This window comes from Orcinus orca, chromosome 11, assembly GCF_937001465.1.
Source record: "Orcinus orca chromosome 11, mOrcOrc1.1, whole genome shotgun sequence".
Classification (NCBI taxonomy): domain Eukaryota; kingdom Metazoa; phylum Chordata; class Mammalia; order Artiodactyla; family Delphinidae; genus Orcinus; species Orcinus orca.
In genome coordinates, this window is record NC_064569.1 from 82,107,400 (window position 1) to 82,179,488 (window position 72,089).

General features: G+C 40.0%; 1 protein-coding gene across 4 annotated transcripts; it reads left to right on the plus strand.

The window, feature by feature from the left end:
* The first annotated feature begins 2,460 nt into the window (after positions 1 to 2,460).
* On the plus strand, positions 2,461 to 43,558 carry GAS2L3 (growth arrest specific 2 like 3). Of its 4 annotated transcripts, XM_033427650.2 has the most exons (10): positions 2,463 to 2,816; positions 14,029 to 14,074; positions 19,050 to 19,218; positions 20,378 to 20,493; positions 22,779 to 22,920; positions 27,011 to 27,074; positions 27,997 to 28,135; positions 30,551 to 30,658; positions 39,320 to 39,425; positions 42,838 to 42,961. In XM_033427650.2, exons 2-9 carry the CDS (start codon positions 14,051 to 14,053, stop codon positions 39,401 to 39,403), a joined length of 846 nt encoding a protein of 281 aa, XP_033283541.1. In that variant the 5' UTR covers positions 2,463 to 2,816; positions 14,029 to 14,050; the 3' UTR covers positions 39,404 to 39,425; positions 42,838 to 42,961. The 4 variants fall into 4 exon arrangements, with proteins under 4 accessions (XP_033283540.1, XP_033283538.1, XP_004269531.2 ...); XM_033427649.2 differs by lacking the exon at positions 39,320 to 39,425 and having other exon boundaries at positions 2,461 to 2,816; positions 42,838 to 43,558; XM_033427647.2 differs by lacking the exons at positions 39,320 to 39,425; positions 42,838 to 42,961 and adding an exon at positions 32,183 to 36,575 and having other exon boundaries at positions 2,462 to 2,816.
* The last annotated feature ends 28,531 nt before the right edge of the window (positions 43,559 to 72,089 follow it).

Here is a 72,089-nt window from a genome sequence, read left to right on the forward strand (position 1 = left end):
TTAAATGTGGAAGTTAAATGTGAGGAAGATGGGCTTAGAGAAGTGATTTGCACAGATTTCCTGACTTCGGATTCACTTTCCATCACAATGTCCTGTATCTTTTAGAGGAGTTACCAAGACAAACCGAACAGACAATGAAAATAAAAAGAAAGCAACCATAAAGATACCCTGCTGCCAAACTTTCAGCAAATGTCTTAGAGAAATATTAAGTGGTGTGTGTGTGTATTTGAATGAGAATGTGTACATACTTCAAATAGTGGTATAAGTGGTATTCAAATGTTTAGTTACATAGTATGTATGTAAGAAAAAATAAAAGACATGTTAACTACTGGCTCATCAAACAAGATCCATGTGACACAATTTACTTATTCTTAAGGTTCTGTAGAGAAGTGTACATATTTTGATATTAGGGCTCAACAAATCCAATTTAAAACCAGAACTCCACTTGAAATTTGGCTAAATGAAATGGTATGGAAAATTGCCCTTTAGTTTTTGTTTCTTTCTTTTTTTTTTTTAATAATTTTTGGCTGCATTGGGTCCTTGTTGCTATGCGGGCTTTCTCTAGTTGTGGCGAGTGGGGGCTACGCTTCATTGCGGTGCATGAGCTTCTCATTGTGGTGGCTTCTCTTGTTGCAGAGCACAGGCTCTAGGTGTGCGGGCTCAGTAGTTGTGGCACGCGGGCTTAGTAGCTCTGTGGCATGTGGGATCTTCCCGGACCAGGGCTTGAACCCATGTCCCCTGCATTGGCAGGCGGATTCTTAACCACGGCACCACTAGGGAAGTCCTGCCCTTTAGTTTTAAATAGAAACACTATAAAACATAGGTTGATTTGAACAACAGGTCCTGTGAAAATGAATCTATAGCAGTCATGGGCAGCAAAGGGTTCTGGGATAGACATCAGTAAAAAATGGAGCAACCACTCTTGGGCATCAGGTTCAATGACCACTTAAATGTCAACTTTTGGATGACCATCTTCACCTGCTTAACCCAGAAGGTAAGCTCTGTGAGAGCAGGACCCCAGTGCTTAGGATGGAGTCTGGTGCAGAGAAAGTGTTTAACAGTATTTGTTGAATTGACTTCTCAAATCTGTATCTCTTTCACAAACTAATTTAACCAGCTTCAGACCTAACTTTCCAACCATCTTCTGAACACCTCAACCTGCATGTTCCTCTCACATTTCAAAGTGAACACAACCCCACACCAAAATGCATTATTCTTCCCCCACAGTTGTTTTCCCTGTGCTCCTTAGAGCAGCATCGCTGTCACATGATACCAAGTCCAGATAAATCAGCCTCTTGAATATCTCCAGACACCTCTTTCTCACCCTCCCTTCTGAGCTAGTTTATGTAATTATCATCTTTTAATTTTTAGAATTGCTGCCAGTCTTACTCCTTTCTTCAAAAATCCTCAAAAATGAATTTTTTTTCTTTTCCTGAAACACAAATCAATCACAATTGCCTGCAAGAAAGGATCTAAATTCCTTAGTACCTATGAGGGTTTTCATCTGTGCCTACTCCTCCAGCCTGATCTACCTCCGAATCCCAAACTTTAATCATTCAGAACTACTATTCCCAGAACAACTGCTCTCACATCCCTGGAGGCTTGTTTTTCTCTCCGCCTAGAAAGCACTCCTTACTCCAAATTATCCTCTCTCTTGGCAATTCTTATTCGTCCTTCAAAATTCAAGCCCTTTCAAACCTCTGACCATCACCCTACAAGATTGTTAGGTGTTCCATCTTTTCGCAGACTTCCACTGGTTTCCACTGAGTCATTACCACGCTGCTGGGCACTTGAAGGCAGGGGCTGTCGTTTTCACTTTTGTCTCTTCAGCAAGCAACAGTACCTCCTCATTGTTTTTGATAGGTGAATGAAGGAATAAATGCTGGGGAACATCATTCCAGGCAATTCCACTCTTTACAGATGGGAAACTGAGGCCCAGAAAGGCAACATGATGTGACAAAATAAAACTAAGAAGAGGGGAAAGGCCTGGCCTTCCAGGCTTTCGGCACCGATTTTGCCCCCATAATAAGCCACAATTAGTGATCACGGACCTACCTCTTGTTACATTCAAGACCAGTCTCCATACTTCAACTCTGGGAGCTAGTACGCAGCTCTCATTGCGTTGAGGTTACTCCTTCTCCTCCCCTCCCCCAGACCCTGCTCCGGTGTTTCCTCAAGGAAAAGCCAACATCCTCTTTCCGCTTTCAGTTGTGGCCTGCAGCTACAGGATTTCTCTCCATCCCTCTCCCCACACCCCTCACAGGACTCCCATTCCTGCAGGGTGACAGTTTGTATCCGGAAACCTAGCGCCCTCAGTACAGCCAGATCGCGGGTGGATTTAGAATTGGGAGGGGCTCTTAACAGAACAGGATAAAACTCAGAGCAACTCTACCGCGCACTATTCCGGGATGCTTGGAGAAGTTGATTCACCTCTCCTGCTAATCGGGACAAAAAGGGTTTGTTGCTGTCGCTGAGGGGCCAGATGAGAGGAGGTACTCTGTGACCAAGCCATTTTCTGTGAGAAGAGGAGCTTAGCCCCCCAGAGTTGTGAGACGCCAGGCGGAGGAAGGCGAGGCGCCCCTCGACTCAGAAGCCCGCGGGTCTGCGGCTTCCCGGCGGCTTGGGGGCGGGGCCTCCAGCCAAGCCCCCTCTCCGCCTTCTGATTGGTTCCTTCGAAACAGGCGGCGGCGAACCGCTGCGAAGCTCGAGGCAGAGGCGGCGGCTGCGGCGGCGGTTGGGCAGGGGCGTGCCGGCCAGGCACAGATTGAGCGAAATGTCGCCCCACAGGGAGCAGTGAGCCTCCTGCGTCTGGGCGGGTGAGTACTTCCCTGTTTGCCTTCTCTTTCCTCGCGAACTCTTACTTGCCTTCTCGGCTGCCGCGTCTCAGCTTGCGCTCGAGGAGCCCCCAGCGCTCCGCGCAGGGGAAGCGGTGGTTCGGTTGGGGCCCCGAGCTGCGGGATCCAAGACGCTGTCCGATTGGCCCGCTGCGGGAGTCCTGTGCTCTGATTGGTCCCCGGGGCCGTCAAGGTGAAGTTATGCCTGCCTTCCCATGCCCACCCGGGTGCGGTGCGAGGGGCCACAGGTGTGCTGGGGCGGGGGACGGCAGGTGTGGGTGTGCTAGGTTAGGGGAGAGGTAGCGACCCGCTGTCGCTCTGCTTTAGACTCCAAGGAGGGATGAGAGCCTGAAGCTAGTTTAGGCTCTCCAGGGGCACCTTCATTTCCAAGCACCTAGCACATATAGGGTCGCTTGATTCCTTAGTGCCTCCCTCAGCAAGAAGTGATGAAGTCACTGACGTTGGAAGGAGAATGACACACAGTCATTTTGCACTCTGGCAGAGTTTACAGTTTCTTCCCTATTTGTTCCCTCCAGTCGTTGCAAGGCCCATGTCGCCGAATAACTGGAGGCTCTGTTCGATGCTTTCCCCACCCACACGTCTCGGTTTGAAAGGCTGCGTTACGGGGAGGTTTGTAGATTGCCTTGGAAGTAGGAGGAAAGTTTTGGAGGGAGTGCTTGACCATGCAGTCATTCCTGGTTCCTAACTTTTCGAACCACGGGATTGAGTCTTATGGATTTAGAGTGCTTTGTGGTACGTCTGGTGAAGTTGAGTCGCTATCAAGTGAAGAGATTTTTTTTTTTTTTTTTTGCAGGCCCTGTCTAGGTCAGAGTTTGGGTTTTGCTTCGTTTGTGTGGAGAGTGCTCATACCTACTCTCTCAGAAGATAAGCAGTTTGTGAACTGCTGTCTGATTACCTCACTTGGGACTTAAATAATTAGGAATTGGAATTCTCACCACCTCAGATTCCCTTTGGGAGGAGATTGGAATGGATTTGAATGAAAAAGTGGAAACTGGTGATAGTCATCTGGTGTAGAATCCTGATACATGTTACCTGTCTGACTCATCTCTTTCAAAAACTCATTAAAAACCCCACAGATTTTGAATAGTGGGTGTCTCTGCTATTTTTATATTAATGAATTATAAGTAATATTTCTTTTAATGTAGCAGAGTTTCTAAACATGGGGGCTCTGAAATCACACTTTACTGTGTGTGTGACCTTAGGCAAGTTACTTAATCTTTCTAAGTCTAAGTTTCATACTGTGCAAACGAAGGTTGATAATAAATAGTTCCTACCTTATTGATGTGAAGGTTGTTGTGAAGATCAAGTGAAATAATCCATAGTACAGTGCCTGACACATAGCTTGTATTATTTCTATGCTGTTTAATTTGGATTAAAAGTTTCAAGCTATCCCCAAAGGGCAGGCAGAGAGGAGCAGAAGGTGAAGGCAGTGCCAGAGGTCATGGTAGCTGTCATTCGTTGATTAAGTTAGTCCATGTAAAGCACTTAAAATTATTTCTGGCACATACTAAACACTCACTACTGCTTATAATGCATTATTACCTAGAATGTGTCAGGTACTGTTCTAGGTGCTTTACTTATATTATTGTTAAACCTCTTAATAATCCTGCAGTCTCCTTGGTGTTTTCTCCATGTCATAGATTAAACTGAAGCTCAGAGAAAGGAATTAAGCTACTAAGGTCCACCCAGAATTCAGTCTAGACTGTCTCCAGTGTCCAGCCTCTTTTTTTTTTTAATCACACTACTCTTGCATTTATATTCCCAGCTATAAGCAACTTCTCTGCGGAGTTGTTTGTATGGCCCAGGTTCATTTCTGCTGTGGGTATCAGTTTATTTTGAATACTTCATTAAAAAATAGAAGTAACTTGTGATGGTAAATCAAAGTGTGTGATAAGGGAATAATGTCAACAGTATACCTGCTAATATACTAAAAAACTAAATGAGTCCAGTGATGTTTGGATGATTGGTCAGTTCAGAAGTAATGTTTCCTAATTTATATTTTCCCATTTAGTTTTTGCTCATTTACTGTACTTTTTACTAAGCAGCACTCTTTTTTTTCTTTCCTGTCAATCTCAATTTAAGTTTGGAGATAAGAATGAAAGTGCAGTTATTTCAATAAGTTTTTTCAATCTGGCTGTTGATGAGGAAAGTAAGGGATTAAGATTAATGTGTATTGTTATGTTTTGCTTTCTTACAGTAACATGGCTGTGTATGTATGTCTATGTATGTGTGTTTTACTTTCTTCCTATTATTCTTTGCTTCCTATACTTTGATATCAGATATACCTTTACATCCTTAATGAACCATGCAGTGTACATAGAATTTGAGAGACTAGGAAACTTGAGTCTGTCAGTCTGTTGTCTCATTTTGAATTTCCCTATTTTAGTTGAAATGTAACTGCCATAGAGAAATGCCTAAGAAGTAATGTTTATACGATGCAGGCAATAATTATAATTGTATCTCTTTAGTGTTTCTCCTTCTAAAAACTCATAAAGTTTTATCATGTTATTACGTTGTTACAGAGTAGGTGGTTTTAACAGAATGTTGCCATGTATTTCATAAGTGAATTACTAATGTACAAAGACCTAGAATGTATGAAATGTAGCAGAGACATTAAATGCAGTTTTGTTTTTGCTGCTGAAAGTGTCATGGGGATTTACAGTATTAAAACCATCAGTCATATATTAGATATTGCTGAAGTGCTGATAGAGACTTCTGCCTACTCTCACAAAACATAAACTTTTTTGTAAGAAAGTATAAGCTATGGTGAAGGACTCACTTTATATGGAATTTTAAACATTATGACTTGTGTTTTCCCTTGATGGATGACTTGTTAATATTTTTGATCCCCAAAATAAAATTGGCTCTTGGGGCTTCCCTGGTGGCGCAGTGGTTGAGAGTCCGCCTGCTGATGCAGGGGACACGGGTTCGTGCCCCAGTCCGGGAAGATCCCACATGCCGCGAAGCGGCTAGGCCCGTGAGCCATGGCCGCTGAGCCTGCGCGTCCGGAGCCTGTGCTCCGCAACAGGAGAGGCCACAACAGTGAGAGGCCCGCGTACCACACACACACACACACACAAATTGGCTCTTGAAAAAAATTATTTAACTTTGTTCAAGAGTTTTTCTTTTTCACACACACACACAGTTTAGAAAACACTGTGATCCCGGTAATACTTAAATACTGTACTGCAGATTGCTTTTGGTTGCATGACATATAATAGACATCTTTTCATATCAGTACATACAGCTCTTATTCTTTTTTTTAATGTTGTTTTTACATTTCTTTGTTACTGTATATGTATGTTTTCCAGAGTCTTTTAGTCTATCATATATAAAGGCAAATGGATTTTAAGTTTTTAAAAAATTTTTTGTATCCCACAAAATTTTATGACAAACTAATAATTCTATCTAATACAAAATTAAATTCTTCAGGTTGGATCTCTGCCAAACATTGCAAAAGGAAATTTTCAAATAAAAAAGTAAAGACTCCCAACAAATGAAGAGCCTTTATATTTTGCAGATAACATGTGATGTTTTATTACGGAGTAAGAATCTTATTTCTTCCTCTTAAAAATCTTCATCTGCTTTGGAAGCTACCTTTACCTTAAAGGAATATACCACAGATTTATTTCATTATTGTTTCATATTTCCTTTAGTAATAAATACAACACTTATTGTTTAGGAGTAATTCCAGGGCTAAATTTAGCACTGAGTTCTACATACAAGTGGAAGAGATGGAGAAGGTTACCCCCTTACGAATCTTATTTTTTTTAAGTATAGAGTACAGCAAAATAGAAGCCTATATTGCTATACAACTTAAACAGGGGAGGAGGTTCACGGAGGCTTTTTAGAGCAGTTGAATCTGAAGGGTAGGTAGGAGTGAGTCTGAAAGAGGGGAGGAAGGGGAGCGTTCCATGTAGATGGATCGCAGAGATGAGAGAGCAGCGTGCTCCACGGGCCAAAAGAAGTTCAACATGGCTGGAGTGTAAGGGTCAGAGGTGGGCGAGGGGATCCTATAAGGCTTTGATGGCTTCCTTAAGGACTTTAGGCTTTTTCCTGAAGGCAGTGGAGAGCCATTAAGGGTTTTTATTTGTTTATTATTTCTGGCTGCGTTGGGTCTTCGTTGCTGTACGCAGGCTTTCTCTAGTTGCGATGAGCAGGGCTACTCTTCTTTGGGGTGCGTGGGCTTCTCATTGTGGTGGTTTCTCTTGTTGTGGAGCACGGGCTCTAGGCACGCGGGCTTCAGTAGTTGTGGCTCACAGGCTCTAGAGTGCAGGCTCAGCAGTTGTGGCACACGGGCTTAGTTGCTCCGTGGCATGTGGGATCTTCCCGGACCAGGGCTTGAACCTGTGTTCCCTGCATTGGCAGGCGGATTCTTAACCACTGCACCACCAGGGAAGCCCCCATTAAGGGTTTTAAGCAGGGAAGTAGTAACATCCTTATATGGGAGTTTGTGAAGGCTCACTCTGGCTGCAGTATAGGAACAGGTTGGAGGCATGAAAGAGTAGAGAGAGAGCGACTGGTTGGAGGCTGTTTCAGTAAACCTGGAAAAGGATGGTGGTGGCTTGAACTAAAGGAGTGGCCTTGGGTATTGAAGAGAAAATGTAAAGGTAGAAACAACGAGATACGGCCACTGATTGTTCTGGCTGAGGTAGGTTTGGAGCTGGGGCAGAGCTGTGAGAGAGGAAGGAGTCCGCATGACCTGGAACTTGGTGAGTGTGGGTGCTGTTCCCTGAGACAGTAAACGCTAGGAGCCTTTGTAAATATTTAAATGAATGAGTGAATGAATGATCTCCGATGTACAAAGGCAGGGCCATTGTTGATGACGATAGCACACACACAGCACTCACAATGGCTTTTACCTGTAAATTTTGCATCTTTTTTTTTTTTTTTTAAGTGTACTATATACAGCTGGTGCCCTTTACTCGTTGCTTCAATGCATTGGCCTTGCTACATCTTCTAACCATGTTTGGATACGTATCGCTTTCTCTAGGTCAAATGTCTTGACCCTTTGGGAATATCTTCCTTTCTTCGCTTAAGATGTGTATTAGTTTCCTATTACTGCTAGAACAAATAACCACAAACTTGGTCGTTTAAAACAACATAAATGTATTTTACAGTTGGGAGGTCAAAATTCTGAAATGAGCTAAAAAAAAGAAAAAGACGTTAGTAGGGCTGCATCCATTTTAAGGGTTGGGGGTGGGGGGAGGTAGCTCTTTTCTTCCCCTTTTCCAGCCTCTAGCAGGCACCTGCGTTTCCTGGCTGCTTCCTCTCCAAGCCGGCAGTGTAACAGCTCCAGCCTCTCTCTTTCTCTGCCTCTTGTGTCATGACATCTCTTTCTCTCTCTCTGCTTCTCTTGGCACATCCCCTTCTCTGGCTGTGACCTTTCTGCATCCCTCTTATAAGAACTCTGGTGATTACATTGGGCTCACCAGGATAATCTCCCATCTCCTTAGGCCCTTAATTTACTCAATCGCCAAGATCCATTTTGCCCACGAAGGCAGTATATTCACAGGTTTTGGGGTTTAGTACATAGACATCTTTGGGGACCATTACGTGGTCTACCACAATGGAATTAATTTAAAGCCGTAATAAAAATGTACCCGTCCAGTAGGGCAACCGCATGAATTCCTGAGTAGCACATTGCTCCCGGAGTCCTTGTGCACTGGCACAGCTGTTCTGTCCCGTTCATTTGGACCCTCTGCCAAATACACCAGTTTTAGTCATTTTTTTCATAGTGATTCCTCTGGTATATCAGGCAGCTCACTTAACCTGCTGGTACCTTGACTAGTAACCACTTCACATATTTCACCTTGGACATGTTTGGTGAGAGGCAAAATTATTTATTGGGTCACGTAATAAATAAAAGTGAAAAATAATAAATAATACCCAAAAAAAGTCTCCTGTCAGACATGTGTCTGCTGTATGGCTATTTCCAAGCTTTGCTGTCACATTTCACCTACCTGGTTTTTCCTAGAGATGTTCACATATCTCCCACCAGAAGTGTTTCCTAAACTTTCAGCTTGAATACTTCTCTCAACACTACTTCCGACAGCAATCCAGGAACTTAAAATATACTTGGTCAAGCAATGTACAGAAACAACGAAAAAATAGTATAAAGCACTGTAAGGACAGGTAGTTGGGAGAAATGCTATGTGAATTCAAGAGCTACAGATATAGGCAGAATTAATTCAGGCCAATCAGGAAGGGCTCCTGGGAGGAGGTAAATCAGAAGAGTTGTAAACCTGGATTAGTCGAGGTAAGGACTCTATCTCCTTTGCTGACTCTTTCTCTCGTGTCTAAATGTTGGTTTTTTTCAGGACTTGTTCCTAGATCCTTGTCACTGCTTTCTCCATTTCTTTCTCGGATGATCTCATTCTTTCCAGTGGTTTTATCCCCCAAGGATTGCTGGCAATTTCTATCTCCTCCTGAACTTTCTTCTTAGCTCTAGATTAGTATTTCCAACTGCCAACCTGACATTTCCGCTTGAATGTCTTTGAAGCCTTCTCAAATTAGACATGACCAAAACATAGCACTTTTGCCCTGTCTCTGCTGGGTTCCCCGCTTCAGTCTGTTCAGACTCCCATCATCTTCATCGCAGCAAACGCTGCAACTCTCCATTTGCTCAACTGCTTAAGCCAGAAACCCAAGAGCTGTTCCTGACGCTTCACTGTGCCCTTACCTCCCTCGCCTTCACCCTCCATCTCTAACCATTATCAAGTCTTGATTCTAACTCCAAAATAGATGTCAGACCCATCCACTTTTCTCCGGTGGATACTTTGTCAGCATCCCTGCCCAGGCACCATCACTGGTCACTGAACTGCTGCAGTGGATCCCCTCCTTTTCCCCTTGCAGGCTGCTCTCCAACTCACTTCCTGTGTGCTCAGTTTCCTTTGCTCTCACTGTTTCTACCCCTCTATGCTTCTCCTTCTCTCAGTGTTTCCACTAATTCTTTCCCCCACATCTCTATCCACCTCTCCTTCTGTTTTCTTCCCCCTTTCTCTGTTAAACCCATCAGTATTTCACTCCCATGTTTCTGTCTCCCCCTCAGGGAGCTCTGTTAAACTATGAAATACATTATGTCTCTCCCTTGGTTAAAACTCTTCCATGGCTTCCCACTGCAATTAGAATAAAATCTACTTTCCTCAGTATGGCGTCACGTGGTGGGGCTACTGCCTGACTTTCCAACCCTATCCTAAGCCGCACGTGCTCCACGCTTCAGCCATACTGGCTTCTTTCAGTTCTCGGAATGCGCCAAACTCTCTCTCCTTCTGTACAGTCTTTGCAAAAATTATTCTCTATGCATAGAACTCTTCCCTGTCTCTCTCCCTGGCTAATTGCCACCATTCTTCAAGTTCATGTTTTTCCTCCAGCAAAACCATTTCTAAATCACTCAATCAAAGTCTTAAAGTAGGCCCCTGCTGTCTCTCTCTCTGTTTTTTCTTTCAAAACAATTACCATGATTTAACCTTGTGTATTCACTACATACACAAATGAATGTAGTAGCTCCATGAGAGCATCACGTCTGTTATGTTCATCACTGCGTCTGTTGCCTGTGGTGCCCAGTTTAATAAAGGGTGTGAATAAATGATTGTTTAATAAATGAAGGAGTGGACCCTGCTTGGACAAACATATAGCTTGAACAGTGATAGAGCCACAGAAATGAGTGAAACCAATAGAGTGGACGGTGAGGAGAAAGCCTGAATGGAGCAAAGGGCCTATGTGTGACACAATCCTTAAGCCTTATTCTAGCAAGAGACTTCTATGTTACACATTCGTATTTGAGTATGGATGTTGGTATTAAAGTTTTTATGTTCACTTACAACCGTATTTATTTTTATGTTAGTAAAAGAAGCTTTCCAAATTACACTTAATGATTTCTCATATTAGCTTTCCAAATTACACTTAATGATTTCTCATATTAGCTTTGTTTTCTTACCTCTTTTTAATTTGATGAATTATGTTAAATGAACTATAATTATGTCCTATCGTAGTATCATCATAACAACTCATTTGTTAAGTGCTAGCTATGTATCAGGTACTTTATTTGTATCACCTTATTTAATCTTTACAACAAGCATACACGAGAGGTGGTGGTACCCCATTTAGCAGATGGGTCTGCTACTTTCAGCTACCCCAGTGGTGCCTTTATGGTGATTCATTTTAGTATACATTAAAAAATATGAAATATGTTTGGTATGGATACAGCATTTCTATTTTTTCTTCTAGGCACTTAGGAAATATTTAACTCAGAATTTTAAAGCTGAGAAAGTTGTTTTTTATTCCCCTGAACAAATCAGGATATCTTCTTTAACTATTTTTCTAAATGAAAGATTAAAAATGATGAAATGTTTTTTTTGACACACAGAAGGGCGTATAGACCAGTATAATAATACCTGTGTTCTCACTGCTTATCTTGAACTGAAATCTTACTGGTACAGTTGAAAGGCCTCTGTGCATTCCATCCTAATCTCATCTCCGTCCCCTCCTCAGCAGTAACCACTGCGCCAGCTTGGGCATTTACCGCATCCCTGCAGCTTATGTGTCTTGGCAGTAATCTGTCGGCTGGTGCCGAATGTATATGTGTTGCAGTGGCAGTTAATGTTACTATTTTTCTGAGGAAACTTACTTTATTTCTTTGCCATTCTTTTCCAAGTCAGCCCCCAATTTGTACCAGGATTGAGACATACCACCTTGTGCTCTCCCCACCACATTTTATAATGTGAGTGAGGAATTAAAATATACTCAGTTTCAGAGCCTACAGCTGTGGAACAAAGGAGCCGCTCCACGGGCTGGCATTTTTTTCCTATCATGATCTGAAGTCAAACTAATCTTGAGGACCTCATGGCTGAAACTGTTTCTAAGTGGGCCAGGCCCAAATTCTGTTTAAGTTTCAGGTGGATAAGTGCACTCTGTGCTTCTAACATTTTCTCCAGATTTAAAAAATTAAGTATAGTATTCACTCGTGATCTCTGCGTAAGCTGTTTGTCTTAAGGCAGGGTTAGCGAATAGTTTGGACTTGGTCATTTGAGAGCTCTTTTTTTTTTGCCCAAATCCGAGGGAAAAGACTTCCTCAAGATGGCACAGAATTAAAGTAGTCTTCTCCAAAAAGACAGACGAAAACAGAAACCAAAAAAAGCCAATAAATTGCTAATCAAGGTGCAGATCCAGAAATGAAGAGTTGCTGATTCGGCATAATTGGTTTATGTGGGGAAAAAAAATGTAGAGACTGAGACTTTTAGGGAAAGATAGATAAGAGGAAAGCAGGTAATAAACTGAGTAAGAAGCAAGAATTGGGATTGTGATGCAGATTGGGGACTGGGCTAACGGTAGACAAGAATGAGACAAAAATGATTTGGAAAGAGAATAGTGAATGACTAGAAAGTATGAATAACTGGCTCTTAGGATCTGGAGCACAGTAAATACTCAGGAGTTAATGATGATTCACTGATACAATCTCATCGGTTTATAAAAGTTTTCCAATAAAAGCATATCTTTGTGTACCTGATAGTTTTTCACATATGAAGATATATTATAACTTATCTGAGTACCATTTATTAAATAACTTCTTTTTAAAGGTAATCCAGATGGTTAATTTTGTTATCTTTAAAGTAGTTCTTTCTATTTCATAAGAATGATGTGGGGGAAGATGTGTATATATATATATATATATTAGACTCTCTGCTAAAGTTCAGTGATTGAAGGTTGTGCACAAATTCTTCATTTCTTCCATAAAACTAATTTTGAATTTTCCATAAAAACTGCAACTACTAAGCATCCTTGTGATAGCTTCTTTGTGACTGTGTCACTGTTCTTGATTTGCACACGCCTTATAATTCAGGCCTTCTTTTGTTTGGGGTTGGCAGTTCCAGCTGTTCAAGCTCTTGTCTGATTATGTGGGACTCCTTATTTTAATGGGAGCAGCTTCTTTGCTGTATTTTTTAAAAATGGTCTCGGAAGCTTCTTACTGTGGATCTTTGTTGGGGACAAAGGATTATTTATGCTAAAGGAAAACGTATTCCCCACTGAGTTAGCTCGTGGGAAGCATAACAAACTCATTAGTAATGCCCAATTGTACTTTGGCCTTTTGCTAGGGTAGAGAGAAGGGAAAATGACATCAAGGACATTCTGCTGTCCTTTGCCTTCTTGCAAAGACAATGTGATGTGTAACATCAGACTTTTCAGTTAGGTTTAGCTCCAGTTCAGCTTTGGTACTGGAAGAAATGTTCCTGAGAGGAAAGTGGGATGTGTAGTTGGCACATCTACACATCTGAGGTATGTTTGGTATAACTTAGGGGAGAAAGTAACTTTTCCTTGGAAATTGATAGCCTTATAAGCCATTTTCTATTTTTTCTTAGAATATTTTAATGGTGGTTTACAATAAAAAATAGACTAGTATGTTATGCTGCTATAAGCAATCTAAAATCCTAGGTTTTATATAGTCTGTTCTGAGTGTTTTCAAACTCTTCACTTTCTTTCTGAAAATACATTAAAGAATTGTATTAATCTAACTTAAAGTTGTGTTTTTTTTTCTTGTATGTTTCAAGAATAGTCCTTTAGAGTTCAAATTGCTTTTTCTTTTTTGGTCTTTAGCACCTCATGGAGAAAATAACTTATGGAAAATTATTAAGGAAAGGCATTGAGTATTGTTTCATAGTTAAAATTGATATTTTTCTTTATTACCTTGTCATCTGGTGGAAGAAGCTTATGGTTAAACTTGAGAATTTATACAAAGTTCGGATGCACTTATCTCTTTGTAAAGATCAGATGAGAGATACTTGACTTTCAGTATCAGTTGTTGTGATATTTGTATTTACATTATATTTACAGTGTGTTTACAGGGGAAAATTCTGGGGCAGTTTTAAGGTAAGCTAAGTTTTATTGTTAGTTTTATTTTACTAGTCAGATGCTTCAAGAATTACTTTGATATTAGTGCCAGAAACTACATATTAAAGTGTGTTTCAGATTTTCCTCTTTCAAATGAGGAGTACTTTTATGAAGTAAGAAACGAGGAGTATGATTGCCTTCTCCTATGGTCAAATTATTCCAAATAGAAAAGTATTAGGTTTTCAGTCAGATAGGAGAGTAAAGCAGATTCCTTGTAATTTGAGGGTTTGGGGGAGTAGGAAAGCTACCATTGTCTGCATATTAATGTTTTGTTTTATTTTCATAGCAGCAGTATCATTTCAGCATAGATGACCATGCTGCCTGCAATTCAAGTAAGTGGTTTTCTTGGGAAAATATATATTTAAGTTAATGAGACTAATATAATAAGATTACAATAGTTAGAAAAAAACTAAAATTATCACAAAAATTTTCTATTTTACTGTTTTTTTAAGCATCAAATTTAATAACAGGAATACTATATTTTCACTTTCTAGTTCTGAAAAGACTTTAATATTAAGCTTTCATTTATACTGCATATTTGTAAGAATCAAAAATATCTTAGGATTGGTGGGTTCATCGTATTTGTACTACTCTGGGAAAAGAATTGGAATAGTTTGTGATTTTCTTCTCATTACAATTTAGTATATGTTTGTAGTTAAAAGAGCTTTCAGTGAAAACAAATATAAATTCTTACTTTTAGATAATTGTACATGTGCCCTGTAATGCCTGTAAATAATGTGTCATTAAAACTTAAAATTTAGAGTGGTTTTTTTGGTTAGTTTTTTGGTGAGGGGAAGCAAGATGGAGGTAATAAGACAAACCAGAATGATCTTACATTTGAATGATTTCCAGAGTTGGTATTTATTCTTAGATCCTTTAAAAGTTTTCTTTCTTTTGGCATAAATAGAACATGACTGAATTTTAACTTAAAGATAAAAATCACCTTGAAGGTCTACCTAGGAAGATGTAAGCAGCTGATAATAAAATTTGCCTTTGAAAGTGAGAATTTTAGAGTCAGTCCGATTTTGTGCCTGATTTTTGTTCTGCCACTCTGCTTGTGAGATCCTGGCAAGTTATTTTACCTCTCTGAGTCCCCGCTCCCTTGCCTCTGAGGTGAGGATAACAGCATGTATTTTTCAGGGTAGTTGTGAGGAATCAATGAGATAACATGAGCCAAGTGCCTCCTGGAATGTGTTGTTACCTAGTAGGCACTTCAGAACTTTGGTTGTATCATTGGTACAACGAAATTATCCGGATGTAAAGCTGGAGATTATAACTGTGTCATGAAAGTTTTTTTTTTTAATTAAGAAAGAAGGCTTATCAAGATAGCAGTGTGTGATAGCCTAGAGAAGATAACTTACTTATAAAATGGTTAAGAACAATTCTGAATGGGATGCTGCTTTCTCCCTCCTACGCTGTGCAGCTATATCCTCCTACTCTACTAATAAAGAGTTCTTTTGTACTGTTTTCCTTTGGGGACTTGGGAGTCCATGGCAGTCTCCCAAAAGGTCTTACTCTTCCCCTTTGGGGTCTTCTCTAATCCACATTGAGTATGCTCAGAACTCCTTACTTCTCAAAACCACTTTTTATCTGATTACTTCTATTCATCTCTTTTTATCCAAGTCTCAGAAATGTCATCAGTTTCATGTTGATTATATTTTCTCTATTCCTTATAAAGTGCTTTTTATCATTGCCACATTGACCATGTTTTTCTCATTTCTCTCCTAACGGCCATTAATACTTTCTTAAATTGGTGATATTTTTCATAGTGTTGTCTTATAGTTCCACGAACCCGTCTCTGACCTAGATTCCACAGATCTGTCCCTATTGATTCTTCTCCAGGAGTACCCTTGACATCCCTCATGGAAGTTTTTGCTTCTCTCCCTGGTGAATGTGAGAACTTCCTCGGCACCTCTTTGCTAATTAGGCTTCGTTTTTCATAAGTGCCTTGCAGAGAGGAGACACCCAGTAGATAGCTGGTTTCTTATTCATTTAATCCATGAAGGTCTTCCTTGCCCCTTTTTTATGTCCCTGATTCTGATTAGTAAATAAACTTACAGTCTAAAAATCAATGAACTAGATAGTTCCTAATCTCTTTTGGGTCACAGACCCTTTCCAGAATCTAACAGAAACTATGAACTCTCTCTCTCTGAGAAAAGGCCCATTTGTACGTAGGCCTAAATTTCTGTCTAAATGTAAGTTAAGTTTATATACTGATTCAAGTTCTTCTGTAGACTGCCTATGGTTAGGAATCTCTGCAATGTGACAGCTTTCAGCATGATTGAGAACAATCTTTATACATGCAGGTTTTGTTATTAACATCTAGCTTTTAACAACATTAATATGCTACTGACTAGCCCAGGTTTTTATAGTTTTCTGCTTGTAATAATAGGAAAATCCAAGTACTCTTCTCCCTAATGTGGCAAGAACTTAGAATGACTTTTGTTAATTTTAGCTTCTCCATTTTCATACATGATATTTTCAGAACCACCTTCGTAGATAATGTACATGTTTCCTTGACAAACATTTGCATCTTCTCTGCCTTTTGTCAGCTCAGCCAAATGGTTAAAGGACAAATAACATTCTGTTGACTGTAAAATACCACTTATTGTAAGATGCATCTTGATTTTGATGGTACAAAGAGTCATTTGCTAGTATCTGTTCCTCAAGTATTCAACTAATACTTTTGACTGCCTATCATGAGGTAGGTCTTATACTGAGTCCTGGGATTACAGAAGCAAGACATTCTTATGAAGGGAAGATTTAGATATTATATCTTTGCTATACTCCCTTTGAAGTAATTCTAAGAGAATTTGGGGAAATAACATCTTGTTTTTTTCCAAAAACTTTATGGGATCCTCATGTATTTAGGAGTTCATTCCCCAAATCTCTACCCTCAGTTTCTGAAATAATGCCCCTCGAATAACAATGTTTCTCTTAGTATTTGGGTATTTTTATTAAGTTTTGCTACTCCTGCTTGCCTCTTGTGGTATATATTCATTGTCTTCCTTTGCCTGTGAGATTTTTAAAGAACGTGTTTATTTCTCATCATAGGAGATTGGAAGCAGCTCTTTTTTTCCCTCTATGTTTGTCTGGGTTAACAATGGTGTTGTTACGGCTTTTGATTTGGTATAGTAACACTTGCCTCCAATAAACCTCAGTAAGTTTAATATATTTGGGGGGGAAATTATCTACATTGAAAAATCAAGACAGAACTAGGTTCACTTGGTATTACCTATACTTATGCCTCTTTTTAAAAAACTTTTTAAAATTTTATTTTAAAGCAATCACAAACTTGCAAAGTGGTTGTTAAGTGTAGAGCAGAGATATTTGTTTGCTGAACCATTTGAGAGTAGGTTGCAAATCTAATGTCCCGTTACCTCTGTTACTTTAGTGCATTTATCGTGTGCAAGGACTCCCTCCTATACAGCCACAATGAAATCATCAGAATCAGGATATTAGTGTTGGTACAGAACTACTATCTAATACTCAGACCACATTCAACTATTTGTCAGTTGTCCCAATAATGACCAGTTCAGAATCACCTGTTGGCGTTTAGTTGTCGTGCCCCTTAGTCTTTATTAGTATTTGCTTTCTTTAATGACCTTGACACTTTTGAGTATTACAGACCAATTATTTTGTAGAATGTCCCTCAATTTAGATTTGCCTGATGTTTTCTCATGATTAGATTCAGGTTATGCATCTTGGCAGGACTATTACAGAGGGATGTGTTGTCTCCTATCCTGTCAGGTGCATATGATTTTGATTTATCCCGTTGTTGATCATGTTCATCTGTGTCACTCGGTTAAGTTGCTGCCTGGGTTAAGTTGCTGCCTGATGAGTTTCTCTACTGTGAAATTACTCTTTTTTTCTCTTTGTAGTAGGTATTTCTGGGGAAGTACTTTGAAAGTATATGGAAATCTCATTCCTCATCAAAATTCCAGTTTATTCATTTATTTATATCTATGTGGACTCAGAGTTGTCCATTTTATTCAGTGTGTCATAATCCACTTATATCATTATTTTCATGCTCAAGTTCTTCTCGATTTAGCCAGCAGAAGTCCCTTCAAGCTGACTTCTGTGTCCTTTTGCATGTCCCTATCATTCTTTGAGCGCTTCTTTGCTTTCTGGTAAAACTTACTCGATTCCAACACCATGGGGTTCATTCTAGTTTTCTCAGTCCACAGTTGTACCTCTTTTCTTTGGCAGTGAGAAACCTGGCTCCCATTTGATAAATCCCCGTGTATGTAACCCATCTCTCTTTGTTGCTGCCACCCCTCCCTGAGCTGATGCCCTTCTCAGCTCAGTTGGGCTCTGACACCCTGCACTGGGATGTTCCCCCGTTGTCCCCAGTGGACACCCTCTTTATCCTGCTCAGGGTCTGATGCTGCACAGGGCCGTTGCCATGCGTGGATGCCCTGTCACCTCACTCAAGCTCTGACCCTCCATTTCAAGCTGCCCTCCTATGAGAACCCCTTTATCACTTCACTTGGGCTCTGATACCCCTTCCTGAGTTGAGATTTGACACTGTTTTTTCTCTAACTAATCTTATATTAAAAGTATATCTAAAAAAAAAAAAAAAAAAGTATATCTAGTTGTATTTCAAAATTTTGCAAGTGTTGGTTTGATAGCATGTTTCTGTCAGTTTTTATTGTAAACCAGGGATTGACCAGGTAGTAAACATTTTTAGCTTAGTGAGTAAGTAGGCAGAATCAAAGCTATTATGTAGGTACTTACATAACTACTATTTTAAAATGTAAAAACCATTCTTAGCTTGTGGGCCATGCAAAATCAAGTGACAGACCACATTATTTAGAATTTTTTTTTTACATAACACTGTTATTATGATTTAAAGTTTATAAAATGCCAACTGTGCATTCATTCATTTATCCATTATTCAACAAATATTGTTAGGCCCAATGCTAGATTCTACAAAGATGTAGCTTATAAGGCAGGTATTATTAATTCATTTTACAACCAAGATGCTGATACTCTGGTCAAGTAACTTGTTAAACTTATGCAGCTAAGAAGTGAAAGAAAAAAAATATTTGTTGACTTTCATCCCCTCAGTTTGATGGTAGAACCCATTCATTAATTAGGGATTCACTTACATTTATCACAGAACTGAATACGGAAAGTGTCTCAAGTATCTAGGCTAATAGTTTGCTTCTAGTTTATTAACTTTCTGTGAGCTGCTGCAGCTCTGTATATTAAATATGGTCTGTAATTCATTATTTAAATATAAATGTTAGGCATGCTGACTTTTAACAGGGTTGCGTCCATTCAGTTGGTTGGTGTTTTCTCTAGGTGTGGTTTGGAGAAGACCTGCCTCTAAGTCCACGGAGTCCTCTGACCCCCAGACATGGGCCAGGTTTGGCTGACGTTTGTCAGTATGATGAGTGGATAGCTGTGAGGCACGAAGCTACCCTGTTGCCCATGCAGGAAGATCTGTCGATCTGGCTCTCTGGTTTATTAGGTAAGGCTTGCAAAGATGCTCAAAACTGTAATCTCTTATTCAGTAAATGTTTATTGAGAATCTTACTCTTTGTCAAGGAATGATAGTTCCAGAGGCTGGGGATCCTCTAGTGAAGGAAATATTTGATGTCCTTTTTCTCACCAAGCTTACATTCTGGTTGGGAAGATACTCTGATTCACCCTGACTCTCGGGGCTTGAATAGTAAGCAAGTTTGAGGCTTCATGGAAGAGGTCAGTAGTAAGAGCTGTGAATAATCAACATTTTAATTGTTAATGTTAAAAAAAATTTTAAGTGAATAGGTCTAATTTGGGAGTCTGTATTTTATTGATTTCTTTTTTCTCCTTAAACTTGTGTAAGGCATGAGATTCTGGGTGGAATATATGCTGTCGTTAAAATGATTCCTGTTTCTGAGGCTTCTAGGGGCAGAGGTATATGAAACCTAGGAGGAAATGTCAGCCTGGAGAATGCATGGCATCATATTTCTTTACTCAGTTAGAGGGACATGAGTGCTCTGAACTTTCTCCCTAGAAAAAAATTCTCTTTTAAATAACAGAATTTCATGTAGCATTGTAAGGTTTTCGTGAGGAGGAATATATACGTATAAAGCTCATCTATGGTCTTTGAAGAGAATTAAAAACGCACTAAACACTCACTCTTATATCAGTTTGAAGATTTGGATAATTTCTTAAAAGTTTATTATGTAATAATGCTTCCAAATAAGGGATTTTAGAGGTGAAAAGTTGGTATTTTCTGAGTGCTTGTTACATTGTTATCTTTAATTTTTAAATTGCAACAAAGACCATCTTACTTATAGAGAATCTTTCTTGTGCAAGCAGTTGTAATGTGCAGTGAATCAAAACTTAACCTTAATAGTGGATCTTGAAATATAAGACACTTTGGTGTTTTTCAGTGAAATAAAGTAGATGTCATTTATTTTTCCTGTGCTTCTACACCACAGATATTTTTGTTTCAGTTGACTTTCTCTTAATTTGATATTATCTGCCGTTTTAACTGTACCTTCTAAGAGTGAATGCTCGGAGTCTGATCTAATATTTGCCTAGTGTTTCAGCTATAATCCGATTACATTTAATTAAACTTTAACCATATTGTTTGAATTTACTGTTTCTAGAAGGCTCTTAGCTTTGAAATATGTTTTTAGGTATTGAAGTTAAGGCAGAAAGGTTATTGGAAGAACTTGATAATGGAGTACTGTTATGCCAACTGATTGATGTTCTTCAAAACACGGTGAAAACATGCAACTCTGAAGAACCAGTGGTAAGAAAATGTTTGACAGTAGTGATTTAATACCTTGGTACATATTGATTTGCTTATGTACATTTCTTATCATCTCTACAAGGTTGTAAACTTCCAACGCAACTATATGTAAAATCTTGGATAATTTACTTAATCTTTTTGAGCATCTGAAAAAATATTCTCACTTGTAAAATGGAGATATTAACCTTTACCTTGTAGGATATATTTTCGAGGATTCAGCAACATTAAATGAGATAATATATAGATAGTGGTTAGCTTATATAGATAATGCCTGGTGCATAGTAAATATCTAAATAGCTAGTTCTTCTTGAGAACAATAATAGTACCTTCCTTATAGGATTCCTGTGAGAGTTAAGTGAAAAAAGAGGTTGTGATGGTTCCTGGCACACAGTTAAGAGCTATTATCATCATCTTTTTATTCTTTATATATTGTCTTCATGGTAAATTCATAAATATTGGCTGAATGAATAATACTTTTTTTAGATACTTTTCTACCGTTGACCCTGAAGTTGGGATTTGAGGTAGATAAGGTTTCCTCTCTTTTCATCAAATATGGTTATTTTCACTCATGGGATCTGGTGTCTGTGAGTGTGTATTCTAGATATTAACATAGTGCTGGTGGAAATATACCATCTTTCTTGGGAGACAATGTACCATCTTTCTTGGGAGACAATGGGTAACATATATCACATTGAAAATAAAGCACATCCTTTGATATGTAACATAATTCTAATTCCAGGAATTTATTCTAAGAAAATAACCACAAATTCACAAAAACGACTGTGCAAAAAAAATTAAGAACAACCTAAATGCTCATCAGTAGAGAAGTTGTTTAAAATTAATTATGGTACCTGAACAGAGTAGAATATTATCTATTCATTAGAAATGACTATTTTAATTTTTGTGTTTTTTTTTACCTCAAAAGATGCCTGCAACCTATCATTAAGTGTGCATGCACACATACACAAATCAGATTGCAGAATAGCCTGTTTACGTAGCATTCTGTAGGTACAGATATACTTGTGTATGGAGATGTCTTACTGAAATGTGGATAAGAAGATTTCAATTGATACTAACCATCTTTGTATTTGGCTGTGTTGATTTTTTTTTCCTATATACAACTAGAAAAACTCACAAGGTTATTGTAATCCTAGAAAATAATAGCAACAGGAAGGAAACATAAGGAACTGGTAATAGTGTGGTTCTCTCCAAGGAGAGAAAGGAACTGAGGGGTAGTGGTAGGAGAAAGACTTATACTCTACTGTGCCCATTGCATTTAAAAAAAATCATATGCGTGAATTTCTTATTCAAGTAAAAATTTGAAACAAAACTAAAAACCCCTCAGCCGGGCTTCCCTGGTGGTGCAGTTGTTAAGAATGTGCCTGCCCCAGTGCAGGGGACGCAGGTTTGAGCCCTGGTCCGGGAAGATCCCACATGCCGCAGAGCAACTAAGGCTGTGTGCCACAACTACTGAGCCTGCGCTCTAGAGCCCGCAAGCCACAACTACTGAGCCCATGTGCCACAAGTACTGAAGCCTGCACGCCTAGAGCCCGTGCTCTGCAACAAGAGAAGCCACTGCAATGAGAAGCCCGTGCACCACAACGAAGAGTAGCCCCCACTGGCCACAACTAGAGAAAGCCCGTGCACAGAAATGAAGACCCAATGCAGCCAAAAAAAAAGAGATGAATAATTTCTAAAAAAACCCCAAACCCTCACCCTCAGCAGGATTATCTGAATACTCTTGGTCCAGGAAATAAAAATGAATTAGGATTCTGTAAAACTTAGCTTGTCGGTTTTTAAAGAACTTTAATTAAGAATGGGCTACTACTTCCTTGTTTGAAAGTCTCCTCAAGAAACTCAGAACCATATTTATGAATCTGCAAATAAGGAAGTTAGCAAAATTGAGACTGTGTAAACCTTTAACATAGCAATAATTTTGTGTTTGTATTGAACTGTGTTTGGAGAGATAAACTATAAAGATGTGCTTTGGAATTATTAGACTGTCATTTTTTATCTTAACTAAGACTCTCATGTCATTTTAAAAAGAGAGGTTAGATATGCGTGATCCTGCTGCTAATTTTGACCTGTTTTCCTAGGAATCATTTTCTAGAATATGCTTAATGAAAAGCAAAATAAAATGATTTTTGAAGATGCCTTTTTCCTCTAGTGCTATGCACTTTTTAGTTACAGTCAATGCACTGAACATTTATTTAGTAATATTAAAATGGATATTTAATGAAAATATCCTTGATGCATGTTTGAAATTATCCTTTTGTCTTTTTCAGAATTTTCCAATGAGAAAAGTGCCCTGTAAGAAAGATGCTGCATCAGGTTCGTTCTTTGCTAGAGACAATACTGCGAACTTCCTTCACTGGTGCAGGCACATCGGGGTTGATGAGACTTACCTCTTTGAATCTGAAGGTTTAGGTAGGTGTTGTTGTTGTGTTTAATGTTTATTAGGATATTTTTGTATGCCTCACTTCTAATTTTTCTTTCCAAGTAAGGACTCAAATGCCACATTTCATTTTACTAGAAACATTTATACTCTAGATATATGTAAACAATTGGAGAATCAGATTCCAGATCAAATGTATGATAAAAGCTTTTCATTTATGTTTTAGATCCTATATATCTAGAATGGCCTGGACATACTTTACTTCCTAAATGAGTTGGCTATGGGAAGGTTCTGGATTAAGGCTTAACTAATTAATGTTTTCGTCAAGAATTACTCTATCAAGTCTAAATTACTAGTAATTTATTTTTAACTAGATAATTACAGAAATAACAGAAGGCCAAATGATGTATGTTCATGGTGTAAACAGCAGGTGCCAATTTGGTTATCTAAATGGGCTAATGCTTTTAAAAAGTCATGCTGTATTGAAGAATTATTGATGTATTTTCTCATTTCATTTAAGTCAACAGAAACATCTGTGCAGTGACCAAAGTGAAAGCTATCTAAGTTTTAGACTATATATTTCCTCAAAGTATTTATGTGTGTGAGTGTGTGTGCGTGCACACGCAGACACACACACACACACACACACAGAATTGATAATGTTTTGATAAGAGCAGTAGCATACCAAGGGCGGGGGTCATGGGAATAGTATTCGGTCCTGGTAGAGAGAAGTATTTTGTCACTGACATTGCTTAGACTTGCCGGTTCATGGTGATAATAAAAAGCAAACCAACTTTTTAGTTGGTTTCATTATTGTTTTAGGTTATTAATGTTGTAAATATTTCTATTGACCATGCACACCCTGTTGCCTGCAGACAGGTAGCTGTTCCCCACTGTTACCTGTTTAGTATGCCTCTGGATATTCTTATCCAGTGTAGAATTAAAACTAATGGATTGCTATTTTACCCCCCAGTTTGCACCCTGCTTTAATCCAGGTGTGCTGATCATTAAGCACATTAGGTTTCTTTTTATTCATAGCATTTAAAAAAATTGAGGTATGTTCACGTAACATAAAATGTATCATTTCAAAATGTAGACTTCAGTGGTTTTTAGTATACTCACAATTTGTGCAGATATCACCATTATTAATTCCAGAACATTTCCATCACTCCAAAAAGAAAACCCATAACTATTAGCAGTTGGACCCAGTTACTCCATATCTCCATCCTCTGGCAACCATCAGTCTACTTTCTTTCTCTATAGATTTGCTACTCTGGACTTTTCATATAAATAAAATCATGCAATATGTAGCTTTTGTGTCTGGCTATTTTCAGTTAGCATTATGGGTCATTTATGTTGTAGCATCTAACAGTACTTCATTCCTTTTTATGGCTGAATGATATTTCGTTGTATGGATATACATTTTTTAATCTACTATCAGCTGATGGACATTTTGATTGTTTCTATTTTGGGGTTATTATTAATAATCCTGCTATGAACATTTGTATGTAAGTTTTTGAGTGAACATATGTTTTAAATTCAGGGATGTACCTGGGAGTGGAATTATTGGGTCATATGGTAATTCTGTGTTTATCTGTTTGGGGAACTACCAAACTGTTTTGACAGTGGCCACACCATTTTACATTCCCACTAGCAATGCACAAAGGTTCCAATTTCTTCACATAGTTGTCAACACTTGTTATTATTTTTTAAAATTACAGCTGACCCTTGAACAATCCAGGAGTTAGGGGCAGTGGTCCCCTAACCCTGCAGTCAAAAATCTGGATATAACTTTACAGTCAGCCCTTTGTATCCACGGTTCTGAATCCACAGATTCAACCAACCACAGATCTTATAGTACTGTAGTATGTATTTATTGAAAAAAATCCATGTGTAAGTGGACCCACACAGTTCAAACCATGTTGTTCAAGGGTCAACTGTATAACCATCCTAGTGGGTGTGAAGTGGTAACTCATTGTGGTTTTGATTTGCATTTCCCTAAAGACTAATGATGTTGAGCATCTTTACATGGGCTTATTGGCCATTTGTATATCTTCTTTACAGAAATGTCCATTCAAATCTTCTCCTCATTTTTGGGGGAGTCAATTGTCTTTTTTTTGTAGACTTGTAAGAGTTCTTTCTTTATTCTGGATATTAGGCCCTTATTAGATATATGATTTGCCAATATGTTCTTCTGGCCTTTGGGTTGCCTTTTCACTTTCTTGATAGTGTCCTTTGATGCACGGAAGTTTTTAATTTTGATGAAGTTCAGTTTATCTTTTCTTTGATTGCTTGTGCTTTTGGTGTCATATCTAAAAAACCATTGCCTAATCCAAGGTCACACAGATTTTCACCTATACTTCCTCCTAGGATTTTTATAGGTTTAGCTTTTACATTTTGGTCTGTAATGCATTTTGAGTTATTTTTTGTATACTGTGTGAAGGAGTCTAAATTCATTCTTTTGCATGTAGATATCGAGTTGTCTTAGCACCATTTGTTGAAAAGACTGTTTTTTCCCCTTTGAGTTGTCTTGGCACCCTTGTTGAAAATCAATTGAACATAAACATATGAGTTTATTTCTGGACACTGTTTCATTCCACTGGTCTGTATGTCTATCCTTAAGCCAGTAAACACTGTCCTGATTACTGTAGTTTTGAAATTGGGTAGTATGAGTCTTCCAACTTTGTGCTTTTTAAAAGTTGTTTTGGCTATTCTATATTTCTTACAGTTCTTTATGAATTTTATCATCAGCTTGTCCATTTCTGGGAAAAAAAAAGGCTCTTGGAATTTTGATAGGGATTGCACTGAATCTGTAGGTCAGTTTGGAGAGTATTACAATAACAATATATGTCTTCCAATCCATGAACATAGGATGTCTTTCAATTTATTTATATCTTATTTAATTTCTTTCAACAATATTTTATAGTTTTCAGTGTACAAGTCTTACAATTCTTTGGTTAAATTTATTCCTAAGTACTTTATTCTTCTTGAAGCTACTGTGAATGTAATCATTTCCTTAATTACATTTCAGATTGTTTATTGCTAATGTATAAAATGCAATGACTTTTGTATATTGATCTCATATCCTGCAACTTTGCTGAACTTGCTTATTAGCTCTATTAGTTTTTTTGTAGATTCTTTAGGGTTTTCTAAACAAAGGACCATATCACCTGTAAATATAGTTTTCCGTCTTCCTTTCCAATCTAGATGGCGTTTATTTATTTTTCTTGCCCAAATGCCCTGACTAGAACCTCAAGTACAATGTTGAATAGAATTGGTACGAGTGGACATCCTTCTTTTCCCTGGTCTTAGCCTCGAGGAAGACATTCAGTCTTTCACCATTAATAATGATGTTAGCTATGGGTTTTCCAGAGATGTCTGTTTTCATATTTATAAAGTTCTCTTCTGTTTCTACTTTGTTGAGTCTTTTTTTGTCATGAAAGGGTGTTTGATTTTGTCAAAAGCATTTTCTGTCTCTACTGAGATAGCTGTATGTTTCTTTTCCTTTATTTTATCAATATGGTGAATTATATTGATTGATTTTCATACGTTGAACCAACCTTGCATTTCTGGGGTAAATCTCGCTTGCTGCTGGATTCAGTTTGCCAGTATTTCATTGAGAATTTTTTACATCTGTGTTCATAAAGGATATTTGTCTTTAGTTTTCTTGTGATGTCTTTTTCTGACTTTGATATCAGGGTAATATAGGCCTCATAGAATGAGTAGAGAAGTGCTCTCTCCTCTTCTATTTTTGGAAGAGTTGAAGAAGGCTGTTAACACATAGTCCTGTGCTAAAGATAGTTTAGAATAAAATTGAAGTGATAACGTTTCTTCAATAATATCTCCTATTAAGAGATCTGAAATATTAATAATTTAATGTTACTAAGCTCAGTTTTTTAGACTTAAAATACTACACAGGTAAGCATCCATGGTAAATTTTAATCTTCTGGTTGACCATTTTCTTTTTAATTTCAGGAAGATGATAATATGTAGAAGAAATAAAAGTCTTTTCTGAGTCTCCAAATAAGTAATGCTACTGTCTTTTCTTTTACTTCTTTCATGCCGTAAATATATTTGCCTATTTAATTTGCCCCCTAAAATATGTGGTCTTATTTTTCACAGTTTTGCACAAAGATCCGAGACAGGTGTATCTTTGTCTTCTTGAAATTGGTCGAATTGTGTCAAGGTATGTATTCCACAATATTTCAGAATTTCAATGTCACAAACATTTTTTAAGCTGCTTTATTTTATCGAGAACACTATTTTCTATAAATGAAAATAATTTTTGATTGGAATAAAGGTAACTTAATTTACTGTTTTCTCTTTCTTTTTGTTTCTTTATTAACTTTGTTCTGTTCACATGAGCCATGTCATGTGTCAACATCTGCTTGCTCATGTAGCTTGCCTTCATTTAGTATTAAACTGTAAAAGTGGATACTTACATTTTTCAGATCAAAAGTAGAGTAAGAGGGCTTCCCTGGTGGCGCAGTGGTTGAGAGTCCGCCTGCCGATGCAGGGGACATGGGTTCGTGCCCCGGTCCGGGAGGATCCCACATGCCGCGGAGCGGCTGGACCCGTGAGCCATGGCCGCTGAGCCTGCGCGTCCGGAGCCTGTGCTCCGCAACGGGAGAGGCCACAACAGTGAGAGGCCCGCGTACCGAAAAAAAAAAAAAAGAAGTAGAGTAAGAGCATGCAATCTTTAAGCAGTTCAAGGTGAAGCAAGTCCTTTGGACACAAAGAGGGTCTGATAAGAAGGCTGAGGCCTGGTATCCTCCATACCTAGCTCGACCCCATCTTCACTCATGAGATGACTTGGTTTTTGTTTTTTTTAACAAGCTGATTTTTAAAGGTACGTTTAGGATCCCTGATTGAATATTGGGAGCATCCAGTAACCCAAATATATATATACTATGATGTAAAGATGATAATCTGAATTTTTGGCAATCTGTGGGACATTATAAAGCATTTCCAGATGTCCCAGTGAAACAACTGGTAGAAGAGAGTCATACAGACTTCATTTAAAAATAAAAGAAAACCTATTGTGATATACATGGAAGTACTTGCCTCAGACTTCACTTGTTTGATGAGATCTCATGATTGGTTTTCAGCTACGGGGTTGAGCCACCAGTATTAGTAAAATTTGAGAAAGAAATTGAGCTGGAAGAGACCTTACTTAATACTTCTGGGGCCGAAGATTCCATCAGCATTCCAAAATCATGCTGTCAGCATGAAGAGCTGCACGAAGCTGTAAGTAATTGCACACTTTCTTTCAAATATGATGCGTCAGAATCTCATAGTTCGCCAAAAGTGTTCCTCTTTCATTTTTATTATACTTGAAGAGGGAAAAAAAAGTAGCATGAATGAAAGTATTTATTGCAGTATTACTTATAAGGCTGAAAAATTGGAAGCAATGTAAATACGCTCAAATTGGGCAATGGCTAGGTAAATTAGGATTTACTATCTTAGCAGAATAATCATTTTTTGTAATCATTATGAAGACTATATAGCAACAAGAAAAATGTTTACTTTGTGAAAAGTATGTATCAGAACAAGGAGAATGAAAATAATTGATATTAGGGTAGTACCTTTACAGATGATTTTAATTTCTTTAGCTTTTTCCTTTAATGTTAAAATGTTAATTACACAATAGCTAAAACCAGAAGAGAACATTTTTTATTCACAGCACTTACTCCTTTTAGGCTCACCAACTTATTTAGATTGTGGGTTAGTGCTGATTTGTACTGCTGAATATAAGTGGTATTTGGATATTTTAAACAAAGAAAATAACTGACCTTTCATGCCTGCAAGCTTGTTATGAAAACTAAAAGGAACACATTTCTTTAAATATATATGTGCTATATGAATATATTCAGAGTCCACCTACACATATGTGACCTGCTGAGATCTTATGGTCATGTTTAAAATTAAGGAACAATTATCTGATTCATTATTTTGAGTGCTGTTAAGAAATACACAACTGCAATTCTGTGTACCTAAGAAACCTTAATGGATAGAAAATAATGACTGAAATAATTACCTCCTTTCAAATTACTTTGTTATCTAACTTGTAAATGGTTCAAATAATTGTAAATTCTTTACCCAAGTTCAGAATATTTTTTAGCCATCTTATGCATGTGGTATGTATGTGTGTGTATGCATGTGTGTACCTATGTGCTCATATAACCAAACTAAACAAGATAAACTTCATTGAATCGCTTATGAAAATCAGTTCTATTTATGATCATGTTATTCTGTTAAATGAATGATGTAGGGAGATAAATCCGGATCCTTCTGATCAGGCCCGGGTGAATCCACATGTGTCCATTTTGTGTAGATAATTAAGACACTCATAAATTTCTGTTAGTGCTCAGGTAAGTTGGGTATATCTGAAGAGACTTTCTTTAACATCATGCCTAAGTGCAATTAAGTGTATTTGTTTAGATATACTCTGTGTGACAAGTAGTTGAGAAGAATATACTTTTTCAGAAATATAATTTTAGGAAAACAAAATGGTTTCCATAGTGGCTGATACGTGACTTTTTTTTTCAGATCAAACATATCTCAGCAAATATTTTCATTTAATCAATTTATATTAATTTCCATGTTTTAAATAAAGAATTCCTGAATTTTAATTTTTATTCCAGTTTTTACCTTTTTTTTTTTTTTGCGGTATGCGGGCCTCTCACTGTTGTGGCCTCTCCCATTGCGGAGCACAGGCTCCGGACGTGCAGGCTCAGCGGCCATGGCTCACGGGCCCAGCCGCTCTGTGTCATGTGGGATCTTCCCGGACCGGGGCACGAAGCCGTGTCCCCTGCATCGGCAGGCGGACTCTCAACCACTGCGCCACCAGGGAGGCCCAGTTTTTACCATTTTTAAGATATTTACTGCAGTTAAAAATTCTGTAAGCCCCTCGAGGAGTAGAGGTAGGATTTTCTCCTCAGTTCTCATCTCTTTAGCAGACTATTGAAACAAAGTGAGTGCTTTTAGAAAAATGCCTCTTGAGTTGAAATTTTTAGAATTTACCTAGTCTTGGGTGAATATTGGATTGGCCAAAAAGTTTGCTTGGGTTTTTCATAAGATGTTAGGGAAAAACCCAAATGTACTTTTTGCCCAGCCCAATAGCTATAAATGCATCTCTGCCTATTTTAACAGTAACTTTGGAACAAATGTGGATATTCCCCCATACATACAGTATTACTTTCACATAGTGGTAAGGGACAAGTGAAAATTCCTGGTTAAACTTTATCTAACGGGTCCATCTTTGATTTGACAGATATATTAATCCAAGTCTTAAAACAATTCAAACTTAGTAACGAACTGTTTCCTATGACTGAATGAATGTGTTTTGAATTGACTTCACTGTGTACACATTCACAGACCTTCTCCGGTGATCAGTGAGTACACGACGAGCCTGATTGCACTTGGGCAGAGAGAGAGAGAGACTCCAGACTTCCTCACTGTTAGGTTTCATTAGATTAGCTAATGTCTAATCTCAATATTTGACAACAAGTAAAAGGGAAGAGATAATAAACAGTTGAACTGTCTTTAAATTTTTTTCTTTGAGTTTGATTTTCCCAACTATCAAATAACCTTGCATTTTAACATTAAACAAAATAGTTTTTGTCACAAGCACTAAATCTTGTTGTTTATTTTTAATCTTAGGTTAAACACATTGCTGAAGACCCTCCTTGTAGTTGTTCTCATCGATTTTCTATTGAGTACTTATCTGAAGGACGGTATCGACTAGGAGATAAAATACTTTTTATAAGAGTAAGTCCACCGTTTACATCCTGTTTAGATCTTGTTTTGAAATTGAATTTATTGCTTTACCAACCTTCCTTTGTTCCCCTTTTACTTTTTAAAAAATTGCAATAGAGGATGTTATTAATGGAAGAATTTCACTGTATAGGAGGAAATATATGGAATATTTTCAAGAGTATATAATGTGTTTAGGTAAATACGCTTAACACAGCAAACAACTAATTAAGCTAAGACTATTTGGACATGGAATATAATTGGGGGAAAAATTTTTGAATACCTCAGGTAACTTATTCCATTTTTTAGATTTCCTAAAGAGGAATAATTTTCTATCATAAGAAGAAGAAAAAAGCAAAACCAGAACATCTAATAAGATTAAATGTCAGTAAGAAGAAAAAGAAGTAGAAACATTGCAGTTGATAATAATATAGACTTTGGGTCTTAAGTATGAAGCCTTTTTTTCACTGACACAGCATCAGCATCTATACTAATATGCTAATATACATGCTTATTTTCTTCCTTTGTCCCATTTGCAATCTGCAATTGATTAATTGTCCCCTTTGCTGATAAGGAGATTGAAGTTTACCTGTTCATCATTCTGTCCACTTATTGATACAAGAGCTGTTTTATTCCCAATTTAGGAATGTAATATAAAAGTATGTAAAAAATATAATTTTACCACCTATATTTTCTTTTATTTCATATATTATCATTAGTTCCCCATACCCTGTTCAACTCATACAGAAACAGGCATATGCATTTTGTCTTTTAATTAGATTTCTTTTCTTAAGCAGTATGATATAGTGATAGTGCACAGAGCATGGGATTTAGAGTGAAAATTTGCAGAGCAGTCTCATACAACTTTGCAGATTTGCCTGCTGAATGAATAGGGGCCTGAGTCCGTCCAGCTCGGGCTGTGCTGGCAGACCCAGGATATATCTTATCAACACAAAAGCACCTTTTGGGTTGGGCAGCCTGGTGCGTTTGAGGCCAGGCCAAGCTGTGTGGTTTGAGACAGTTTCCTTAATGTCTCAGAGCCATAATTTTCTCATCTGCAAAGAAGAACTAGTAATAAATTATATCAAAGTTTTTGAAAGATTAAATTGATATGATACATATGAAAGTAATTTGTTAAATTCTAACATACAAGTTTTGGTAGTTTTTATCTTTCTTCTGTAATTATGTTTTTCTTTAGTATGAGTCTTTTTTTCTCTCCTCCCCTCCTTTACTCTCCCTTTTCCTTTCTTCCATCAATATTCAGTCCTTGCAGTTTTGCGTATTAGTAATTTGGATTTTTAGGATGTGTAAATATCTTCCTGACAAACTGGAGGATTCTCTATTGTTAGTTGCATGATTCAATATGAATTAAATTTGTTACTTTAGTAACACAAGAAAGAGACTAGCAATTTATAGTGAAGCTGTTGGCAAATACACTGAATTTCATAGTCACAGACATCACAGACTGTGACTGCTAATGAACCGTAACTGCACCTTACAGTTTTACAGCTTTACTTTTTACTTTCTTTTGGGGGAAAGATGCTTCACGGAAAACATGTCATGGTCCGTGTCGGTGGAGGCTGGGATACTCTTCAAGGATTTTTGCTTAAATATGACCCCTGTCGAATATTACAGTTTGCTACACTAGAACAGAAAATTCTAGCATTTCAAAAAGGAGTTTCTAATGAAAGTGTGCCTGATTCGTCCGCCAGAGCACCTCAGCCTCCTGAAATGAATCCTTTGTCAGCAGTTAGCATGTTTCAGAAACAAAATTCAAAACCTGGCACACCAGTTGGTATTCCAAGGAGCAAAGAGAAGCAGGTACGTCTGCCAGGTGTGTCGCCACCAGCATCTTCCCTGAAAGGAGGCAATCTGGCCTGTGGGTCAGTCCGTTCTAAATTTCCAAATTCTCCAGCAGTGTCCTCTCATCTCAAACTCAGATCTTCAAAGGACGTAACAAAGAAACCGCAGCCTCCTTCAAACGATGCATCATCTGCATCTGCTTCTTTAAATCCAGTAGGTAAAAGCACTTTTTCACCAGCTTTATTAAGAACTGCACCTTGTGTATCTGAGTCGCTGAGAAAATGTATCTCATCACCCAGTACTCCTAAGGCCAAGCTTATTCCAGCCCAGAAGTCAAGAGATGTGCCTGAATCCACACTTTTGCCAAATAAGTGTTCTGGAAAAATTGAACCAAAGCATTTGAAACACCACCATGTGTCTTCCAGGGATTATGCAGTCTCTCACTCAGCTGCACGTTTAAATTCATCATCAAAGTGTCCAAAGCCACCTAAGGCAAATCTGCACGTAAGGCCTAACCCTTCTCCTTCTTTCCAGTCTCCTGCAAAAGTGACAACATCCAGTTCCAAAACGATAACCACGGGTCTGAGAACACAGTCTCAGCCACGTGTTGGAGCTCCGCAAGCGGGGGCAATGCCAGCACAGAAACTTAAGTCAGCCTTGAATTTAAACCAGCCACTTTCTGTATCCTCAGTTGCTCCTGCAAAAGCTGCAGAGAAGTCGAAAGATAATATGGTTTCAGTTGCCAAAAAGCAGCCTCAGAGTAAAATCACATCCCAGAAGACAGGACCCAGCTCCTCCAGGTCCCCGGGCCGTACCCCGCTGTCCATTGTGAGTCTTCCCCAGTCTTCTGCCAAAGCACAACCTGAACCAAAGTCAGCACAGACTGCCACCAAGAGCCAGTGCTTAGCCAAAGGGCTTCCCAAAAGTGGCAAAGCCCCGGCTGCAACCAGGAAGCCACCCTCATCTGGCAAGGAGGCAGTTAGTGGAGATAAAAAACCTGCAAAGAAGAAGGAAGACAATGATCATTATTTTGTTATGACTGGAAGTAAGAAACCTAGAAAATAAACATAATGTGTCATTCTAAGAGAAGAGAGGAAAGAAAGTGAGTGTGTTAGCTGCACACCTTAAAAGTTTCTTCTATTTGTGTTTATCCAAATAGGTTCAGACATTAAGTACAATAAGATGGGGGTAGAGGTTGGGGCGAGGAGGGGCTCATCAGAATTCACACACCTGAATTCACCAGAAGGTACCCTTTTAAGGTGAACAGTGGTAAAATCACCGGGAGATTCTTATTAGTTATAGACATTTATATGATTTTCAGTCCATGACATCTTCGTTAATGTCTGCCCATTAATGGAAATGTAAAGTCAAATAACACTACTAGGTTTATAACTGTAGTTGCTGTATTTTGAATATGTGTTAAATGTGGAGGTTATTACCTGCTAATAGAAACGGAGGTGCTCTTAATATAAGTTACTGCATTTTAGTTTAAAAGCAACGGTTTGGCACTTGTCTTACAAAAGACATCTTATTTTGTTTCCTGTTCAGGATTGCCTGATGGAACAATACTAAGTACCAGTAGCTGCTGCTGATTAGCTTACTGTTACTCTGGGTTTGGTAGAATTGCTATTATTTAAAATTTTTTTAAGCTTTCCAAATCAGAAGGAACTGATTTTTTTAACTGACTTCTATTAACCTTGGTAATATTTTGTTACCAGTATTTTTGGTAAAAAAAATAAAATTAAGGTATTGAAATATAAATTGAAACTTGGAAAAAATTTTTTTCACATATTATTTATAAGAACTTATACCTTATATTTTAGATGGACATTGTGCAATGTGAAAGGGGAAATGATTTAGTAGCTTTTAGCATATTAGAAATATTTTTTAATAGTGTAATTTTCTGTGAGTACAGATATCAATTTTTACATTAAAATAATGTTTAACATCAGAATTATGTTTTAACAATCTTAAAATTAAGGTGATATTAAAGAATATTAAAGTGGTGCTACATAAAAATTCTGTCATGTGATTACTATTTTTCTTTAGCACAATAATACAAGTTTTAATTAGAGGTTTCCAATTATGTTAATTTTCTTCAATAAAGTCATGCTGCCTTCAGTTTTCCAATGGCAAATGGACAGTATGTATGCAGCGTTTTCTATTCTGTAGACAGATTCTCCAAGGAACTTACCCAGATCATGTAGTGGCCATATAGACTCGATCTGGGATGATATTTGTAAATAATATGTTTTTTAATAGATTGTGACTATTTAAAAAATTGTTAATGTACTTTCAGAAGTTTTAGGGGTGTGTTTAATAACTTTACAGTATTATCAGCTATCACAGGTTATTTTCAGTATTGAGGTCTGTGTTTCCCTATTTTAAACTAAAATGTGTTTTCTAAAGAAAAATAACGGTTCACACAAATGTGCAATCGTAGAATAAGCATCTTAAGCTGACTACTGATGTTTGTAGATTTTAAAGCAAGAAACTTTTGTATAAAAGTAAGCTATCTTTTGTCTGAGAAATACAGTTAAAGTCAAAGCTGCGTGCAGGCTAGTTTTTGAAATAATTGATGCTTCTCTTCTTAAAAAAGACAGTCACCAAATATTTAGTTGAGTTCCACTGTTGATCTGGGCATTGAGGGAGATAATATTTACATCTTTGGAAAGTGAAGTCAGTGTTCAAGAAGTACCAGAAGGGGCTTCCCTGGTGGCGCAGTGGTTGAGAGTCCTCCTGCCAATGCAGGGGACACGGGTTCGGGCCCTGGTCTGGGAAGATCCCACATGCCGCGGAGCAACTAGGCCCATGAGCCACAACTACTGAGCCTGTGTGTCTGGAGCTTGTGCTCCGCAACAGGAGAAGCCGCGACAGTGAGAGGCCCGCGCACCACGATGAAGAGTGGCCCCTGCTTGCCACAACTAGAGAAAGCCCACGCACAGAAACGAAGACCCAACACAGCCAAAATTTAATTAATTAATTAATTTTAAAAAAAAGAAAGCAAAACCAAGTAAAATTCATTAAAAAAAAACAAAAACCAAGAAGTACCAGAAGCTTTACATTTTTAGTGATGAGAAATATTTAATGCATCTTTCAAAGAGGAAGAATTTTACCTTTAAGAAGGAGTTTATTCCTTTGTAAGACCAAACAATTCTGTATCAGTAACTTCTGGAATAAAAGTATCATCTGGCAGTTCCAAGAACTGGTTTTATTTTTTTGAAAAATTGTAAGTTAATTCATAAATAGCCCTATCTTCATCAGGCTACTGATGGTAGGAAGTTCCAACTCCTATAGTTCTGTTATAATTTCACACTTGGTACAGTGAGAATATTCTTGAAATACACATTTTATCCAGTATTCATGATCAGGGAATTTCTCCAATTATATTCACATTGGATGAATTTTTATTTATATATAGCTTACTCTTCCAAAATAAATTTTTTTTTAAAGTAAGCAGTGGCTGAAAGATACGTTCTTCAAATATATTTTGAAATGCCCTTAAAGACCTAGTGTTTCTAATTGTTTTCACAATTTTAAAAGTACATTGTTGAAGTTAGAAAGAAATCATTTCTTCTTAATAATAGTGCAAGATTTTAAAAGTTTCTTTCTGTTTAATATTTAGTAAAATGAATATTAAGCTTAAATTACTGATGTACCTGGAAGAAGAAATAATGTGTACTTTCAAAAAAGAATGAAATATTTAAATTTTTCGTTTCTATAATTTGTTAACGTGACTAACATATCAAATAAATCTTCAGAGGAAAATGAAATGCTGATTATTTTTGCATTGTTTGAGCTTACACTAGGTGTTTAGGGCTTATATCTTTAAAATGCTTTGATAAATTAGATGATCTCTAACTTTCCTCTCGACACTGAGTTAACAATTCTTAATGGATAAGGGAAATTTTTTGAGAAAAGAAATTACTGTTCCTTCTGCAATATATATCTGATACAAAAATCTGTTACTTCTTTAAAAGGCTTTGTTACAAGTTGTCATGATACAGTCATATCCAGGTTTACATACTGACTCCATTTGAATCCAAATTTGTGTATATTTTCTTGTGCCAGCAGTGTTTGTATCAGATTTTAACTTATATTTTCTCAAGTATTAAAGTTTAAACATATATACCAAGTCCTCAGTTTACATTTTTGTGTGTTGTGAATACATTCTGATCACTTGGTTCATGTCAGAAGTTGCATATATGAAGCATTCATAATTTGAGGATCGTTTTAATTTTATTGCTATTTAAAATGCCCTTCTGATACCTGTGGAATTTATTTCACTGCTCCTAGGAGATTATCAAGGTTTTGCCATTAATAACGGTATTTGTTCCGCAAGTTGTTGTATCTGCTAGAAGTTTGTCTCAGTAAGGCTAGACTCATATTTAATAATCTCTGATGACAGAAATAATTTATAAGTTATGAAAGCAGAATTCTATAGATCACATAAGTATTGTGTTCACAGAAGGCTACTGACAGTAGGAATTTCCAATTCCTGCAATTCTGTTTTAATTTCACACTTTGATACAGTGAGAATATTCCTGAAATATTCATTTTATCCTATATTCATGATCAGAGCAATTATAAAAAGCAGTTAATTAAATATGTATTTTCTGTGATGTTTCCAAATGAAAACAAAAACACCACTTAGACAAAATCAAAATTCTTATTATATTTTCCTAATCATTTGTGAATGTAAAAATTTTAAACAAGTTCATTTTATGAAATTTTGGGGAATATTAGGAAACTATTAATGAAACACTTGCCAGTAAATCTGAAAATATAAAGACACATATTTTATTCAATTAGCTATTTTCCTATAAATATACTGTTTTGTTCTTGTAGAAAAACACAATATGACTCGATCTTGAAAAAATAATACATGCAAAGATTTAGCTATAAGGATGTTAGTCATAACACATCATTAATATTGTTATGACCATAAAATAGAACACGATACAGACATTAAAAAATGATGTAGGTGTTGATTCTCTTTTTCTTTCCTTTTTTTTTTTTTAAACATTTTGGTTTATTTATCTTCATGTAGATTACATAACAAAGTTTATTTCAGTAGTCACTTAAAACTAAATTCCTGAATTCTCACATCGTGTAGAAATATCACAGGAATCCTTTCTGGGTTGAGCAAGACGGTTGTATCAGTTCATGAGGTATAGTGATATATTCTTGAAGTTGGCTGTGGCTATAGCCAGTTTGCATATCTGAATATGATGACAGTACTTTTGATTAGTCACAGCCACTGGTGAGGATAATTGACTAATTTAAAAAATGCTCGGCAAACACTTGGGATTTATCTTAAAAGATGTATGTATGGTGATGAAGTGATTTGTTTTGAGAGATGGCAATGATAAAACAATATATAATATTTCTGAATTGTCTGTGTTCTGCCAGGCACAATACTTATTGCATGGTGTGTGAAAGGATTTTTTCCTGAGGAAATGTTGTAGTAGAGTTTGAAGAAGCCTGCAGATATGACCTGCTTATTTCTGGAGGGGAATGGACAGGAGAGGGGAAGAGGGCACTAATAAGAGAGGCCTTGAAGTTATGGATTTCTTCCATTACATTAAATAACAGAAAATGCTGCACTTTTACAGAAGAAAAATGTTAGGAACTTTCCAACTTACTATCCAGGTTTTTGTTTTAAAATATTTATTTTCGGGGTTTGAGAAGATACTCAGAGCATCATGTATAGACTTAGATTAGCAAGGGTCCTGCTACTGCCTTATTCAAACTCAGCCCAGGGAGTCTGTTGATAGAGCAGAGCGTGTTAACTACTGAAGTCACATCAACCTGTGAGCAGCAGAGGGAAGTCACGGCAGCGGTCCCAGGGAGCTGTGTGAGTTACCCCGAGCGCTGGCCCCTTCAGTGGGTCCTAAATGCATTGGGTCTAGCCCAGCAGATTCCTTGTATTACCTGTATTGATGATTATTCCAAAGCAATCTACTCAACCACAAGGCACCGAAACACCAACTCACTCATTTGCTCATTTAGCAAACATTTTTTCTGAGTGTCTGTGGCAGACACTAAGCTAGATGCTAGGGATGCAGTAGTAAGAGCGGTCAGTGCTCTCCAGGAGAGGACAGTCTTCATTCAAGTGGTTCAAAAAAAAGAAAAAAAAAAAAGTATGATGTTCTTTTTGACTGTAGCCCACTCAGTTCTTTCTGGGATAAGATACCTTGGTGAAAACCGTCTGTCTTTTCTCATATTGCTTTGGATCAGGAGCCCATAGAAAAAAGTGAAAAACTTGTATTTGTATCTGAGCCTTAAGAACAAGAGTCATTCACCACCAACTGTTTCTCAGAAAATAGAGCAGAAAGAATCAAGTCCTAAACAAGGGATGGGAAACAAATCTGAGCTTTCTCTGGATAAGCCGTCAAGAAGCACACATCTCTAATACAAGGATGCTCTTCTAGCTCTAGAATGTTTCCTGTGACCGTGGGGATTGATTCCCACCCTGACCCATCCACAAACTCCACCTTGGCCTTAACAAGTGTGCCACAGACCGAGGTGGGATCTCAAACCAGCTGCCTGTGGGAAGGCTGGTCTCCCTCCAGCCACCTCAGTTATGTTGGAGGAACACAGCTTCGAGCAGATGCTCCCTGTGATTTGACATCTCAGTGCCTCCTCCTACTGCCTCAGCAGGTGATAGGAAAATTGTCCTGTAAAATGCATTGCTGTGACTCACAGAACAGCACCTTCTGGGCCTTTGCAGCATCTTCCTGGCTGGCCTGTAGCCCCAAGGGACCCATAGGTGTCCTGGGAAGACCTGGTGTGTTAGGTCAGCTCTTTTGGTTGCCAGAAATAGATTTATTTCAGTTCTCTTTAGTACTGTGTTGTTTTATGGATACACAGAACCTAAAGGACGAGAGGAATCCGGCAGCAACCCAGAAATATCTGTTCAGTGAGCCTCACAGAAATTGGAACTGGAGTTGTTGAGAATGGGGAGCTGTAGAGACAGGTAATCTCATCTCCCTTCTGCAGCCCGAGTTCCCCCCCTTCACTGTGGTTCTCTGCCAGGAACATACTCTAGCCAGCCTCCAACCTTCTGATCCTCTTTGTGGGTTTTCTTGCATCTTTGAAAAAACCCAGCCAACCAACCAGCCAAACAAACAAAAACTACCTGATACCATTTACCCATTCAAAGTCTCAAGAGAGAATTTGATTGGTTTAGTTAATTACCATTGTTCTATTTTGGGCAGTTTTTTGCTCCAGGCCACTGCACAGGTCACTAGTCAACCAATGAGTTGGCTGCCCTCCATATACCCATCCCCCTTGATGAACCAGCATGGTGAACAGATAGGTCACGTGGTCTAGAGCATGGGTACCTTGATGTAAGGAATAGCTTGGTTCACTTGTCTTAGCAGAAGCTGCAGCCAGTTTTCCTTAAAAGGCTAGGCATGACTGATTTGTCCAGTTCTCTTGGTAAAGAAGCCCAGAGTTCGGTTGAATTTGGCCTGAGCTACCTAGGGAGGTCTCTTTGCATCAAGAAGCCATCAATTTCCAGCACTGACCTTTTCTTTCAAGGTTATTGAGGCCAATATGACCTCCAAAATCCAAATCTGCACTTTTGATGGCTGGAAATGCTCAAGTACATGGATGTTACTGAGGACGGGTATAATTAATGTTCGTTCAGCAATGTTTGTTTTATCCCTGGATCTTGGAGACTCACCAGCTTTCCCTGAATTGGCCCACTCTGGGATATTTCAAAGCCTTTTTCTGAGTGGGAGAGAGAATGTTCTAGATCCTCGCTTCCCAATTTCTAAAGAAGCCTCTCCTACCCTTACACTACAGCGTCAAAACAATCAATTGATTTATCAATTTTTTAAAACCATCAGTGAAACCAGTGCTTGGGAATCATGTTATAAAACAATGGATCTTTTGACTTTTTCTGTTGATGGTTTTGGTATTTTATAGACACCGTCTGGGATGCCCAGAATGTATTTTATCAGCCAGAATCATTTCTAACCCTGAAATTCTGTCCCAGTATGATTTTCAATGACTCCTTGAAAGTATTCAAGGGCTTTTACCTGTGCTGAGTCTGATTGTTTTTTCCCTAAGAAATTCCTATTAGATGAAATGGCACAGCTGCATAAGATAAATTAAGATTGATTTTTATTTACTAACACTAGTTTTGAAGCTGGTAGAGATGTTAAATATATTCATCAATGCCTGTTTGCCTCCTTGGAAACCAGAACTTTGCTGTTCCTTACAATTCTTCTTTGTTGTTTAAGTGATTGCAGGAAAAAAAAAAAAAAACTATTAGTAGATTTCACCACCATATTTAGAGCTTATCCTAAAACCTGAAGGGGTTCTGAAATCATACTTAAATAGAACTCACTTTGTGCCAGATGCTGTTCTAAATGCTTTATGTGTAGAAACTTATTTAATTTTTACAACTCTGTGAGGTAGACTCTATTACTATCCCCATTTTATAGATGAGAAAACTGAGGCACTGAGGAGATGTTTCTTCCATTCTTCTGTGTGTTAAATTAGAAGGCCTGACACTTGATCATCTCAGCAAATACTTGGTCATCAGCTCTTTAGCTTTCTCCAGAAGTGATTCACTGGGCAGAGAAGTGTGCTGGCCACAAACTGTGTGTCACAAGTGTCTCCTAGTTAGGTGTGTTGGCAGTGTATCTGATCTGTGGTATGCTGGTGTACACAGCAGTAACACAGCCCTTGGCCTCCTCCAGAGCCGAGGCTAACCAGCTATACCTTCTCTTACATCCAATTTCTCTTTTCCCCAGCCTTTCCCCCTTAATCCTACAAACATGCTCAAGTCTCTAATCACACTTTCTCTCTTCTTTTTCTCCCACATCCCCAAGTGGCCACCACATGTTGGTCAGGATGGGCTAGGCTTTGCTGCAAAAAAGAAAACACTCTTCATGGCTTATAGCAACAAAGGTTTTACTCCTCAGTCATGCTATATGTCCATCAGGGACATCTAGGGCTCTGCTCATCTTAGTTGCTTGGGGACCCAGGTTGATGGAAGCTCCATCTTGACAAACACTAAAGGGATTACTGTGGCAGGGAGGAGGGGCATGGGAATGGCCAGCCCCTCCTTTTTGAAATTCCTCCCTTGGTCCTCGTGAGGCGATTCTGATTTTTCTCATGATTCTCTGATCCCTCACTCCTGTGTTCTGACTTGTGTTCCGTCTCTGCCCTTTTCATGTAGCTACTCCCTAAGGACCATTTATTCCTTGGCCCTCTTCTACAAAAAAATATTTCCCTCCTTCTCTTCCTTCTTTCCTTCTTTCCTTCCTTCCTTTTTCTTTCTTCCTTCCTCCCTCCCTCCCTTCCCTTCTCTCTTTCTTTCTTTCTTTTTCTTTCTTTCTTTCTTTCTCTTTCTTTCTTTCTCTTTCTCTCTTTCTCTCTTTCCCCTCCCTCCCTCCCTTTCTTTCTTTCTTTCTTTCTCTTTCCTCCTTTCTTCCTTTCTTCTTCCCTTCCTCCCTCCCCCCTCCCTCCCTCCCTCCCACCCTTCCTTCCAGTTCTGTGTGAATGATTTCCAGATCTTTATTTTCAGCCCAGTTTCCCTGAGTCCCACTTCCACTGTCAGTAGCCATCAGCCTTCTCCCATTAATAACTCAAAATCTCTTACCTAAAAAGAAAATTTCCATCTCCACCAAATCTACTCTTCCTCCCAACTCCCCTATTTCTGTTGACATCCCTTCCTCTCCTCATATTGAAACTTGCAGATAATTTTAGAATGTGTCTCAAATCCATCCCCCTCCCTGTGGTACTTCCCAAGTTCACAGCCTTCTCACCTCTCTCCTGGAAGACAATAGCCTCCCAATAGCTCTTGACCACGCTTTCAGCCTCTCTGCATGGCTCAAGGCTGCACATTGTACAGCTCTAGGAGCATCATTCATGGTGTATTCTAGGTCAATGGCTCCCTCTGGAGTTGTGCAGTTGCCCTGCAGGTCCACACTGAGCCCACAGTAATCTGCCTACAGCTCAACTTGAATCCTGACACACCACTGCTCAAAAACCTTCCTGGGCTTCCATTCCAACCTGAATAAAGGCCAAATGCCTTGGCTCTATTCCCCCCACAGGCCCCAATGGGAGTCACCCTCTCTCTTCTGTCTCCTACAGCAAATGGCATTTTCTACCCTGCTTTATAGTGATTTAAGAATAGTTTTCTTCACTTACTCTATGAGTGAGAAGGTAAATTAATTGAGGGATTAAATTAGTAAATATTATTTGTTGCTAATGGTAGAAAAACTCAAGCCAAAATGGGTTAAGTTTTAAAAGAGAATATCTTGGCTCGCATACATGAGAATTACAGCGGGTGTGTCTTACTCCTTCAGGAATAGCAGGGTGCGGGGCTCAGCAGAGATCCTCGGGACTCCTTCCCTCTCTTTCCACCTCAGGAAGCTGAAACCACAGCAGGCCAGTGTGGCGGGAGCTACAGCCAAGGAGGAGAGGGAGCTGCTGCCAGAGATGCTGCCCACTGCACTAGAAGAGGAGGGACACTCTGGCGTCCCCCTTCTCCTGTCCTCTAGCGGCCCACTGCTGCCTTCCATTGGCTGATGCTGGAGTCTAGGAAACACAGCCTGAAGGGGAAAGGGAAGAGGTGGATCTGAGAGCAAACAGGTGAGTCACCAGCACAAGTACCTCACTCAAAGTCACGCAGCAGTAAGTGGTGGAGCCTGTCTTGAGCCATAGCTGAAGTTCTGAATCCTGCCACTCCTGCTGCAGCCAGCACAAAAGAGTATTCCAGCCAGAGGCATCTGTGTGAGCAAAGGTAGCAAAGTCTGGAACATGTCTGGAAATAGCAGAGGGTTCCTTTGAGCTACAGTGTAAGGCGCTTGCAGAGGAACAGCAGGGAATAGGATCCATACTATGTAAAACCTAAAGGCCTGGCTCAAGAATTTGGCCTTGGTTCAGGAAGCAGAAGGAAAGTTACCAAAGGAGAGAGTTAAGGTAATTTATTTATAGCTATAACGATGTCAGAGAGAGGAAGGAAATGCTTGGACTCTCTTCAAACAAAATCAAGATACAAAGTGAAATAATTCTCAAAATAAAAATTACAAGCATAGGGCTTCCCTGGTGGCACAGTGGTTGAGAGTCCGCCTGCCGATGCAGGGGACATGGGATCGTGCCCGGGTCCGGGAAGATCCCACATGCCGCGGAGCAGCTGGGCCCGTGAGCCATGGCCTTTGAGCCTGCACGTCCGGAGCCTGTGCTCCGCAACGGGAGAGGCCACAACGGTGAGAGGCCACAACGGTGAGAGGCCCGCGTACCCCCCCCCCCAAAAAAAAAAATTACAAACATAATAAAGAGTTGCTTTTTTCCTAATTTTTGTATAGTTGCCATCTTTGATACTGGTAATAGAAATTAGGAAATCAAAAGCAACAAAAACAAAAATAAACAAGTGGGACTACATCAAAGGAAAAACTGCACAGCAAAGGAAACCATTAACGAAATGAAAAGGCAACCTATCGAATGGGAGAAAATATTTGCAAATCATGTATTTGATAAGGGGTTAACAGGCAAAATATATGAAGCGCTCATACAACTCAATAGCAAAAAAACAATCCAATTAAAAAATGGGCAGAAGACCTGAATAGATGTTTCTCAAAAGCAGACATGTGGATGGCTAACAGACACATGAAAAGATGCTCAACGTCACTAATCATCAGGGAAATGCAAATCAAGATCAAGATGAGATATCAGCTCACACCTGTTAGAATGGCTATTATCCAAAAGACAAGAAATAAGTGTTGGCCATGATGTGGAGAAAAGGGAACCCTTGTACATGGTTGGTAGGAATGTAAATTGGTGTAGCCACTATGGAAAACAGTATGGAGGTTCCTCAAAAAACTAAAAATAGAGTTACCATATGATCCAACAATTCTATTTCTGGCTATATAACTGAAAAAAACGAAAGTGCTAACTTGAAAAGATATATGCACCCCAACTTTCATAGCAGCATTATTTATAATAGCCCATATATGGAAGCAACCTAGGTGCCCCCCAGTGGACGAATGGATAAAGAAGTGCCATATAAACGTATGATTTATAATTATGGGATATTACTCAGCCATAAAATAGATGGAAATGTTGCCATTTGCAACAACATGGATGGACCTTGAGGGCATTATGATAAGTGAAATTAATCAGACAGACAAGTACCATCTGATCTCGCATATATGGAAGCTAAAAAAAAATGAAAAACAAAAAAGAACAAGGAAGCGAGTCTCCACTCTCTTTGCAGTACCTAACAAACTACTTAGCACCTAACAGATGCTCAATAAATATTTGTGGAAAATATGAATTTAAAAAAAGTGTGGTAATGGTAGATCAAATGCAGAGAATTTAGAAATAGATCCACACAAATACACCCAATTAATTTTTGACAAAAGTGCAAAAGAAATCCAATGGAGGAGAGAGCTTTTTAACAAATGGATTAATTGTGGTATATTCTTAAAATTGAGTAGTACAACAGCAATAACTGCTGCTACACACAACAACATAATGAATCTTACAGATAAAATGATTGTCAAAAGTAGCCATATACGAGAGCTTAATAACAACAAATAGGAATGAACATTCAGTCAGTCAAGTGAGGACCTACTATGAGCTGGGCACTGAGTCGAGGCTTTAGAGCATGTCAACATGAATAATTTGTTGGGCTCTTATGTTTTCCTTTCCTTTTGAAGTTGCAGGAGAACACCCCATGTAATGACGTTTGATCTGAAAAGAGATCTGTGGTATCCAGAAAATACACAAAATGATTGTTCACTTTGTTCTCATTTTGTGGTTTTAAATCTCAAGGTCATATGCTCTGGCTGGCTTTATTTGAAGTTAAATGGCTTGACCTCACTTGCAAATGAATGGAATGTGCACAAAAAAAGAAATGTCAGCTAAGAAGGAAAATGCCTCTGGGTGAGGGCAGTAAACTGGGAGATTTTACATCTTTTTTTTTTTTTTTAAATTTATTTATTTGGCTGCGCTGGGTCTTAGTTGCGGCACATGGGATCTTCATTGCCGCGTGCGAGATCTTCATTGTGGCGTGTGGAATCTTTAGTTATGGGATGAGACTGAGTTAGTGATTAAGCCCCTTGATACTGCCATTTGTTTAATCACAAACTGAGGATCCTTGTTATTTAATAATATGTATATCATCATCATCTTCAACGGCACAGATACGCCAACTAAAGGTCTGGCTGAGAGCCATACAACATTAGGCATGTCACAAAGGGGACACTAAATATTATATAAACTGGGTTCCTGAAGGTGGCTAGCTTTACAAATTTTAATCAATAGGCAGTGAGTCAAAAAATATGAATCCCTAGGTGGTTGTAAAATTTAGTTCAGCTTCCCTGCCATGACCTTACACTTGCAACCTGTTCACTCATGCATTCATTCAACATTTATTAAGTACGTTCTATCTTCCATGATTTCAACAAAGATTTATTACTGGCACATATGTGCTTGGCTTTGGGTAATGGTGAATAAAATAGATATGAGTCGACCCTAATACAAGTACTGTTTACGCCCACGGTTTGACAGAGATCGTGCTGTCCAAAAACTCACTCTTTAGCAGGAGGACAAACTGGTAAGCCAACCTGCAGACACAATGTCGTGAGTGTATGGAGGTGTTCATTGGGAATAGTGGTAAGCTCTCCATGTGTCATGGGAAGGCTTCTCTAAGAAGCTAATGCGGTAGCTGGACCTTGAAAGAAAAACAAGAGATTTCAGACATTTGGGGAAACATGTTTTTTTTAATTAATTAATTAATTTGTGGTACGCGGGCTTCTCACTGTCGTGGCCTCTCCCATTGCGGAGCGCAGGCTCAGCGGCCATGGCTCACGGGCCCAGCCGCTCCGCGGCATGTGGGATCTTCCCGGACCGGGGCACGAACCCATGTCCCCTGCATCGGCAGGCGGACTCTCAACCACCCAGGGAAGCCCGGGAAACACGTTTTGAGTAGAGTGAGTGGCAGGATGCTGAGGCGTGGGAATGTGAAACGTCATGCACGGTGTGGAATGCAGAGCTCTGAGGGCGTGGGGACGGGGGGGCAAAGCTAGGCCATGTGAGGCCTTGTGAACCATGTCTTGGAACTCGGATTTTATTGTGAGGCGTATGGAGGCTGTTGATGGTTGTGAAACAGAGAAGTGACATGATCAGGTTTGCCTTTTAGGAAAACCATCTACCAACATTGTGACTCCAGGAGCTACTAGAGAGACTGGATCAATGCAACTTGGCCACTCCCTGGATGCAGGTGTGTGTGTGGAGGTGACAGGGTATGGGGGGGGGGGAGTCTAGGAGACTCCCAGGCTTCTGGCTTTTTGCAGCAGCCTCTGTTTGACCCCCAGACTCCAGACTTTTCACACTAAACGCATTCTGCGGTGACAACCAGACCTATCTTCCTGGAACAGATCTTTTGTCATGTTGCTTCCTTGTTACAAAACATTCAGTCAGGATTTCTCACTCCACAAATACGAATTTCTGAGCTTCCTTCCAAGGCCCTTTGTTGGGTCTACTCTCTGGTTCCAACTTTAAATCCTTCTGCTCACCAGAACACTCCTCTTTCCTTTGCTGCAAAGACATTCCTTTCTCTTCCATCTCGCTGTCCCTGTATCTTCCTTCTGGATACCTTAAGCACACCATCCTCCAAGGCTAGCCTAGCTTCATCTCCCTCATATGGCCTTCTCTGACCACTTCATGCCTCACTGATCCGCTGTATCTTCATCTACTGCAGTTTGGAGCTAAGTACGTAAGACTAGAATATGAGCCTCACAAGGGCAGGGATTTTGTTTATTTCACTGCTACATTCCCACACTTGGGAACAGTGCCTGGAACATGGTAGGTATTTGATAAACATTTGCTGAATGAATGAATGATTATTCGGTCCTCCATAAATATTTAAGAAAGAAAACATTCTCAAGAAATAGAACATTTGATGGATCTGATCATTAAGTCAACCAGCATATACTGAGTGATTGCTCTGTGACAAGCATTGTGATGGTTTCTGTGTATTCAAAAAGTAATTACGGGCTTCCCTGATGGCGCAGTGGTTGCGAGTCTGCCTGCCGATGCAGGGGACACGGGTTCGTGCCCCGGTCCGGGAAGATCCCACATGCCGCGGAGCGGCTGGGCCCGTGAGCCATGGCCGCTGAGCCTGCGCGTCCGGAGCCTGTGCTCCACAACGGGAGAGGCCACAACAGTGAGAGGCCCGCGTAGTGCAAAAAAAAAAAAAAAAAATTACACCTGCAGTCCACAGTGAAACAAAGTCATTATCCTACAGATCAGAATCTGATGAATATTTACATTTTAGCACACATAAACATCAGTAGGGAACAGTACAAACAATTTTTGTTAAAAAACCCCACAGAATTTCATGTCCCTTAGATTTCAAAGTTTTATTTTCAAAGACTTATTTTCAAAGTCTGATAATACCAAACTTTGGTAAAGATGTGGAGAAATAGTCACCCTCAAACACAGCTAATGCGGAGGAAAATTAGTCCAATCATGTTGGTGGGCAGTTTTCCAGTTATCTAGTAAAAGTGAAGATGGGTGTACAAGACAGTCCAGTAATTCTACTCCTACACAGGAAAGTTCTCAGACATGTGCTTGGAGACAGAAACGATAGTGCTAAATGGTAGCACAGTTTGAAACAAACAGCTAGAAACAACCAAAATGTCTCACCAGCAGCAGAATGGATAAATAGTGGTTGCATCCCGGTGGTGGAATCTTCTGGAGCTGTGACATGAATGAGCTTGAGCTATAACTATCCACGTGACTCAATCTCACAAATGTTATATTGAATTTTTTAAAAAAGCAAGGTGTAGAATAATAATGCATAAGGATCCTCTTTACCTAAAGTTTAAACATAGAATATAATACAATATATTATGTGTGAATTGATATAAACGTAGTAAAAGTATAAAATATGCCTGTTAAGGTGACCAACCATCCCAGTTTGCCTAGAACTTTGTTTTACTGCTGAAAGTTCCGTATCCTGGAAACCCTCCATTTTTCAGGCGCACCAAGACCATTGGTTGCCTTACCTGAAGAAGAGAAACATCCGGCTTAGAGTGGGGGTGACTTCTTCAGGAAGGGAAGGAAATGGGATTGCGTAAAGCTACGCTGAGTATAATTCAGCTGAATTTGTAATGTTCTGTTTCATAAACTGGATTATGGGTATGCGGGTATTTGTTATATTATTCTCCATTTGTACATCTTAAATATTTCGTAATTAAGAAACAACCCCCCCCCCCGCAAACCTCCTATAATGGATGCACCCCCAGCTTTCAGGACTGAAGCACTCACTCCTTCAGCTGCCTGGAGTGCTGGCAGGTTCATCATCTTACTCTCACCTGAGTTTTGAACTTCCCCCATTCCTAACTGGCTTTGTTTGAATGGATACACTTCATTTCTGGGGGCAGCCTGCAGTCAATGACTGCTTGATACATGGGTGTAAAGGCTCATTCCTCGTTCCTCAATTCGGGACCCTTCTGAAGGGCCACCCAGGCTTCAGAGCTCCCTGCAGGGTCAGCTGAAGTGTCTGTTGTGATAGCATCACAGCCCACCTTCTTCTGCCCAGTCTCGCCTCCTTCCCTTCCCTTCCAGATGTTGACCTGACAGTGCTCCCCGGTAGACAGGATGCATGCAGATCTCCATCTCAGAGTCTTTTTTCCAGGAGAACTTGACCTGTGACACTGTCCTTCCAAGAAAAGCGAAAGAGAGAGGGAGAGACACTGAGATCACAAATTGTGAAATGACTCCCTTGCCTCTTTTTTTCTTTAGCACTTGCCTACTCCACCTTGTATCCCAGTTAATTTTTAAATCTCAAGCTTATATACTACACAGAATTCTAGGTCTGGATGTAGAAAAGCAGCAGAGAAACACTGATTATTTTTTAATGAACAATAACAAAATGATATAATTTTTATTTCCCACAGAGGGGTTTTGTGGGTTAGAGAACATTCTAGCACCTGTTTTTGCTGTTCCCACCAAATGAGTCATTGAGAGGGATTGGGTGATTCCATCTGAGCAGAGGTGTATGACTCTGAAAAAAAATAAACAGAGTCTAAAACCATACATAATGAGCCACTGGCTTGTGTCATGTGGATAATAAATCCTCTCAGAACAGAGAGGAGGGGAAAGTCAGTGAGGTAAAGCAATGGGATCAGGTTCAGAACACGGTTACAGAATAAAAACAAATGAGAAAAAGAAGGAGCGTCTCAAAGCAGGCATCTTTCCACAAGCCTAGCAGATCTAGGAGAAAGTTCAGTCATTTGATCTTGGACCATAACCTAAAATCTGCCAAGACCACTCTCACCACTATCCTTTCCCAGTCTTGATAACCTTCCAAACTCCAAGACTGCAGGGCTCCCTCCCCTAGAAACACACACACACACACACACACACACACACACACACACACACACACACACACACACACACACACACACACACACACACACACACAGCCAAAATTCCTACCATGGTTCCTAAGCCCCCTGATAACGTCTCGTGTCTCCCTCGCCAAGTTCCCTAATGGGAGGAGGTACGGTTTGGTACTGCTTTCTAAATTCTGCTGGCAGGAAAGGGCTCTGGAAGTCAGCTAGATTTAAATCACAGCTCTGCCACTCACTAGCTATGTGACCTGGGTCAAGTAACCACACCTCAATTTCCTCAACTATGAATTGAGAATAACCCTCCTAACGTAGGTAGGAGGACTAAGCAAGAAAATGCTTGCTAAGCATTAAGGGCAATGCTTGGAAAATCTGTGTAGAGTTTAATAAACGATGGATTACTTGAATATTTTTAAATGTAAAAATAATGATTCTAAGAAGGTGTAGGAACAAAACACATACATATTTCAATACTATGCAAATTATTTTAAACTGACTGTGATGTAGGATTAAAATAAATCTAGTGAGGAAAGAAGGGAGGACTAAACTTCACGTTCCTACCAAACCATCTGTAGAAATGTTAAAATTAGAACATTCTTGTGACGGAATTGTCATGTTCATTGAACTGAATTGTCAGGGGAAAAAAATGGTCAGGTTCTGTTCAATGTTACAATTCCTATGAGAGTAATTAAAATCTGAAGTTCTGTTTCTTTATTTAGAAATAATGTCTGCTTGAAAAAAGAGCTCTAATTGTCCCTATTTACACACTGGCTGCAAGAGCCCATTCTAGGCAGACAGACAACTCTGTAATTAGCCCCCTTCAAGAACAAAGCAGTGACCATCTTTCAGCTGCTTTCTGGCTTTTGAGCTTAGGAAGCAAAGGAGAGTTTTTGGCTCGCTTGCAAAATGGAATTTAAATCTGCCCCAAGCAGTCAGTTGCAAGAATGATAATTGCACAGTTTGTTACAATTGATTTATAGAGGCCCCAGGAAAGAATGAAGAGCTTCTAGCTAAAATTGTCAAATGAATAATCAGTGATATGTGAAATTTTCTCTCTTAAGATTTTAATGGCTGTATTTAGAATAAAATGGTAATGTTGACCTATTTCTCATGCAGTGAATAAACCAGCTGATATTTTGGAGTGTCTATTAATCATTCTTATAGACACCACCCTTCTGAATATCCACTAGGGTCTGCTTTATATTAGTATTTTGCACATTTCAGATGAACTTTCAATGAAACAAATTTCAATTAATTGAATTACGCCTTGTAAAAGAATGTAGGCAAAAGTTAAAATTGTGCTACTGGGACCAACAAAAACTTTTATGTGCCACCAGAATCTTCTGCAAAGAGCGTATAGACTGAATTAACCTACCCCTCTCCCTTGCAAAGCACACATATAATATACACACGCATATATACACACTCAGCTCCAAAGAAATGGAATGATTCCACTTTGGTGCGTCACATGCAAATATTCTGCTTGTTTCATTCAATCTAGAAGTCTATGATGTGAATTTAATCTAGCTACATTTATTGTGATTACTGATGTAATTTGGACGCTCTCTGCTCTTTTACTCTGCTATTTTATTGGTAGTTTTTCATAATTCTTTGCTCTCGATTACAGCCTCCATCCTTTATCTCTTTTAAGATTTTAACGTAAGTAAAGATCCTTTGGGGATTGCTGTATTTCTATTTCTTTGGCTAATAAACTTTCCTATTTGTTTGGTTGGTTAGTATCTTTCCTGGGTTTGGATTACTGCATGAGTTTGTAAACTTGCGGCCTCATCCCTCGCTCATTACTCTGGATGACTCTTCCTGTTCTACAATGACTTTTTTTTTTTTTTTTTTGCAGTACGCAGGCCTCGCACTGTTGTGGCCTCTCCCATTGCAGAGCACAGGCTCTGGACTCGCAGGCTCAGCGGCCATGGCTCACGGGCCCAGCCGCTACGCGGCATGTGGGATCTTCCCGGACCGGGGCATGAACCCGTGTCCCCTGCATCGGCAGGCGGACTCCCCACCAGGGAAGCCCCACAATAACTTTTTAAAAAATTGTGACTATAGATTTTAAAATTTGAGACTATATAAGCTATCATTTTAATGTATCTGGGCTGGAATTAAAAAATTCCATGTACTCTTCTCTATTGTGACAGGAAACCAATTTATTTGACTTAAAAATCAAATATTGAAAGAAAAGATAAAGCAGAAAAATATATCAAACATGTTTATAGAGTTAAATAGGACACTGGAGGAACCAGCAATGAAGCCCAGATCAGATTTTCAGCTTAGCAACCAAGAAGTTGCTGCTGCTACTCATGAAGATAAGGGCCTTGGAGGAGGAACAAGTTTGCCGCAGATTTCCTGCCCGTATATTAGGGAGAATCAAGCTATCGTGAGGGACCAGGTAGAACAAGCCTCTTAGGAACTAGTCGTGTGCTTCATTAGACGAACCAGTTCCGAGCTCTCATCTGCAGGGGCTCTGGGGGAAAGCAGAGGGCCCACACAGTACGGGGAGTGGGATGGGGGCCTGAGGCAGAAGCGTCCAGGAGGTCCCTAGGGGATTTCTTGTCACCTTAGAGTGACAGTAAGAACTGCACAGAAGGAAGGTGAAGGAACTTAGAAGCCTTTTAAGAAACATAACAGTAGCCATACGCTGCTTGAGAGCTGAGAGAAAGAAACCATCCACAAAGAGGTCAAACTCTTGACCTATGATTTTCGGTTAGGATTTTGTGTAAGTTTTTATCTGCTAATACCATATCATCATGCTTAACAGTTTTTAATGTTGCATTATTTTATGTCATCTTGTAAAAACTTTGGAGGGTAAGAAGAACAGATATTATCTCCATTTTACAGATGAGAAAGCTGAGGCTCAGGGAGATGGTCTTATTTAAGTTTTCATGGCTAGAAAATATGAAAATCAGGATTAATGCCAAATCTTTTGATTTTTATTTCCTTGCTCTTCCCATTTCTTGTTATTGCCTCTCAACATGCATCTTGTTAGTGGGGAACCCTTTTTCTCATCTCCTGATGTATCCTTCCCAGGAAGGACGCTCCATCAGTTTAACTCCTGACCTCTCTCCCTCTCCTCACTCCAGCCCGGGGAGGTAGTAATTTACCTGATAGGTAAATTTAGGAAGAATTCTCCCCTTATTCCTTTTGTGAAGGAGTTTGCCTGCCCAGAGAGAATATCTACTCTACTCTGCAATTCTAAGAGGTATGGGGGAGATGGGTCGGTGGGTGGGAGTTGGGAAGATTTTCTAGTTCATTTCTGCCCAGAATTTGGTACTTAAATTTGCCTAATCCAGTCAACAGGCCCATTTGGTTAATACCCTAAACTCTACCCTCCCATCTAGCTTCTATTTTGAATCACACTGGTATCTTGGCTTCTATCCTTACTCATTATTTTAGTTCTCATCTTGCTCAGAGCCTGGACAAAAAATAGGGTTACTATTTATTGGAGACCTCCCATATAATCTGCAACACCCTAGGGAGTTTGGAAATAAGAATGAGGTATGGGAGCAAACAGTCATGACCAAATACTACAATAACCACAGGAATATTGCACAACTCAGAAAATATATTAGGGACTTCCTTGGCAGTCCACTGGTTAAGACTCCGCGCTTCCGCTGCAGGGGCCATGGGTTTGATCCCTGGTCGGGGAGCTAAGATCACCCTGCATGCCATGTGGCACGGCCCCAAAAAAAATTATATAAAAAAATAAAATATATTAGACATCAACAGAACTTAGCTAGGAGAATCCATTTAAGTATGAGTAGCAATTGATAGATGGAAATGCTGAAAATGAAACCCATTCTCTTAGGAGAAAAATCAGTGGACCAGGTAACAAATTAACCGCTATTCACTGCTTAAAGTCTCTAGGAGCAGAAATAAAGTCAATGCATACGAGGTATGCAGTGGTTCAAAGAAATAGCATCAGAAATGAACACTAAGGTGAAGCATTAAGCTTATGGCAAAAATCAGTTTTATAAAATAGCCTTATTTATGAGCTTCTTTCCTTAAAAAGCACCTTGATAGTCACTTCTTCAGTGCAGCCTGCCCGGATTAACCTTACCCAAACAACCTTTTTGTTAAGTGCTTACTATATACTAGACACCTTTTTATACATAAAATGTACACAAATACATGGGTAAAAGCAGAATGTGGCTCCTTACTGAAGAAAGAAGTTTAGCAAACTTCTGAGTGGGGAATGAAGATGAATTTACCATGAGAATCCCTTCCACTCTGGAAGGGCTGGCAAGCCTGTGAAAGTGTATTTGCAGATCCTGGTTCTTGTGGATAGTGGATTCATGTGTTAAAAACACCAAACACATCCCTGCTCGGGTCAGAATAGATATCACACAGCTAATCCCAGAGGGAAAGGAGAGGTTCAGTATCTCTCTACATCTTCCCACCTCTCCTGCTTCTCTCCTGGAACTGTCAGTGTGTGTGGTCCATGTGTGTGTGGTCACCCTTTGCTCACCACCTCTGAGCCTCTGAGGAGGATGGTCACCTCAGGATGCTTATCTCTACTGAGTTTCTGTTGCTTTTTCACTTACTAATGAAGTAATATGAGATCAGCACTGTGTATCATTCTTGAAACCTGCATTGAAGATGGTGTGATGCGCATACAGTAGATAGCTCAAAACAGAAGTGTTGGAAAGCATTTGGTACTTTTCATAGTGATTTTTTTCTTTTCTGCTTTGGATTTTTGCCTGGATGCTCCTGAAATGACGTATACGCTCCTCTGCCAGCCTCCAAACTTCCTGCGGGCACGCATTGAGTCTTACTAATCTATGTAACCTCTCCCCAGTGTGTGCATACAGATTGTGCTCAATAAGTACTTGTTCGATGAAAGACTGGTCACATTACTGAGGGAAGAAAGAATTCTAAGCCACCTTGAGATTTACTGGTTACTCTAACTTAGCATCAGGCTCAGGATACTCCGCAGATGCGTTCATAATGGAGAACCAAGATGTCGGGCTGTAGGGAAGAGTGGTTCTGGCAGCGGGAATTTTTTCTTGATATCTAAAAAGTTTGTGCATCAACTTTAATTATGTGCTAGTAGCTTCAAACAAAAGAAAAACACTTTAGTGCAACTAATCTAAAAATATTTTTATTTGTCAGAAATAAAATTAATTTTATTAGGATTACTAATCAGTGTTAACTGATTTTTATATTTATATTTATTGATAAATTTTTATATTTATTTATTTTTTTATATATTTATTGATTTTTATATTTATTGATAAATATCACCAACTGCTTTTCAAACAACTTTTCTCGGTTTCCTACGCCACCAGAGGGATCAGAGCACACCTTCCACATCACTTCTCTCCCTTCCCAACTCTGGGTAGTAACCTTTTTTCCCTAAAGTTTCACTTAATGAAAAATGCTAATTTGCGGTTCTTTTCCTTATTTCTTTGACTACACTACTGAGGCTGAACAATTTCTCCTATTAATGTCCTTTGCTCATTTTTATCCCCAGCAATCATGGTGGTCTTCTTGCTAATGTGCATAAATGTTATTACGTAAAGGTAAAAAATATTAACTGCTGCCTATGTCCTTGTTGTATAGGTAGTTTTTCCAGTTGACCTGTCTTTTCCTTGGTTATATTTTTTATGTGAAGAAGTTTCAAAATTGTGTGCAGTAAAATCTCTCCCACTCATGATTTCTTCAATCACTCCCAAGCTTGGAAAGTTGCACTGCCCCCAGAAGTTTGATAAATTTTAATTTAATTTAATTTTACTTTTAAAAAAAATGGTCTGAGTTTTATGTATAAAGACTTAATCCTTTTGGAACTTACTGGGGTACATGTGTAAGATAAAAATCTAAATAATTATTTTTCTGCCAAATTGATAGTCACGTATCTTAGTACCATTTGTTGAATTATTCTCTCCTCTACGTTATTTGGTGATGGCTTTGTGAAAAATCATTTAAATTCTTATATGTAATAGGATCTCCATCTTCTGTTTATTCTAGTCCAATGATCTGTTGTTGAAAGATTACCACACTATTTCAAATTTTGCTTTAGAATCTTCTACCATGTAAGACTTTTTACCACCAATGACATTACTACTGCTTTTTGAAAGTTATTCTATATTTACCTTTGTTTACTGCTTCACGTGAACTTTAAAATATTTTCCTTTTTTTCCCACGAAAATGATTCTGTTGGGATTTATCTATGAATGAATCTGCAAAGAACTGACATGCTATTTAGTTTTCCAATACGGTGTACCTTTCCATTAATCAAGTATTTTAACTCTTTAAGCAAAATTTTGTATTTTCTTTAAAGAGGTCATACACATTTCTCATAGAAGTTACTCCCAAGTATGTTTTTTTCTTGCGACTGCAACTGGAATCTCTTTCTCATTATATTTCTTAATAACTTCTCAGTGGTTTGCAGAAATGCTATTAATTTTCACAAAATGTATTTAGCTCTTATCCAGCCTTTTCAAAACCATGGGTCCTATCTTTTGTAGAGGAGTATTAGGGGAAGCATTCATGGAAGAACATTTCTGTGCCATTTATAGAAAATCCAGAGTCGCCATGTGACTCAAACGCCCTTTATATGAAAGATGAACATAGGTTTCTTTTATGGGGTGAAGAGATATATCTATGCCCTCTGCATCCCTGGTCTTAAAACTACTGCTTTCCCTCCCAAACCATGGGAACAATCCCAGCTGTTCTTCAGGAATGCTCTTTCCTAGTCTCGTTGGTGTTCCAATCCTTGCTCTGGGCCTCTTGGCTTGCGCAGCCCATTCACAGCGCTCTGGTGGCTTTTAGAGTGTGGCCTCTCACCATGCCCTCACAATGCTACTCCTCTAGTTTTGATGTCACCAGCTGCTACCACTGAGCGACTCCTTGTCTCCATTTGTCCTTCTCACCTGGGAGTCCTTCCAGCCAGACTAGACCCTGGTGCAGAGCCAGAAGCAACCGCCCATCTTGTTTCCTTTTTGTTCCCCAAGAAATCCAAAGCTAAACTTGGATGATTTAGCTTACCCCATGCTCTTCTCTTCTTTTGATGGTTTTTCAGTCTTCTAAATATTTTTCATTGTCTTGTTTTATATGTGATTTAGCATAATAAACCACATCAAGTCTTTCCTAAAAATAGGCAAGATATAAATCTTAGCAAATTTTTCTAAGATTTATGGTTTTATGGTTAAGATTTTATGATTTATTAAATAAATTACACCAATCTGCTATTCAGATTAACAGCATTAAAAAAAAAAAAGAATGAAGCAGTGGGGAAAGGGCACATGTATTACTATGTAACCAATTTTCCATTCAGAAAACAAGCTAGAATACTTCCTGGGTGTCTATGTATGTATATATGTGTGTGTTTATTTTTTTATATATACCCATGTGTATGTACATATATAGGTTATTCAAAACATACATGTGCACACAGGTGATATTAAAAATAGTTTAAAACAACAGTCACCTAAATTCGCATATAAATAAAAATTTTAAAATACATTCCCTTTTGTTCTCTAATAAAACTGCTTTAAACAATGTAAGTTGTAGTGAAAACGGTGCATCAAATAATTTCTAAATTGTTTGTTGATTTTTAGAAATTGCTGGTGTGACATTGTATATGACCTAGCTGTCACTGGCTAAATGACGCCCCCTTCTGAGCCCGGAGCTGTGTCAAACTCTTCCAGCTACTTCCCTACTGCATGGATGGACATTAGGTTCCCATAACCAGGGACTTTGTTGCAGGCAGAGAGCAGCTAAGCCTGCTGTTCACTGTGACAGCCAGGCAGCCTCTGGACGCCAGCGCTTCCCACATAGACTGGACCCAGACTGCCTTCACCTCGACCCCTGCCCACGAAATGGTCTCCTTGTTTCCAGAATACTCCTGGCCACTCTCCCGAATCGGGTCAAGGAAATGGGTGCTACTTCCTAGCGATTCCTGGAATCACCACTGATAGAGGAGGACCCAGAACAGTCCCCATCCTTATTTAAGCTGAAGCAGACAACTGCCACCAGGTGGCGCCAACCTCAGCGGCCTGGACGTGAACAGATATGGCTCTTGCAGCTCTGGCTGTTAAAACTGGCCTGTCGTTTAACTAACCTGGCAATAATGACCCCGCATTTACACGGTGAGTTTTTTGGGCTTCACTTACTGTATTATGGGTGAGGGAGTTAGATTTTAGATTGTTATGAGGCTGTACCTAAATTTTTTTCCCCTTCTCAACAATTTGATTTGGAAAAATTTGAAACCTAGAGAAAAAGTATAAGAATAGAATATATTTAATGACACCCATATACCTTTCACCTAGATTCACCAATTCTTAACATTTGGCCACATGCTCACCCTCTCGCACTATATCATCTCTCTCACATCTATCTCTCCCTGTCTATGTGTACATTTTTCCCCCTGAACCATTTGAAAATTAGCTGCATCATCCTGACTCTTTATCCCTAAATACTTCAGCATGTTCTCCCAAGACCAAGGACATTCTTCTACATAACCACAGTCACACTCAGAAAATGCAACATTGAAAACGATATCATTACCTAATATTGAAAACGATATCATTACCTAATATATAGATCTTAGTACTGAACTTTCTAAATTGTCTTAATAATGCCACTTATAATTTTTTTTTAAAATCCAGGATCTAATCAAAGATCTCACACTGTATTTAATTATTTAATTGTCATGACTCTTGAGTCACCTTACCCTGGTGTGGTTCCTCAGCCTTTAGAGTGTGTTTGTGTGTGTGTGTGTGTGTGTGTGTGTGTGTGGTCTTTTATGAAATTGACTTTTTTGGAGAGTCCAAGCCAGTTTTTTGCACTTGTCTGATTCTTCCTTCATGATTAAATTTGGGTTAAACATTTTTGGCAAGAATACCACAAGGTGATGCTGCATTCTCTTAAAACAGTTTTTAAAAGATTTCAGCAACTCTATTTTAGCAACATACTTTTTGTTCTAGAAAGAAAACCGGTAATCACTGGCTCTTTAATTTTAAAACACATACAAAGGCAAACCTTGGGGCTTCCTCCTTTGTCATTCTGATGCCATTTCCATGAGTATACCACAGATAATGGAGAGCGTGTAAAACAAAAGGACATTACACCGTGAAAACCAGCAGATCCAAGTTCATAAGGGATTACGTCTAACTAAAGTCCCTAGTAGTTCTATTAACACATGGGTTGTCTGTACAGCAACCTTCCTTTCAATGGGCCACCAAACTTCCCTCTCCATGTGACCTTGGTTGGCTGTCAATCATGGGACTTAACCTCTCCACCATGGTGATTGGTTTAAGGATAAGCAGGACGTGACCTGCACAGAGCCAGCCTCTTCTTTGAGAGATTACACATGGATTCTGAAAGAGAAGTCTCTCTCTTCCTCTGGAATTGTGAGATAAATGGTAATGTTGGCTGGAACCATTTATGGTCATCTTCCTGGTTTTATGGAGGAAACTCTGCAGGAGAAGAAAGTTCACATAAACAAAATGAAGCAGTGGCAAGTGGAAACAGAAAAGATCAATAAAAAGAGACAGAGTTAGTCCATGTGACATATGTTAGTCCCTGGATCTAGCCATGCCTGAAGTTGGATCATCTATAAATTCCTCCCCCCACCACCCCCGTAAGCTAGTTTGAGTTGAGTTTCTGTCTCTTGCAGCTGAGTTTTGAGTAATGCAGTCATGATTTAAGGACTTGGTCAGAATCTCAAGGATCTTTTTCTTTGCCATGGCCAGTCACCAAAGAGCCCCAGTTTCCTGGGCTCTAAGTAGGGATGATAATTCACACTTCAGGGTACCTGCTGTGCAGATTAAGAGGGGACCTGGGTAAGCACTTCACAGCACCCGGCTCATATTAGGAAATCGATGGTCGCTAGAACTGTGTACAAAAGTCTAGGGCACCTCTCGAGGCTTCTGCCGTTTGCTCTGTGCCCTTGAATTTTCCCTCACTCTACCCAGACTAAACCAGACGGTGCTGAGAACAGTGCTTGCTCAGGTAGTAATCATTGCTCACTGTCAACATCGTGGTTATATTCTCCCCATTTGTCCTATAAGCTCAACAACATGAATAGAGCATTGAATATGTGTTGAGGGTATTCCGTGTTTGTCAGGTTATTATTTTTCCAGGTGAGAGAGAAGCCAAGGGTGAGGCTAACAGATAGCAACTGCACTGACATTTTTGTCAGCAGGCACTCCCCGCATGAGCTGGAGTTGAAACTCGAGGGTCAGGGAAATACGAACATTGGAGTTGGTATGTTTTGGGGGCTACCATGTGTATTTGTTTTGGCCTCATTTATCCTATTTCTGCAACTGTTTCCAGGAGGAAGTTTGTCCTATCAGAGCCCACAGTATTTGTTGCTGTCAAAGGGGCCAGTTGCAAACAGTCTTTCAGAAAAGCAAGATTCCCAGAGAAGAAATCATGAGGTTTATGTAAGTACCATCACAACGCAGGCGTATTGCAGGGATTCCAGAGTTGCACAGATTCTCACAATTGCTGCATTTTTCTGGATTCCTGCTCTAAAGTACCTTAGCAACTGCTAAGAAGGGGGCACCTCAAGCAGGAGCTAACAGATGTCCTGGCTGATTTCAGGCCTGGAAGATCAGTGGAGGTGACACAGAACTGCTGTCCCTGGCATGAGTTTGTGGCCGGCGTGGACTTTCCACCCAGTCCATGGTGTGTTTAGAGTGGGGATAAGGGTGCAGCAGTGACCTCTCATGCCTGAAAATTTCAGTGTCAAGTGGGAAGAATCTTCTGGACTTGGCTTTGTGGAATTCAACCAACTCAGTACCCCAACAAGTTCTTGTATGTTTTGGAGTTGAGTGCTGGTAACCCCAGAGCTGGAAGCAGGTGTTTTGAGCACATCTCTTTTTGCTACTTGGATTCACCTGTACCGGGAAAAGACTGCTGGGTGGACCCAGCAGGATTCTCTCTTTTTTTTTTTTTTTTTTTTTTGCAGTACGCGGGCCTCTCACTGTTGAGACCTCTCCAGCTGCGGAGCACAGGCTCTGGACGCGCAGGCTCAGCGGCCATGGCTCACGGGCTTAGTTTCTCCGTGGCATGTGGGATCCTCCCTGACCGGGGCATGAACCCGTCTCCCCTGCATCAGCAGGCGGACTCTCAACCACTGCGCCACCAGGGAAGCCCCAGCAGGATCCTCTTTGCTTGAAGGGCCATTAGATCCTCCTGGGGAAGAACTGGTGCTAAGGACAGAGGTGCAGGCACACAAATTCAGCCCAAGAACAATGTCCCTGCGGCCTGAGGCAGGAGTGGTTTGAGTACAGGGCAGGCCACCTCCCAGTGAGAGGAGAAGCCACCGTAGAAGCCCAAGAGCTGCTCTCACACGTCTCTGAGTGTCTGCAACACAAGTTGGCCCTGCTTTGGGCCATGCCCTGGGGAGGGTCCAAAAGGCACAGAAAGAGCGCTTCCTCCTTCTAGCAAAGCAGCTGCGGCATCATGGTGAGACTTGAAGGGCCAGTGCAGAGAGTGTGAAGGATGGCGGCAGCTGTGGTCGCCACAGGGCGGGGCCTGCGGACAGCTCTCCTGGACCCCAGTGTCTCAGGAGCAAAGGCAGACAGTGGTGTGGTGGGAAACAGTGCCCTCTACTGGGCACCAGAGGGAGTACCACAGTGCGCCTGCTCCCTGTGGTTCGACCTGGGCAGAGACTTCAACAATGGGGATGAAATGGTGGCTGGTAGAAAGATGCCCAGGATCCTGTACTGGTGAGTCCATGAGGCCCAGCCCCAGGCTTTCCAGAACTAATTGGGGGAAACAAGGTGGGACAGGGCAGTGGGAGAGATGTAGAAAAATATGATTTGTTACTGTAAATGTAATCCCATTATTACCCTTTAACTCCCAAGAAGTGTGGCCTAGGGTGGACGGGAGAGAGGGGACCATGGGCTCCACCTATAATTTCAAGTCTGCTTATTCTGATGATAAACAGCTTGTGCCACAGAAGAGTAGAAACGAGTATGACGTGGGGTTGTTTCACTTGATTAGCAGAGCAGCAGAATTTGGAGGAAGCCTGATCCTGTGCCCTGGTGCCCCAGACAGCATCAGGAGCTCACAAAGGGACTTCTGATGACCAACTTATAGCTTTCCTTTAAATTCCTCTGAGGACCAAGAGTCTCCCGTTAGCTCTGGAAATGTCTAGGGATTTATAAGCAAACATTCTCGGGAGAAGGTTTGAGCTGAAGTATTAACAAAAGAGAGGATCCCATCTAAATCAACTTAAGATTTCAGGGCATCATCTCCTCACCAGTCGCAGCAGAGGGGGAATTCCATAATTACAATAAAGCAAAGTAAATGAAAGGGAGTAATACCTCGATAGCTCCAATACAGGCTCTTTGGAATTACCACTTGCAGAAATATTGACTACTTTGGATCGCCCATGTCAATCTGTCATTCTCTAGTGAGACTAATTTGCATGCAGAAGTGTAAATCTTTAATAGGATTGCTGAAGCCATGAAGTCTAGTTTTATGATTTGGTTCTTGGGAGAGTCAGTATGGACAAAGGACATTTACATTGTAATCATAACTCGGTTTGCTCTACTTATTACTAGCTTGTGTGACCTCAAGGAGATCACACCTCTCAGATTCAGTTTCCATACAGGTAGAATATGGATAATAACTAATTCGCTGAGTTCCTGTTAATTGTGTGTGAGAAGCAAACATCTCTAAGTTTCAGTATGGGTTATTAACACAATATAATATTTATTGTGATCTGATTTTAACAGTCTGTATGAGCAGAAATAGATCTGATAAACACACGTTGCAAATTAAGCTAACCACTGAAACGATCATGACAGGTGTTGGCATTTAGGACCTCAGGTTAGGTCAACACTGTTTGCTCTCACTTTTCTATTGGCTACAACTGTGGGGATGCTGCATCTAAGGCTCAGCAACTTAAACCTGAATCAGAACAATGATAGTGTTAAATCCTTTGAACCTCGGTCTATCTAGAGCTGAAATGGTTCGATACTTCAGAAAAATAAAACACCAACACTTGGATTAAACATTAAGTTTTAAAGGGCTATGATTATGCTACACTGAGTATCCAGAAAACCCAAAACTCACAGAGGAAATGAAGTTAAGGTCTAGTTTCCCTGTTTAATTTGAGTTTCTACCCTGCAAGTCATTTTCCTTGACTGTACCTTGTAGTTCAGGCCCCGCAAAATCGGGATCCACCCCTGAGTAGGATAAATAGAGCGCCATGAGGGCACAGAGATGGGACACCATGTCAGGCTAGGAAAACTTCCAGGAGGAGGTGGAACTTAAAAATGAGACTTAAGGGTTGAGAAGGGGGTTAGCTCCACAGTTATGGGGAGATCAGAGCAACATTCCAGTCAAAGGGAATAGTCTGTGTGAGGAAAAGTATGGAGGGATGGATGAGTGGATGGGTGGGTAGGTGAATGGATACCCTTTGCCTAGAAATAAAGATATCTCCTAAATATGACTAGAGCTTACGTTAGTTAATGGCGAATACCGACTCTTCTCCCACTGGAGGTGTCGTAGTGGCTCAGGGCATCCATTGTATGATTGGTGAGACCCCAGTTTGAATCCTGGTTGTGTTGGTTACTTATTACCTGTGTGGTTTAGAACTAGTTATTTTCTGCAACTACTTAGGCCTCAGGCATCTCAGTTAAAAAATGAAGACATTAACATCCACCTCAAAGGGTTCTTCTAAGAATTAAATGACATTTTGCAAAGTTGTCAGCACAGTCCTTGGCATGTAGTAAGTACTGGGTTAATCATAGCTTTAACCATCATCATCATCAACAACAGGTGATTTCCATCCAAGAAAAAGCAGTGACTGACTGTAACAGCCACCTGAATAACATTTAGCAAACACCAAGGTGAGCTAGGTCATCTCAAAAGCAGAGATTTTGAAAAGAAATGCACAGGGCTGTCATCTGAAGATCTCCATTAGTCCAAACACATGACTCAGCCTTAGAGACCACAGACTGGTTTGGGGTGCCGGCTACTGACCCGGGGACAGGGAATGAGATGTGATGCACGGTATAGTAAATTCTTGGTTCTATCCAGGCAGTACAGAGAAGCAGAATGGCTCATCTGGAAAGAAATCCCGGAGGTTGTTGTCCTTTATAAGAGCTGACACTTATAACATGGACTGTAATTCTTGCCCTGCACAGAGAGTAGAGGTGTGCCCAAAAGAGACCAGTTACAATACTGTCTCCTGGACTTACTGGCTCTGTACACTTATTTAATAACTCTTGTGTTTCTTCATCTTTAAAATGGAGACACTCTTCCTAACTCCCAAGGTTGCTTTGAGCAGTAGACAAATGATGGAAAGCAACAGACAGGGTCTGTGATTACTGGAGCCGCTGGTAACCAACGGCATCCAATTCTTAGACAAGTTGCTTTTCTCAGAGAGCAGAATGCTACCTGCCTATAATAAATATTTCAGGGATGCTGAATTATTTATTTATTATATACCTGGGTTTACAAGGAAGGAAATTGGTTCCTTTAAAACAATAACATTGATTGGCTTAAATAGCAGAAACAGCACTCTCCCATCCTTATTTACAGACCCTGGACTGAGCTCAAGTGCACAGCGGCACATTATGGATGTTCCTGCTGACCTGCAGACAAATAGGAGGGCTAAAGGATCAATTAAATAATCTTAACTCATGAGCGGCAGGGAAAATATTTCAGCTGCAACACTGATTGTCGTTCTGAAAGGTAAGACAGCGGAGCTAAACAAGTTCATGTATTCACAGAGAGTGGGCCCCATTTCCTGGCTTGTATCCCAGCCCTGGGGGCCTGTGACTGATGGAAGGGAAACAGAACCCAAGGGTAGGAAAAGAGGAGAAACAAGTATTTATTAAGCGCCTCTTCTGGCCAGGCAGTCTACCTAGCCATTTCACACAGGTAGGCCACCTAATGGCTTTTAATATCTGGGAGGTTAAGTTCCTTGTTCCTTATATTCAGGTGATACAACTGGTCATTGGCAGGTGTCACTAAAACCAGGATCTGACTCACAGACCAGTGTTCTTTGTCACCACCAGCCTGACCATTCATTTTGGCAGTCAACAAATATCCGTTGAGCTGCTTCCACATACCAGGCACTTGGGATGCAAAGACATAGCAGGTAAGTTATCTGCCCCCAGGGGTCTCACAGTCTAGGGAGGGAGATAGACAAGGGAACCTCCAATTTCCACCTGGGGTGGAAAGAGTGGGATCAGAGGGCAATTTACTGCAACGCCTCAGGACTCCTCATTTGTATGTGTCCCTTCTAAGTAAATATTCACTCTTATACCTAAATCTGTATTTGAAATTTTGTATTATTTTTCTTAAAGAGTATCCTCAAATTGTATAAGATTTGGGACCCACCACACCTGGATTCAGCCCTTAGCAGGATACAGTGAGCCCCATGGACGTGCAGATACAATATCTATATCAACCCGCAAGGCTTCCAGGAGGTAGCCCTTGAAATGAGACTTAAGCAAGAGAAGTATTTTAGCGACACGGAGAAGTGGAGACGGGGATGGGATGGGCAAAGAGAAGAGATGTATGAAAGCCATTGGTGGGCAATTTAAAATATCTCAACTTATTCAGGAAGCAATGATGCCATAGTGCTGGATGGTTGTTGAGAAAGATGTGTTGGCTGTGAGGGCAGCTGGTAGATAATGGGTTGCTGGTGCAGGAGGGGCAGGAGAGACGCTGAGACCAGGGTGGGAGGGACTTTTGTGCTGAGTTCTACAGAACTTTAACTTTGATCCTTCATGCTAGAAGGAAAAACTGAAGGATTTTTAGGATCTACTTTTCAGGATTATATTTTAGAAGCATCCCTCTGACAGAAAGATGCAGGATGACCTGGAATTAGGGTGAACAACCGTTTGTACTCAGGACTGTCCTGCTTTTAGCACTGAAAGTTCTGTGTCCTAGAAAACCCTTCAGTCCCAGGGAAACCAGGACAGTTGGTCACCTTACCTGGAAGAGGGTGAGCCCAAAGCCAAGAGAACCACTGAGAAGGTCTTCTCCATAATATGCATCCCGCTACCTACTTGACAGCTCCACTTTGACGTCTAATTGGCATCACAAAATCAGTGTGCTTAAACCCTCAGGGCCTTTGCACTTGTTGTTCCCTCTGCTGTTCCCCAGGATAACCACACGGTTCACTCCTTCAGGTCTTTATTCCGATCTTATCTTCTCAGCAAGGACTTCCTGAAACCCTCTTTTATAATTGCAATCCCTACTCCTGACATTCCGTATCCTTGTTTTGGTTTTGTTAACACTTCACCACCGTACAGCATACCTAACATACTGAATATTTGTATTTTTTATGGTCAGTTTCCCCCACTAGAGAAAACCCTTCATGAAGGCAGAAAATTTTTTTGTTGCATTTGCAGCGTCCAGGACAGTGTCTGGCACGTAGTACAGGTTGTTTTACTGAATAAGCTGAGACTTCCTTGATTCCTCACTACTCTCTCATACCCCACATCCAATTCATCTGCAAATTCTGTTGACCCTCTGTTCACAGTAGATCCAGAATATGAATAGCTCTTACCACCACCGTGACCACCCTGGTCCAAGCCACATCATCACTCACCTGGATTATTACAACCAAGGACAAAGGATGACCCCACCTGAAAAAGTGTCAGTGTTACACCCCCTGCCGGACTCTTACTCGCCTTCCCCGCCATGTTGCGATGGTTACGAAATTCCTGAGCCCACCTGGGCGATGCCCACCTGGGCAACGGGACCTGTCCCAAATAAGAAAAGGCATCTGGCCTGTCCTACTCCCACCCTATAGAAGGAAGGTATATGTGCCTCGATCAATCAGTAAACGAAATTTTCACCTCGGACCATTCCTTTGTTTTCTGGCTATAAAAACTGATCAATAGCACATGTTCAGGCTGGACTCTCCCAGACTACTAGGAAGTCAGACCGCTGTTCTAGCAGCGACCCTTCCCTCTAATAAATTCCGTCTTCTTTACAGTCTGCCTTGTGTCTGGAAGTTCTTTTCCAACCTGCTTTCAGACCACGACACCTCCCTCCCTGGGCTTCCTGTGTCCACGCTTGCTTCTGGACAGCCTGTTCTCAAATCAGGAGCCGGGGGGATCCTGCTAAAATGTGAGTGTGATCATGTCACTCGTCTTGCTCACTGTCCTCCCCTCCCCCACTTCCCTCCCCTCCCCCACTTCCCTCCCCTCCCCCACTTCCCTCCCCTCCCCCACTTCCCTCCCTGCCCTTTCCTTCCCTCAGGCCCACCTCAGCCTCTGGGAAGGCATCTTCAGCTGTGTCCAGGTTCTATCCATTCCAGCCACAGAGGCTTCCTTAGTGTGCTTCAAACACACTAGGCACTTTCCTGCCTCAGGGCCTTTGTACTTGCCATTTAATACTCTTCTCCAGGCATTTGCATGGCTGATTGATTTCCTTCAGGTCTCAGCTCAAAAGTCTCCTTAGCCTTCTCTCCCACACCCAAAGAAAATAACAAACCCACCTCCACACAGCTGAAGGCCCTTTGTTTTCTCTCCGGCACTTTGTACCTCCCCAGGTACAAATGGTGACTTGTCTACTGTTTCTCTTCTCCCCCTACCCAACCCTCCCCTCACCTATGGACGTGGAACTACAGGACTTGCTGGAAAGAAAGAAATGCCTTTATGAACTAATTTTCTTTCCTTCTTAGAAAAGGCAGAAACTTGTGTGCTTGTCATATTGAAAGAACTAATTACCGTCCTCATGGATAAAGAGAGTAAGGTAGAAGCATAGTTTCAGAAAAACAGATCCTTTCCCTTTTTTCCTCTTTCCAGCCGCTGTATTTACCAGTCTTCGGGGAATGGCGGGTTTTGCTGTTCAGACTTTCTTCCTGACTCTCAAGAAGCACATCTCTTGACAATTCTTTGCAGAAAGCCTGTTTGCTGCTGGAATGTGCTGAGAATATTGCTTCTTTCACAAAGTCTGTTTCGTATGTCTTAATTCGTAAAAGTTTTTCTTTTGTTTTCCCATTCACCACCTCCCATTTCTCCCTACTCATTCCTCTTGGGCTTTCCATGTGTTTCCCTCTTTGTCTCCTTCATGATGTTCAACATGTACAAACGCTCTGTGTGCTCATGTGCCACGCAGTTACACACACATCATCTCATTTAATCTTCATACCCACCCTGTGAGTTGCTATTATTATTATGCTATTTTACACATGGGGAACCTGATGCTTACAGAGCCAAGTAGTGTAGTGGAGCGGTCAGTACTCCCTCCCGTGTCACCATTTCAGTGGGCACTGGCTGGCTCTCCACTGCCAGGGTCTGCATCTGTTTCCCTGGCTGCTGGAGGAGGCCAGAAGTGCTGGGGAATATGTCCATTCCGATCCCAACAAACCCCCGCCCCCCCCAGCACCCTTTAACCAATGACTGATGGAGTTGGTGTCTAAATACCCCAACTCCCCTGCTCCTTGGGTGGGAGGGAACTGAGGGGCATTTTCTATGCTGGCTCTCAGAGACTTATCGTAGGATTGTACCCGGTGGCCCATAGTTACCTGTATTGATAAAGAACCTTCTATTGGCTGCCTCCCCTTCCCTCTCTCTTCCCCTACTGGTGTGTCCTGGGGTCACTTCCGAGACGTATATTTGCACTAGAGTCCTTGTCTCAGGGTTTGCTTCTAGGGGAACCAAACCTAAGATTGAACAGCTGCCAGATGGCAGAGCTGAGCCGCAGACTCAAGCTGTGTGATTCCAGAGTTTGTGTGTTTCATTGTGATGTTCTAATCCCTTCCTTCTCTTTAAGAATTTATTTTTTTATTGTAGTGGTGGTAACTTTTTCTTCTTAATGTGTCAAATCATAGCAAACAATGGTTTTGCTTAAAAAAAAAACTATCCTGATAAATCATTTGGAAAATGCTAACATTTTCTTCAGACTGAGAATTTAGTGTTATAATGACAAATTATTTTAGCTATGAAAGGACAAGTTCCCACAAGTCCACAACTTAGCGTTAATGGGGACCATATGATATGAGTCATGACAGGAAGAAGAGCCAGGGTGGTTGATGATAAGTTAGGGGTGCTTTGTTAAGTTAAAAATCAATTTACTGGAAAGTCTTGGTTAGATTATGGAATTGAAAGAAGAGCTAGATAGTCAAGTTCCAGAAAGGACAGACACCAGGGCAGCTTTGGGGAACCAGGGACCAGAAGCTACTGGACAGTCATTTTGGGGAACCCTAGTCACGTTGATTAAGCCTCAATTCATCTTGGTGAAGACTAATTCCAGGGACAGACAGTGTGATTGGTTGAGCTGAGACAGCTGTGGGGAGCACTTTGATTGACAGAAGCAATGGGAGAGATGCTCTTTCCAAAAAAAAATCACCTTGCTGCTTTAGAAGAGGAGGCGTGGGATTCTGGGCAGTAAAAAGGACAAATATTCCTGAGAAAGAGAAAGGACAATGTCTGCTGAGTAAAGGTAAGAGAAGCAGGAAATGACAGCACACAAAGGTGACTACAAAGAAAAAAAATTGTGGAAATTCCCAGGTGCCGACAGGGACCTTGCAGTGTCTGTTCCCTTTTGATGTAATCTCCTGTTACTGTCCCTTTTTTTCTTTCTGCCCTGGACACACTGGGTTTCTGGCCTTCCTCTATCACACCAGATACATTCCTCCTCAAGACATCTGTACTTGCTGTTCCAGTTTCTGGAACAGTCTTCCCTCAACGATCAGCATGGCTGTTCCCTTATATCCTTCAGGTCTTTGTTCAAATTTCATCTTCAAAGGGATGCCTTCCCTGATCACCCATTTCCTGCTCTCCTGTCCCTCCTTCTCTGCCTATATATTGGATATTATTACCATCTCACATGATGTACTTATTTGCTTAATATGTGTCTCCCTTCATGAGAATAAAAACTCCATGAGGGCAGAGATTCTGTAACCCCAGTTTCTAGAATGTTCCTGACATGTTGTAGGTTCTTGATAGATATTTATCGAATTAACAATGAATGGTTTCTCCTCTCTCCCTCCATTAAGGCTATCAAGTGTGAACATAAGGTTTCAAAATGACTGAGAGAGACAAACCCCAAACTGAGGTTCTGGGGCAGGCTAGAGGGGGACCAAGAATATCCCATAGAGGCCTCTGTGGGAAATATGCCCAGAGAATTCTCTGCCCCCCCAACCACTGCACACGACGAGGAAGCCACAGGCAGATGGGGATTCTGGCTAGGGATGGAATTCCAATTTCTTTACACCATTACTTTCAATGTTTTAATTGATTCTTGTTGACATCTAGTTTCATAACCTTGTGGTTATTATACACATATAATAATAATAACCCCAAGAGGAGTGGTTGGCATGATCATCTGTTATTTTATAGATTCCTAGGGGCTTTGGGAAAGTGGGAAGACTAGCCAGCAAAGAAATGAGATTAATTGAGAAACTCATCAAAGGGTGAACTGACCTTGTTTTACTCAAATGAAAAATAATCCTTACCAGTCTTGCAGACCCACTCTCTATGTGGTGTTTGTGGGTCCCTTTTATCTTACAGTTTTCAAATACAAAAGTTGACTTATATTTCTTACTTTCTAAGTCACCAGACAGCAGTATTAAGTTTTTGTTGTCGTTGTTGCTGATTTAGGTACAAGTCTGCAAAATAATGTTTCTAAGTTAAATGCATCTCCAACTCTAATTTCAAGTTTTCTGAGAATTAAGTAACAGTAAATTAGCTAAAGTCTGAGGAATGATGAAAGCTAAGTATATATCATCAAAAATTGACTTAATGACCATGAAGACATAACAGCTAATGCTTATTGAGCACTTAAAATGTACCAGCACTATGCTATGTGGGTATGGTGGAGAGAAATGATCTTATTTAGCTCAGAAGACATTTCATTTCAGATCTATAAACATTTACTGGGCCCATATGTGCCAGGCAATGGATATACAAAGAGAAATTATCATTTCGGTCTTCAGTTTTCTTTTGTGTTAGATTCATTTCTTTAAGGTCAGTGAAACAGCATGGAAAAATCTCCTCAAGTGTGAAGACACGTGTGCCCGAATTATCTTCGTTTGGGCACACAGAGACCTTCACGCTGGCTTCACGCTTGCCCATCTTCCCTGCCACACTGTTTTCTCCTCAAGTCGTATCCTAACCCTACTCATTTCCTCTAAATAAGCCACACGGTCTCACGTGCTTAGGTCTACACAGTCTTCCCTTTGCTTTGAAATCCCTGATCTGTCAGCTGAATTCCAAAGGCCCTTCAAACCCGATTTCACGCATCAACTCTTCCCTGAGGCTTTCTTTGAAGCCGCCTTCTGCTTTTGCCTTCCCAGTGTCCAGCCTCCCTTCTTTTGGTATTAGCACCCCACTCTTCATTAAGGAAGTCACTCCTCCCACTCTTCATCCATAAGGCTTGGGTGGGACTGATCCCAACTCCACCTCCACCTCCACCAGGGAGTGGGTGCTTGAGCTTGAAGTCCCAGTTCGGAGGCACACGAGTGGCTCAGGGATGGACACATGACTCACCCGGACGGCTGAGGACCAGCCTCAGCACTTTTGCCAGAGCTGTTGAGAAAGAGGCTCCCTATTTCAGCTGAGGTTGCTAAGCTAGCAGACAAAGCTGGGGGCTGCCTTTGGCCCATGTGAAAAGAGCCTGTCAGAGGAAAGTGGAGCTAAGGGTGGGGGAGAGAGAGAGAGAGAGAGAGAGAGAGAGAGTTCTAAACGTGCAGACCCAGCTTTGAAATGTTTGAAAAATTTACCTCTAGATAGTTCAGCAGTTTATTGTTGAATAAATGAATGAATGAGCCAATAAATGCTCCCTGTCCTTTAAACTAGTCTGAGTTGGGTTGCAGTCATTTGCAACAGGAAGGATTCTATAAAATGGACCCTTTCTCACTGTTACATGATTGCTAGGTAGAGAGATGATAGAGAGAGAGAGAGAGACAGCGACAGATAGATAATGTAAACTGTGAGGTTCTTAAGGAAGGAGAATATCTTGTTCCTCAACATATCTTTAATACTAGCATGGTGTTTGTTGAATGAACAAAGGAGTGAATTTTCTTTATATAATGACATAGTAGAATGCTACAGAATTTTAAATGGACATAGGTAATCCCAGGAACTTTCTGAGTCATGCTTAGCACATTTATGTCATATTGGTGATGACTTATACAAGAATAACCCTCAAAATCTCCTGGGAGAAAGTATTGAGATGGCCACACCTATCATTTTGTTACCATTCTTTCGATAAAAGACAAAAATCCTGCTTTAGAAAATTACAGTACCGTGTGATATGGGCCAGAGTTAAGTATAAGAATAAAAAAAATGTATATGGTACTTGCTATGTACCAG

Coding starts and splice junctions, on each gene's coding strand:
- GAS2L3 (XM_033427647.2), top strand. CDS start 14,051: ATGACCATGCTGCCTGCAATTCAA. Junction 19,219..20,377: donor CTGGCTCTCTGGTTTATTAG/GTAAGGCTTGCA, acceptor ATATGTTTTTAG/GTATTGAAGTTAAGGCAGAA. Junction 30,659..32,182: donor ATAAAATACTTTTTATAAGA/GTAAGTCCACCG, acceptor TTTGGGGGAAAG/ATGCTTCACGGAAAACATGT.